The sequence below is a fragment of the Procambarus clarkii genome, chromosome 35 (assembly GCF_040958095.1).
Source record: "Procambarus clarkii isolate CNS0578487 chromosome 35, FALCON_Pclarkii_2.0, whole genome shotgun sequence".
Classification (NCBI taxonomy): domain Eukaryota; kingdom Metazoa; phylum Arthropoda; class Malacostraca; order Decapoda; family Cambaridae; genus Procambarus; species Procambarus clarkii.
Window position 1 is genome coordinate 39,413,482 of NC_091184.1, and position 72,089 is coordinate 39,485,570.

Below are 72,089 nucleotides of genomic sequence, written 5' to 3' on the forward strand. Positions count from 1 at the left end.
GGACGCTGGATACTCAGTTTTCTGTCAAACAGGACTCAGCGAGTAACGGTCAACCATATAAAATCTAGTCCAAGTGCAGTGAAAAGCTCTGTACCTCAGGGTACAGTCCTTGCACCGCTGCTTTTCCTTATTCTCATATCAGATATAGACAAAAATACAATTCACAGTTTCGTATCATCCTTTGCAGATGACACACAAATCAGTATGAAAATTACCCCGGCTGAGGACATTGAAAAACTTCAAGCTGATATTAATAAAGTTTTCGACTGGGCATCAGAAAATAACATGATGTTTAACAGTGATAAATTCCAGGTACTCAGGTATGGTAAAAATGAGGACCTTAAACATAATACAGAGTACAAAACACAATCAAATGTACCCATAGTAGGAAAACAGCATGTAAAGGATTTGGGAATAATAATGTCTGACGACCTCACGTTTAAGGAGCATAACCAAGCAAATATTGGGACAGCCAGAAAAATGATAGGATGGATTACGAGAACTTTCAAATCCAGGGATCCCATCACAATGGTTGTACTCTTCAAGTCACTTGTGTTGTCCTGTCTTGAGTACTGCTCAGTACTCACTTCCTCCTTCAGAGCAGGAGAGATTGCTGAAATAGAGGAAATACAGAGAACATATATGGCACGCATAGACGCAATAAAGCACCTAAATTATTGGGATCGTCTCAAAGCCCTCCAAATGTACTCACTAGAAAGAAGACGAGAGAGATATCAAATAATACACACCTGGAAGATACTGGAGGGCCAAGTACCAAATCTACACAGTAAAATAACAACGTACTGGAGTGAACGATATGGAAGAAAATGTAGAATGGAACCAGTGAAGAGCAGAGGTGCCATAGGCACAGAGAACACTGTATAAACATCCGAGGTCCGCGGTTGTTCAACGTCCTCCCAGCAAGCATAAGAAATATTGCCAGAACAACCGTGGACATCTTCAAGAGGAAACTAGATTTATTCCTCCAAGGAGTGCCAGACTAACCGGGCTGTGGTGGGTATGTGGGCCTGCGGGCCGCTCCAAGCAACAGCCTGGTGGACCAAACTCTCACAAGTCAAGCCTGGCCTCGGCCGGGCTTGGGGAGTAGAAGAACTCCCAGAACCGTATCAATCAGGTATCAACCATGGCCAATGGTGGTCTCCGTCCAGAACAAAGGGATGGCTGGGGGTTACAAACAGAAAATAGTTCAACGTAATCGCCCGCCTAATGCAACCAGTAAGCACACTGGGGGCAAAGAAGATAAGAGTGTCCGAGTTTTCGACTGATAAGGTCCAAAGAGTAAACAGGCTCCAGACCAGCACATCAATAAGTAATGTTCCTACTCAACTGGACACTCTATGGCCTATGCTTAAGGCCTTCCTCATAAGATTGGTCGAAAGTTGGCTGTCAACATACGGTTTCAAGCAAACCATAGAGACTCATAACACTATTAGCACAAGTTCAAGAAATTCGAAAAACAATATCCTCACCTTCATGAATGCAAGGCAGGAAACACACTCCGAAAAACAGGGAGAGTCCAGTTCTTCTGAAAGCGACTTTGATGAGTCAGTTTCAAGTACACCAAGATCCTGAACTCCAATTTCAACTTCCAATGAGTTCACCTGACTCTATGGATGCCACGGTAATATCACCAAATTCCAACAGTCTAGAGGACCAAAGATCCTGAAATGGAATGTGCAAGGGCTGTGCCCAAAATTGCAACACACTCAATGCATAGCACCTCAGCTTCCACAAACCTACCAGAAGACTTCCCTGTCCGACCAAACAGTGGCTTCTCACAACAGGCCACCTGGCCTCCACACTGGCGACCCAAGGACCACCAGCACCCTTACAGTCGCTTGCATCACGTACAGGCATTAGCCCTGGTTTTATTTGACTAGCGGAAAAGGTTTGCTGGGCCAGACAATCAACGAATCGTCAAAGAACTCAGCGTGCTGTACCTAGCCAACGGCCTGGACCCTATCTTCACCCCAGATGCAAGTCACACTGCCTCTACTACCACTCCGGAGACTATCACCAGGACGACCACGAGGTCGATCTCAACATAGACTCCAGAACCACACAAGACTCGAGCGGCACAAACAGAGTATTTCCCTCTCCAGCTCCCCAACACTCCTACCATCACCATCCCAGCAGACACACAAGCAGACGTACTGTCTACAAATACTAACAGCACCACCAACGCTCCTGAAATAGATTCTACCACTAATCCTCGACACCTGAGCCAACCTCAGGCTGTGAGACCAAATACAAACCACCAACTATGGATGTTACGACTCCTCGGATGAGGAAATCTACTAGGAGCTCTACCGTCACTGCACATATACGACACCTACTCGGTACAAGACCTCCTCATGGAGGCCACCTCACCAAACTCTAATGACAACATGGACATGTCAACTCGAAGCAAGTCTTAGCCAAAGAAAAAAACGAAAGACCTAGAGGCCTACACTAACCCACCGGCTCCATTACTGGTACCGCCAGCCCTCTGAGGCAGAAAACCACCATGAAGACCCCAATCTGTCCACAGATCTCTAATATTTGCTATTGGTACTGGTAATGGCTGGAAAGAGCCTCCACATATGGGCTATTCATGCTTGTGACACCGTCAGTGTGGCTTATCTTTATGGCAATCCAGGGGATGTGCCATCAATGTGAAAAGTGACCTGATCTCCAAGCCTATAACCAGCCCACCTCAACTGTGAGCCACGGAACAGAGGTGATGGGAGTATCCATTGAGCTAAGACATGACAAACATGAAGTGTTTAATGTTTACAGGTCTCCACGTGCTGAAATGGATCTCTCAGTGTTATTTGGACACACGGCAACCTTAAAAATGGTGATTTTAATACCCATCAATGTTGGGCACTAGGCTCGAAACACAACACATGAGGCCGGCACTCATATAGCAAATCTACTAGACCAGCTACATAAATTCAAAACCTAAACAAGAATGAAGCCACCCACATCCAAGAAGGTAGATTAGACCTTATCTTCATTTCAGCCTTCCTCAGAAGATGCAGCAACATGGTTCGTTGAGCCCAGACTCACAAGCGACCACTATGGGTCTCTCCTGGACCAAAAACTGTCTCATAAACAGAGAAGCAGGAGTGAAACTTCATGGCACAGTCTCTGAATACAAAAGACATGAAAATAGTAAATCGCAAGGAGGTATTCTCAACCCCCTTCTCCAACTATTTAATGGAAAGATATCAAGGGGGTGGTTGCGGATTTTTTCCATAAAGAGCTGGTTATTACACTAGACTGGTACTTGCATACAGGCGAAAAGAGACCCCCAATCACTCCTTGATAGAAAAAACAGCCGACCTCGGCAACCACACTTCCCCTACTGTCGGTCGACCAGCAATGGACAATGGAGTGCTTGCAATTACTTGGGAGATCATCCTGTATGCTTCCTGATCCTGGAAAAGGGGTTCAGCGTTACCTATATTTAGGGGTTCGGCTCCAAAACTGGCCTTGTTGTCTTGAGTTCACACCATACTCAAGCCGCCGTGACTACCTGCTCTCTCCCCAGGAAATAATTTTTAAGTTTCCAAACGTTCCCTGGAAAGTGTTAGAAAGGAGTGGAATCGTTTGTTTTCATGCATTAGATTAGATTGGTTATTTTGTGTGGTTTTTAAATAGGTTCTGTTACGAACCCGGATTCCAGCGTCTGAGCCCGGAGCAGTGACGACCACGCCATCTGTGGGTCAGCTCCCGAAATCCCCTCCAAACGGACGACGACACCTGGTGAGGACGACGTGTACTGGCCTCGAGGGCCAGTTTCCAGTCTGGTTCAGCGCTCAACACAGCCGCTGCTGACCTCTGATGAGGTGGTGCTCAGACACCAGCGCCATCTATGGAGTGGATAGGTGGGCGTTTGTGTCTGAGCCTGTAAGTGAGGTGCCTTAGTGTGTCCCAGTTATTGATGACGTGTCTGCTTACAGAGTCGACCTGGGACTGCTGTGATGGAAGTTGAGTCAGTCTACCCAAGGCAGCCGTCTCCATACCTTGTGCTTTTGCTGCAGCAGCTGTGAAGTCGTTCCCCCGGAAGAACACTGTGGTGTTACCCTGCCAGTGGAGTGGCAGTAGAAGGATTACCCGGGACCGACTGCTGGAGACGATTATCCACTGGGGTATTGAGGAAGGAGAGTGATTTGTGGTATCACACGAGGCTCCTGACTAGGGCGTTACCCTAATATCGCTCGTGGAGTGGCCTTACCAGCGTTGCTGGTCCGGAATCTGCCAGCAGACCTGCTGGACTTGTGGTTGACGGCCTCCACGGCGGTGCCCCCAGTGGACCTGTGTTTTGGCTGACCTGTGGCCAGGGTAGGCTCAGCTTCTCAAAGGATTCGTTGTGAGACCACGAAAGCACCGAGGACTCGGCACCGAGAGTTTGGATCCAGAGTCTTCAGGAGAAGACGTTTGTGTACAGTGTTAATACCCCTCCCCCCGTGTAATCTTTTTATATATTATTTATTGGTGGTGGTCAATATATTATATTAAGTTCTTGACTTTATTTCCCTTCCCCTTTAAGTTACTTGCGTCACGGATCACATCCCTTGAAAGCCACTACTGGCTTGGGGTCGGATACAACTTCCTCTAACAACATCAGAGTAAGAACCCCGTTGCGTCCCGAGAGGGCCGTAACAGTTTCCAAAACTTATAACCAAAACCTACGTACCTAACCCTAATTTGAAACTTTGTGACACCTTTTATAAAGTGTTTAAAGTTAAAATATGAATTAAATAGGAAATGTAAAAATATAAAAATATATTTCTACATTTAGTAAAATAAAAGAGGATCATAATAATGGTTGGTTCATCACTTTTATTTATTTTTCATTTGTAGTAGCCTGGTGTAGTGGCCTGATGTAGTAGCCTGGTGTAGTGGCCTGATGTAGTAGCGTGGTGTAGTAGCGTGGTGTAGTAGCCTGGTGTAGTGGCCTGATGTAGTAGCCTGGTGTAGTAGCCTGGTGTAGTGGCCTGATGTAGTAGCGTGGTGTAGTAGCGTGGTGTAGTAGCCTGGTGTAGTGGCCTGATGTAGTAGCCTGGTGTAGTGGCCTGATGTAGTAGCCTGGTGTAGTGGCCTGATGTAGTAGCGTGGTGTAGTAGCGTGGTGTAGTAGCATCGTGTAGTGGCCTGATGTAGTAGCCTGATGTAGTAGCGTGGTGTAGTAGCATCGTGTAGTGGCCTGATGTAGTAGCGTGGTGTAGTAGCATAGTGTAGTGGCCTGATGTAGTAGCGTGGTGTAGTTGCCAGATGTAGTGGTGTGGTGTAGTTGCGTGGTGTGGTGTGGTGTAGTAGCCTGTTGTAGTGGCCTGGTGTAGTAGCGTGGTGTAGTAGCCTGGTGTGGTAGTGTGGTGTAGTAGCCTGATGTAGTAGCATGGAGTAGCAGCCTGGTGTAGTAATGGGTGTAGTGGCATGGTGCAGCAGCCTGGTGTAGCAGCCTGGTGTTGCAGCCTGGTGTAGTGGCATGGTGTAGTAGTGTGGTGTAGTAGTGTGGTGTAGTGGTGTGGTGTAGTGGTGTGGTGTAGTAGCCTGGTGTAGTAGTCTGGTGTAGTAGCCTGGTGTAGTGGTGTGGTTTAGTAGTGTGGTGTAGTGGTGTGGTGTAGTAGCCTGGTGTAGTAGTCTGGTGTAGTAGTCTGGTGTAGTAGCATGGTGTAGTGGCGTGGTGTAGTAGCATGGTGTAGTGGCGTGGTGTAGTAGTGTGGTGCAGTGGTGTGGTGTAGTAGCATGGTGTAGTAGCATGGTGTAGTGGCGTGGTGTAGTGGTGTGTTGTAGTAGCCTGGTGTAGTAGTGGGATGTAGTGGCATGGTTTAGCAGCCTGGTGTAGTAGCATAGTGTAGTGGCGTGGTGTAGAAGCATGGTGTAGTGGCGTGTGTAGTAGCATGGTGGGAAGAGGCGGAGAACGAGGAGGAAGGTGAAGGAGGGCGATGATGAAAGAGGAGGATGAGGAGGAAGGAGGAGGAGGGCGCGGAGGACGGAGGAGGGCTAGGAGGAAGGAGAAGGAGGTGGAGAACGAGGAGGAAGAAGGAGGAGGAGGAAGAAGGAGGAAAAGGGCGAGGAGGAAGGAGGAGGAGGACAGGGGAAAAGGAGGGGAGAAGAGAGGAAGGGGAAGTGCAGAGGGAGGGGTGTCACTATGCATGGATATAAACACAGGCCCACCACGGTGATGGTCTGCTGGGTACTGACCATTGCCTGGTGAGCGCCTCATGACAACAGTCGCTGTCTGAACCAACCATTGATCAATTTATAATATTAATTTAATTCAGAAGTAAAATCAGAGATAAGTTATTTAAAACATAAATATCTGAATCTCAATTTTCTTGCTGTATTTTATGAAGATGAACACACCATAGTCATCTACCAAGACATGTCTGTGTAATCCACCGTCCTAACACGTCATGGCAACTCTGTAGGCTTAATGTGTATAGGCACTAGCAGTCACACAGGTCCTGTTAAACTCCCTCCCCATCCCCCCTTCCATCCTCCCCTCTTTCCCCTCCTCCTCGTCCCCCTTCTCTTACCCCTCATCTCTTCCCCCTCCTCTTTTCCTTCCTCCACATCCCCCTCTCTTTCCCCTCCCCCACCTCATCCCCCTTCTCTTACCCCTACCCCCTTCTCTTTCCCTTTCTCTTACACCCTCCCTTCTTCACCATCCTCTTTCCCTTCTTCCTCATCCCCCTTCTCTTACACCTCCCCTCTCCCCCTCCTCTTCATCCCCCCTTCTCTTCTTCCTCATCCCCTTCTCTTACCCCTCCTTTCTCCCACCTCTTCTCCTTATCTTACCCCTCCTCCGCATCGGCCCAACTGTGGTGCTCCCCATCCTTGGGCGAGTCTGTACTGGTAACATGTCTTGACACGATGCTTGGACCTCTGCCCTGGTCACGACGCAGGGGGCCTCCGCCCCTCAGTTATCCACACTGCACTTCCTCGAGAGAAGGTGTATCACTCCTCCCTTCAGCATGTTCTCTTATCTGCTTATTTTTAACAGCTTATTTTTACTCACTGTCTGCAAAAAAATATGAATCCTACTTGCATAAACACTTGCCATGATCGCTGGGCACACGATCAAACGCCGGCAACCACTATTTCAACAGATAAAGGAGCTTACCACAGAATCTGTAGCTTGGGGGGGGGGCTCCAAGACGGCGTCCTCTGAGACGTCCAACAAAATCTCCTTAAGACTGCCTCCCACTGTAAGCTCACACAGCTCTTCTACTTCTGACTTGGGCCGACACACTCGCCTGGCAAGCTCCACACAAAGTCACATACTTGTCCTCCTCCACCTGAGGATACAACTGTTTAGAGTTCCACACAGGCACGACCACCACTCGGCTAAAGGTCGTCTCCAAATCTTCATAAATACTGAGAGGATACGTGTGTCACGCCCTTGGCAGATTTCTCAACAGTTATGCACCGTAGCTGGCACTCAAACAATTCATCCAGGGGCGTATTCTTCAATATTCCCAGGATACAGGAACACACTTCTACCTCTGATGATTGTGGCAACTCAAATGGCGTTACTGTGACCGTTAACGTCACATAGCGTCCCAAACTGTCAACATCCTATTTTCAATAACATTGAAAAGATGTTATTATTATTGCAATAATGGAGGGATTGGTGAGGGATTCGGTGAGTATGGTTGGAGCTCTGAGAGCAGAGATGGATTCCCTGCGGGAGGAGGTGCGACGACTGGGACTTCGGGAGGAAACGAAGGAGGAGGCCAGTGTTGACGGGACCAGTATTAAGAAGTCCTCGTCTTGGCAAGTTGTGAAAGACAGGGGTCTTAAGAAGACCTTGGCAAAACCGACAACTAATAGCCTACACCTAAGGACTTTTAATGCATTTGACATATTAGAGGACGAGTGCTGTGTTGAACCTGTTGTTCAACGAGGTGGCAAAGACAAAGTAACGAGGAGCATTAAAGCGCAGGTCCCTCAAACTGCTCGAAAGGAAAAGGGAGAATCGAAGCGAATTTTGGTTGTGGGAGATTCCCAGGTGAGGTATTTAGACAGAACGTTTTGTGCCAGAGATAGGGGGAACAGATTAAGGGTTTGCTACCCGGGAGCTGGAATTGGTGATATTGTTGGAAACATGAATGATATTATGACAGGAAATGGGAACAAACCCATTATTTGTATTAGTGCAGGGGGTAATGATGTTAGACGAGTTAGGAGTGAGGAACTAATACAGAGATTCAGGACAGCCATTGAATTAGTTAGGAGCAAGGGAGGAATCCCGATCATATGTGGCATTCTTCCAAGAAAAGGAGTGGGAAATGAATGGATGTCAAGGGCACTTGGTGTCAATTGCCGGCTGGAAAGATATTGCAAATCAAATGCAATATCTTTCATAGACAACTGGGAACACTTCTATGGAAGAAATGAAATGTATGCTCGTGATGGGGTGCATCTATCGAGAGCTGGGGTTGTTGCTGTTGCGAACTCTTTGGAAGAAGTGGTTACAGGTGTTTGTTTGGATTTAAACTGTTAGTAGATAGAGGTATGGGAATTAATTTGGAGGAAGGAGATAATAAAAGTATTTGTTTGTGGGAGAAAAGAATTGGCAAAATGATCAGGGAAAGAGAAGGGCCTCAAAATAACAATTCACTTAGGGTATATTACACTAACAGTAGAAGTCTAAGAAATAAAATTAACGAATTAAATGCTCTTGTCTGCACAGAAAAAATAGATATTATTGCACTTACCGAAACGTGGATGAATGTAGAAAATAGAGAACTATTAGCTGAATATCAAATAAATGGATTTAAACTATTTCACACAGATAGATATATTAGACGAGGAGGGGGAGTAGCCATATATGTTAGGGACAATTTGAAATGTAGTCTCAAAGAGGGAATCAAAACTGAGCCACACTTAGAAACTATTTGGATAGAATTATACGAAAAAGCAAATAATATTATAATAGGAGTTATATATAGGCCACCAAATTTAGACAGAATGGAAGCAAAGCATCTATGGGATGAAATATCTAGGGCATCTAGATCTAACAGTATTTACGTCATGGGTGACTTTAATTTTAGTGGAATAAACTGGTTGAACAAAACAGGGAATAGTGAAGCAGAAGATTTTCTAGAATTAATTGACGATTGCTTTCTTACGCAACACATTAAGGAACCAACACGGGAAAAATAATATTTTAGATTTAGTGTTAACTAACAGGGAAACACAAATTAATGACATCGAAATTGGGAGTGAGCTAGGGAACAGTGATCACAAAGAAATTGAACATCGAAATTGAAGAAATTGAATTGAAATTGAAAGAACAGTGATCACATTAGTTGCTAATGTGATACCAGTTTTTAAGAAAGGAGATAGATCACTTGCGTCTAACTATCGACCAATTAGCCTAACGTCTATTGCGGGAAAGTTACTCGAATCTATAATAGCAAATAAAATTCGTCTTCATCTTGAAAAACATAAATTAATAATTGAGTCGCAACATGGTTTTATAAATGGCCGTTCATGTTTAACAAATTTGTTATCTTTTTATTCTAGCATTGTTGAGGCAGTTGATAGTGGTAAGGATTGCGATGTTGTATACCTTGACTTTAGCAAAGCTTTTGATACAGTGCCACATGAAAGACTGATTAAAAAGATAGAGTCTCATGGTATTGGGGGTGCTATATTAAGCTGGATTAGGGCATGGCTATACCAAAGGAAACAGAGAGTTAGTATAAATGGAATCAAGTCAGAGTGGGAAAATGTTGTAAGTGGAGTGCCTCAAGGCTCTGTCCTGGGACCTCTGTTGTTTATAATATATATAAACGATTTAGATTCAGGTTTGAGTAGCAACATTTGCAAATTTGCCGATGATACGAAAATCGGTAGGGAAATTAATTCGGAGGAGGACTCACTATCACTTCAAGTTGATCTAGATAGGGTTTTGAAATGGTCAAAGGATTGGCAGATGCAGTTTAATGCTGATAAATGTAAAGTTCTGAGGTTAGGTAATGATGATAGAGTTACAAGATACGAGCTAGATGGTGTTGTGATTGCGAAGTCGGATTGCGAAAGGGATCTGGGAGTTATGATTAGTAAGAATTTAAAACAAAAGGATCAATGCATAAATGTTCGTAATAAGGCAAATCGGACACTTGGATTTATTAATCGCAGCGTTAGTAACAAGACACCTGGTGTGGTTCTCAAGCTATATCTTGCTCTAGTTAGGCCCCATTTAGATTATGCCGTTCAGTTTTGGTCGCCATATTATAGAATGGATATAAATTCACTTGAACGTGTCCAGCGTAGGATGACTAAGTTAATTCCCCAAATTAGAAATCTTTCATATGAAGAAAGATTAACAAAGCTTAAGTTGCATTCACTGGAAAGGCGAAGAGTTAGGGGTGACATGATAGAGGTTTACAAGTGGATGAATGGACATAACCGGGGGGATATTAATAGGGTATTAAAAGTATCAACACAGGACAGAACACGAAACAATGGGTATAAATTGGATAAGTTTAGATTTAGGAAAGACTTGGGTAAATACTGGTTCAGTAACAGGGTTGTTGATTTGTGGAACCAATTGCCGCGTAACATTGTGGAGGTGGGGTCCCTCGATTGTTTCAAGCACGGGTTGGACAAGTATATGAGTGGGATTGGGTGGTTATAGAATAGGAGCTGCCTCGTATGGGCCAATAGGCCTTCTGCAGTTACCTTTGTTCTTATGTTCTTATGTTCTTAAATCAGATTTAGCATAGAATGGAATATACCTGTAGGAGAAAATTCTGTTAAAGTGCCAGATTTTCGAAAAGCTGATTTTAATAGCCTAAGAAATTCTTTGGGTCAAATTGATTGGAAAGTCTTGGGTATGGGGTTGGGGCCGGTCTTGGAGCGAGACATGAACCCAGCGATAGGTGACGTAAATGGGGATTTCGATGTGAATTCAATATATAACTTATTTAAGAATATTCTAAACAAAGCACAGGAACGTAGTATACCATAGAAATTGAATAGATCGAATACTAATGACCCAAAGTGGATAACAAAGAATTTGAAGAACCTTATAGGTAAAAAGAGAGCTTGGTACAAAAGGATTAAAAATGGGGAGGTCACTTTAGAACAGGAATTCGTACAACTGGTTAGAAATGTTAAAAAAGAGATATGGAAAGCAAAAAGAAACTATGAAGTTCACATAGCAGGGCAAGCAAAGACAAATCCTAAAGGGTTTTTTCAGTTATATCGTACTAAGACTAGGAAAAGGATAGGTCCATTAAAAACTGAGACAGGTCAAATAACAGATAACGATGAAGAGATGAGTAGTATTTTTAATAAATATTTTGTATCTGTATTTACTAAAGAGGAACTTAACAATATGCCTTCAGCCGAACAAGTCTATGTGGGTGGGGACGAGGACAGGTTGACGAGTTTAACAGTTACCAGGGAGGATGTTCTTAAACAAATAGTAAAACTCAAACCAAACAAATCCCCAGGGCCGGATGAAGTGTTTGCCAGGGTGCTTAAAGAATGCAAAGAGGAGCTTTGTGACCCACTGTCAACCATATTTAATAAATCAATAGAGTCAGGCAGAGTGCCAGAGTTTTGGAAAGTTGCTAATGTGATACCAGTTTTTAAGAAAGGAGATAGATCACTTGTGTCTAACTATCGACCAATTAGCCTAACGTCTATTGTGGGAAAGTTACTCGAATCTATAATAGCAAATAAAATTCGTCTTCATCTTGAAAAACATAAATTAATAATTGAGTCGCAACATGGTTTTATAAATGGCCGTTCATGTTTAACAAATTTGTTATCTTTTTATTCTAGCATAGTTGAGGCAGTTGGTAGTGGTAAGGATTGTGATGTTGTGTACCTTGACTTTAGCAAAGCTTTTGATACAGTGCCACATGAAAGACTGATCAAAAAGATAGAGGCTCATGGTATTGGGGGTGCTATATTAAGCTGGATTAGGGCATGGCTATACCAAAGGAAACAGAGAGTTAGTATAAATGGAGTCAAGTCAGAGTGGGAAAATGTTGTAAGTGGAGTGCCTCAAGGCTCTGTCCTGGGACCTCTGTTGTTTATAATATATATAAATGATTTAGATTCAGGTTTGAGTAGCAACATTTGCAAATTTGCCGATGATACGAAAATCGGAAGGGAAATTAATTCGGAGGAGGACTCACTATCACTTCAAGTTGATCTAGATAGGGTTTTGAAATGGTCAAAGGATTGGCAGATGCAGTTTAATGCTGATAAATGTAAAGTTCTGAGGTTAGGTAAAGATGATAGAGTTACAAGATACGAGCTAGATGGTGTTGAGATTGCGAAGTCGGATTGCGAAAGGGATCTGGGAGTTATGATTAGTAAGAATTTAAAACAAAAGGATCAATGCAGAAATGTTCGTAATAAAGCAAATCGGACACTTGGATTTATTAATCGCAGCGTTAGTAACAAGACACCTGGTGTGGTTCTCAAGCTATATCTTGCTCTAGTTAGGCCCCATTTAGATTTTGCAGTTCAGTTTTGGTCGCCATATTATAGAATGGATATAAATTCACTTGAACGTGTCCAGCGTAGGATGACTAAGTTAATTCCCCAAATTAGAAATCTTTCATATGAAGAAAGATTAACAAAGCTTAAGTTGCATTCACTGGAAAGGCGAAGAGTTAGGTTTGACATGATAGAGGTTTACAAGTGGGTGAATGGACATAACAAAGGGGATATTAATAGGGTATTAAAAGTATCAACACAAGACAGAACACGAAACAATATGTATAAATTGGATAAGTTTAGATTTAGGAAAGACTTGGGTAAATACTGGTTCAGTAACAGGGTTGTTGATTTGTGGAACCAATTGCCGCGTAACATTGTGGAGGTGGGGTCCCTCTATTGTTTCAAGCATGGGTTGGACATGTATATGAGTGGGATTGGGTGGTTATAAATAGGAGCTGCCTCGTATGGGCCAATAGGCCTTCTGCAGTTGCCTTTGTTCTTATGTTCTTATGATGCTTGTTCTCTGCCTGTATTATTAAATCACCCACTGACGTATATTGCATACATATCTTCCACTGACCTCTTAATTTCTGGTCCGGAAAGCAGAGTAACTCTCATCAGGTAGACTCGTTTCTCCAGGCGAACTGGGGTCATAACACTCCCCTTCCCTTATTTTTTAGAGTTATTCTCAGTGGCTAGAGTCGTGTCAAGGTGTCAGCCACCACTCTTTTACATGTCTCCTGATCAGGTTATACTCTTAAAGTAACAGGAACCACTAGTTAACCTCTGATTTGCGTGCTTCATCTTACTCAGCAATTCCCAGGGATTATGATCTGTATACACAGTAAATGGGTATCCTTCCCCCACTTACGTATTCATCAAAATGCTTGAGTGCCAGGACCAATGCCAATGTCTCCTTCTCTACCATACTGTATGATCTCTGATGCTTTGCAAAATTCATGGAGAAGAAAGTCACGGGGCGATATATTTCGTCCTTTTGCTGCGTCAATACATCTCAGGCTCCTACATCATTGGCATTCACAAACAACGCAAACAGTGCTCCAAAATCCGTCGACACTAATACAGGCGCCTCGGTCAATAATCTGTTGGATTAATCAAACGCCTCTTGGGCTACTCCATTCCATTCCAACGTCTTATTCTTAGACAACAAACTCATCATAGGAGTGGCTATGGTGGAAAAATTCTTACAGAAACTCCTGTAGTATCCAATCATTCTAAAGTACCTAAACAACTCTTTCTTTCCTTTCGGTACCGGGAAATTATCGATGGCTTCTACATTTGTCGTCACTGGAGCAACCTGACCTTGCCCTACCACATAACCTAGGTACTCCAGTCGGGCTCTTCCAAACTCACGCTTCACCAAGTTAAGGGGCCCGGTGATGGTGCACCGAAACTTCCTCAAACACAATTCTTTTGTGAGTAGTATTTTCATGGTAAATGCTCCAACTTTTCCTAATAGATTAATATTATTCCATGAATAGAAAAAAATAAATAAAATAAAAAAATAAAAATTTCAAATTAGCTTTAAAAATATTAAAGTGTCACCAAATGGTATTTTATTCATTGTGGTCTCAGAATGGCATATAAAGTTCAGTTTCCTTGCTGCAAAATATTGTTTGAGAGTATAGTATACTGTAAACGATTTTTTCCATATGGCCTTCGAAATATGCAGAATTTAGATACAAAAAATTAATAACAAATAGTAACTGGTTTATGACAAAACGAAAGCGAGGAAATTTTAGAACTAAACACTTTGCACATATATGTAAAAATGGTGTGAATCGGTCAGAAATGAAATTTTTGAAGCGGTCCCAAAGTTCTTTTTTTTTTTTTTAAAGAGAGAGAGAGATAATTGAAGTTTTAAGTTATCGACAATGAATATGGTAGTTCTAATAAATGAATTTTCTTGTATGTTTTAATTAACATTGCTTAACATTCATACTCGAATATGTAAAGCTGTAGGTCAATATGGTTTGAAATGAAGTCAAGAAAAAATAACCAACCCAAAACAGAAGATATAGGGATAGGTTAGGGATAACAAACATATATATTGCAGTAACTTTATTGACCATATATAAGTGATAAGGTTCTCATCTGGTCCTCATTCATCAATATAACCTAAAGAGACAAAGAAAATATAGTTTGAAATCTGAAAATAAATCGGCCCTCGAAAAATAAAAGTCACAACTTCTGCCACCTGTAACTGAATAAAATTTAGACAAATTTCGTTCCAACAACCACATGCTTAGTGCATTTTCCAGGATGTAGAAGTTACATGAAAATCCAATTAAAAACAAAAGGGAGAAAAAAGGACTGAAAAATGAGAAGTGGTTATCAGCTTTTTGTACAATGGGACATTAGAAATTTGATTGTACAAAGGGACATAAGAAATAAATACATTGCCCCATTGGGGCAATGTATTTATATGATATATAATAAAATAGAGCATAATAACATACTAACTCATTATTATGTTTGAAATCTGGCCCTCCAGGTGGCACCAACTGTATATCCTACTTGTAGTCCCTCCTTACTACTACTTGTCTTCTTTGCGTGTCTGACAGGTGCTTGCATCTCTCTATCTATAATTGCCAGTATATAGGAAGTGTTATCGATATTATCAGTACCAGCTGCCTCCAGTCTTGCACGCATTTATTTAAAAAAATCGTAAAAAAATAATAACTTACTGGGATGAAAATTTCACGACTCTGATGGCAAATATCTGGAGATTTGTTTAAAATTATTCACTATTTTTCAAATTTTGAAAAATACTACGTCACCGGGCCCCTTAATAGTCATATTGGCCCTCTCTAATCGTCCGAACAAATCCAGTAGTCTATATGTACTCCCTCCAGAAGTCTGCAAATACAACAATGTCGTCGATGTACAAAGCACAGCTCATTGCGCCATGCAACACCTGGTTCGTTGACCAGACCACACACTAGAAGGTGAAGGGACGACGACGTTTCGGTCCGTCCTGGACTATTTTGAAGTCGATTGGACAATCGACTTATGAATGGTCCAGGACGGACCGAAACGTCGTCGTCCCTTCATCTTCTAGCGTGTGGTCTGGTCAACATATTTTAGCCATGTTATTGTGACTCATCGCCTGCAACACCTGGTTCATCACCTGTTGGACACATGATCGCCCTCTAAATGACCAAACTTCTCTCTCAACTTGGCCAGGCTGTCTGTGTTGAACACCTTCGCTCCCTCAGCCCTCTCTAGCTTACTGATTTCCACCTCCCCTTCGTCTTCTTTTTGCATTCCACACGTAAAGTGTTAGACATCTATTATCTGTTCCTCCTCTGTCGTCCTCATACTTCGGTTCATCATCCTCATACTTCAATCTACCACCATCATACGTCCGTCACTTGTCATCATACTTCATTCTCTCGTCTTCCCCGACGATCCCTTCTTTCATCTCCACATTTATCTGTAACTTTATCTCCTTCGACTTCCATCGAACCTTCGACTTTCTTCTACCTCTCCATGCTTGCGACATTATTATGCCCTTTGTTGGATATTTCCAACACCGAATACAACACTGTTGTATTCTCATTACTTATTACTAACTCTACTAATTATTGTAGTAAGTAAAATTAACAACACGTAGAATTCTCATGTACTAATAATTTCATCTGTGCAGTAGGCTAGAATTCTCACGTCACCCGACGCCAGTATTGCGTCAGATTTCATTACAATAAACACATTATATCCAATGTATCTGAGAATTAAATTCGATTCTCTATAACTGACGCATTCTGTATGATAATTAATTGCAGATGATTTGACCTTCAACTAAAAGTCGAATAGAGCGTTGGAGTCATAGCGATTATCTAGTAATAAAAGTTAACGTCACGAGTGAATGCCATGGGGAGACATTAATTCCTCTCCCTTATATATTTACTATCTCTAAATTGGTAAATAATAATATTTTCCTCCTCTAAATAATAAACCCGTCCAGTCTTCAACGTTTCAAGCGTAAATGCGAGAAATATTAATGTTCGTGACAATAATTTGTTTTATGAACGCGGGACGCGGTGTGGGTTGAGGAGGACCAACCCAGTACACGTGGAGAGCCGCTCTGAGGTAGACCTGCTCATACCGTACTCACGAGGTGACGCCATTACCCAGCCATTAGGGTAGACGTTATCCATCCTCAGATGAAAGTCGCCACTGTGAGGCGTGAATAACCTTGCAGATAATATCTTCAACTGGTGCTGGTGTCATATAAAGGACCTTCTAATCTGGTTCTTGACGACACGTGACCAGCCAGTGAAGCGTGCCACGATCCAGGATAGGCCTAGCCGGAGCCTGGGGACGCGAATTACGGCAATCTTAAAACTTATACAGTGCCCTTTCAGCTAAGTATATTCCCTTTATGTGATGCATCTTGTAAAGAGTTTTGTAGTAGCTGGGTGATTGACCGTTACGACGCATGATAACATCTAATAACAGGTTACTAATTTTGTCACCTGTAACTCTCAATTTCTTGAATATAGATATTCAGTAGTTAAATTAGTTGCTACTGTAAATATTTGTCTTGCAGCACATGAGAAGAATTCTCCCTGCCGCCTTCTCCCATGTTAATCCGTCCCATTCGTCAGCCAACCGAGTCCAGAGAATCAGAGGAAACGCCGTGGCTTACCTAAAGGAATCATCTTTAAGCTAAGATTTTATATTCATTCATGAATTTATTGCAATTATTTATATGCAGAATTCCTCAGGATTAACATGTGTTTATTGTGACTCTCATTACTATACTTATAATCTATGTTCCCATTCATAGTAATGACATCATTTTCACCATAATTCATAGGATTAGATTATTATTATTTGGATTAGTGAACGAACCACACTAGTTCCTGGACGTACTTACCTCCAGTAATAACCCCCCAATGTAGGTTTTTGAGGGTTTGATTCATTTAATTATACAGCCCATTAATTATTTCTATGATCATATTCTCTAGTATTTTATCCATAGTTACTGGTTCATCTAGGAATTATCTAATGATCAGAAATTCTTAGTTTCCCTCTTTACTTTAAAAGCGGGTGGTCCTTTGTAATTTAATTTACTACATTAATATTTAAATAATCAGATTCAAGCCCCAAATGTCCCACACCCTTCTCCCATTCTGCTCTACTACGAAACTCCAATTCTTCCCCTTCAACTCTTCCACGTTCCCTCAAGGCTTACTCAAGTACTGTACTACACTCGGCTGTACTCGACCGTACTTGTTGCTCTAGGTCCACTCTGTTCACATTAGTTTTTTCCGGCAGGGTCATCTTCACCTCTGACCTCGTCATGCCCTCATTTTCTCGAGCTGGTCCTTCACTAAACAGAAACGCTATCTCCACGTCGGTCTCTTCCCTTAGTGGAGTCGACACTGTCACCTCACCTCCAGTGTCTCCCTTGTCGGCAACCTCTGACCATGCCACTACACAGGCAGTGTACACAATGACTTGACTGTCCTCTGACTCATCCTCTAGGATGCTAGCAAGGTATACTCTGTCTGGTGTCCCATCAGTACTGTGGCCCTTCTCGCACCATATGGCACAACTTTCACTATGAGTTCCGGTAATACCTTCGACCTGCACAAGTCATTACCTAGGATCACTTTTATCCCTGGAACAGGTATGTCGGGACACACTCCCAACATCACCTCCGCCGACAAATAATCTGACTTCAGTCTGACAGCTCACATGGACATATCTCTGACAATAACCCATGAACCTTAATTTTCAGACAGCCAGCTAAAAGTCGATCATCCCAGATCAGGCTTTTCAGAATCAAGCTCTGATTTGCTCCTGTACCTCTGAGGATACACACTTCAAATTCTCGTTGGTCTCCTATGCTGACCTAACCTGTATACGTGAACGAACCATACCTCTCGTTCACTAAATTCACTTTCTGTGGTCTGTCCTTTGTTAAACTCACACATGAGTTGTGGGGGTCCCACATTGTCAGGGGGTCGCATCTCTCTTACCCTGTCTACAATCTTTCATCATGTAACCCAGTCCATTACATTTTTAGGAAAATAATGCAATACGCTGTTCTTCTCAGTCCAGTAATCCTGGCATTCCTCCAAAGACAACTCGATATATGCCTCTCTGGCAGCACTGGTCAGTCATAACTGTACCAATTGGGCTCACTCCTCTTGTGGCCACTGTTTGATGCTGATTACTTTCTCAAAGTGCTCAAAGAAGCTCTCGGACTCCTCTAGCACAAACAGTTGAATGTCTTTTTCCATAACTCTATTATCCAGTGTGTGTGACACGTGTGAGGTGCTCTCTGGCAACCCACGCTCAATACTATGCCTTGCCACAGCTCTATTTGTTTCTATCTCCATTCGTTTTGTTTTCTCTTTTTCTTGCTCCACTTTGATTTTCTCTTTTTCTACCTCTAGCTTAGTTTTCTCTTTTTCTTTCTCTACCTCAAGTTTACTTCTCTCTTTTTCTCCTTCATTTTTCATCTGCAGTTCTAGTCTCAACATCTCTAGTTGGAACTGTCTCTCTTTGTCCTCACGTTGCATCTGGAGTTCTAGCTGAATCCTTTCCAAGTTCCTTTTCTGTCTACTCCTGCGACTGAAGCCACTCCTACTACTCCTATTTGATTCTTGGGATCCTATTTCATCCTATCCATCATCATCCTTTTCATCTTCAGCTCCTTTCTGAGCTCACTACTCTACGCTTTACTCCTAGCTCTCAACTGTCTAAGGATCTGATACTTCATTCCTGCCACTGTAGATGACATCACCTTAATGCCACATTTCTCTACAATCTGCCTTAACTGCTCTTTGGTGCAACCTTCCAAATCTTCAGGATTGCCTGACTCTACAAATATTTGCACCTTCTCCATCTTGTCCTGTGGGTTTTTCCAAAAGAGAAAGAGATATTCTTTCTGTGGTCACATGGGCTACCTATTGCTGCAAAGGTGTATCAGTTTACTCTCCTGGACTCAAACTATGGGTGCGACAATTTGCTCCCAGACAGGCCCCCAATTCTGTCGATGGGGATGCTGAGGAATTCTACCATAAAGAGCTGGTTGTTGCACCAGACTGTTACTTGCATACAGGCGAACAGAGACCCCCATCCACTCCCTGATAGAAATAGAGCTGAACTCGGCAACTACGCTTATGCTACTGTCATTCGACCAGCAATAGACACTGGAGTGCTTGCAATTACCTAGAAGTTCACTCTGTACACTCCAAGGGGTTCAGCATTACTTTTATTTTGGGGTTCGGCTACAAAACTGACCTCGTTGTCTTGAGTTCACACACCATACCCTCTCTCCCTCTCTCTTTCTCTCACGTTCCGGGAAACCTCTCCAGGACAAGAACAAAGACCAAATGTTAACAAACATTTAATACATACACAACAATCTATATAAATAAAAATGTAATTGTTCATTTGTTCAAAATCGCTAATCTCCAATAGTTCTTCACCGATTGCTTTGAAATTTACACACAACGTTCCGTTCGCATTCGAGCGGGTATTTTACATACAAACTATATAGATGTCACGTCTGTGACGAGAAAAAACATGTTTTTCTAAAAACTATGTTTTTCATGTTTTTTCATGTGAGGGAACTCTTCGAAACCTCTTTACCAATTGCTTTTAAAATTTTGACACAATGTTGCATTCGAATAGGCGCGTATTTTCATATATCTACTATGTACATGCCTCACCTGTGACAGGAAAAATCATGCTATTTTTGAAAAACAGAGTCATCAGTTGGATTCTTCCATCTTCACCACCACCTTCAACTGCATCTTCACCACCAACTTCACCACCATCTTTACCACCATCTTCACCACCACCTTCACCACCACCTTCACCACCATCTTCACCACCACCTTCACCACCACCTTCACCACCACCTTCACCACCATCTTCACCACCATCTTCACCACCACCTTCACCACCACCTTCACCACCATCTTCACCACCACCTTCACCACCATCTTCACCACCACCTTCACCACCATCTTCACCAACCACCTTCACCACCATCTTCACCAACCACCTTCACCACCACCTTCACCACCATCTTCACCACCACCTTCACCACCATCTTCACCACCACCTTCACCACCATCTTCACCACCATCTTCACCACCATCTTCACCACCATCTTCACCACCACCTTCACCACCATCTTCACCACCACCTTCACCACCATCTTCACCAACCACCTTCACCACCATCTTCACCAACCACCTTCACCACCACCTTCACCACCATCTTCACCACCACCTTCACCACCATCTTCACCACCACCTTCACCACCATCTTCACCACCATCTTCACCACCATCTTCTCCACCACCTTCACCACCATCTTCACCACCACCTTCACCACCACCTTCACCACCATCTTCACCACCATCTTCACCACCACCTTCACCACCATCTTCACCACCACCTTCACAGGCCTACTTCCAATATTCCTAAATTTTAAAACCATTTCCCTTCCCTCTATCACTGATGGCTCTTAAGTCTTCTGGACAGAGCTCTTCTCCTCGCACTATATTACTGCTCCACAACTATATATATATATATATATATATATATATATATATATATATATATATATATATATATATATATATATATATATATATATATATATATATGTCGTACCTAGTAGCCAGAACGCACTTCTCAGCCTACTATGCAAGGCCCGATTTGCCTAATAAGCCAAATGAATAATAAGCCAATAAGTGAGGAACACAAATGCGAAAAATTTCGCATTTGTGTTCCTCACGTGTGCCCCAAAGAATGAGGTGATTTGGTAAAATGCTATGCCCAAGATTACTATCCGAGTGCCGGCGGTGGGGTGGTTCAAATTGCCTCGGCTATCACCTCATTATGTCCGGTCGTGATGGTCAAGTGGATTAAGGCGTCTTGTACATACCAGTTGCGTGGCTCCTGGGAGTATGGGTTCGAGTCACTTCTGGGGTGTGAGTTTTCAGTTATATACATATATATATATATATATATATATATATATATATATATATATATATATATATATATATATATATATATATATGTCGTACCTAATAGCCAGAACGCACTTCTCAGCCTACTATGCAAGGCCTGATTTGCCTAATAAGCCAAGTTTTCATGAATTAATATATTTTCTCAAAGTTTTTGCTTATGAAATGATAAAGCTACCCATTTCATTATGTATGAGGTAATTTTTTTTTATTGGAGTTAAAATTGACGTAGATATATGGTCGAACCTAACCAACCCTACCTAACCTAACCTAACCTATCTTTATAGGTTAGGTTAGGTTAGGTAGCCGAAAAAGTTAGGTTTGGTTAGGTTAGGTAGGTTAGGTAGTCGAAAAACAATTAATTCATGAAAACTTGGCTTATTAGGCAAATTTGGCCTTGCATATTTGGCTGAGAAGTGCGTTCTGGCTACTAGGTACGACATATATATATATATATATATATATATATATATATATATATATATGTCGTACCTAGTAGCCAGAACGCACTTCTCAGCCTACTATGCAAGGCCTGATTTGCTTAATAAGCCAAGTTTTCATGAATTAATGTTTTTTCGACTACCTAACCTACCTAACCTAACCTAACCTAACTTTTTCGGCTACCTAACCGAACCTAACCTATAAAGATAGGTTAGGTTAGGTTAGGTAGGGTTGGTTAGGTTCGGTCATATATCTACATTAATTTTAACTCCAATAAAAAAAAATTGACCTCATACATAATGAAATGGGTAGCTTTATCATTTCATAAGAAAAAAAATATAAAAAATATATTAATTCATGAAAACTTGGCTTATTAGGCAAATCGGGCCTTGCATAGTAGGCTCAGAAGTGCGTTCTGGCTACTAGGTACGACATATATATATATATATATATATATATATATATAAATGGAAATGTTAATTTGTTCAAAATCGCTAATCTCTGAAAGTTCTTTCACTGAAATTCTGTGAAATTTTCACACATTCCATTTGCATCCGAGTACTTTTTTATATACATGCTATATAGGTGTCACGTCTGTGACGGGAAAACACATGCTTTTTTGAAAAAACTGTGTTTTTCATGTGAGGGGAAATCTTCGAAACCTCTTTACCGATGGCTTTGGAATTTTGACTCAACGTTGCATTTGAATAGGCGAATGTTTTTATATTCCTACTACGTTGCTCATGCCTCACCTGTGACAGTTAAAACATGTTTTTTTTTAAACAGCGCCATCTGTTGCACGTAGGAGTAACATTCGCAATACTAAATATGTTACAATTCCATTCCAATGTTTCCGATTGCATTGATAAATTTTATTTTTATAGATTTCGATTTATTTTATTTTTTATTGAATTATTATGTGTGACATTGTGTTGGAATTCAGCTGTGTTGTTTACCATACCATTCATTTTGTAAGTATAAGTACAGATGCCACACCTGTAACAGGTAAAACTTTGCTTTTCTTGAAAAGAATCACCATCTGGTGCATGTAAGAGCAACACACATGCTATACTAAATAAGTTTCAATTTAATTTCAATGTTTCTGATTGCACTGATAAATTTAATTTTCATAGAAATGAAATGTATGGTAAACAACACAGCTCAATACCAATGCAATTCACACAAAATTTTGAAGTAAAGATGAAAATAAATCAAAATCTATGAAAATTCAATTTATCAATGCAATCAGAAACATTGAAATGGAATTAAAGATATATAGTATAATCTGTGTGTTGCTCCTACATGCAACAGATGACGCTGTTTTTCAAGAAAAGCACAGTTTTACCTGTCAAAGGTGTGGTATCCATACTTATATTTACGAAATGAACGGTATGGTGAACAACACAGCTCAATTCCAAGTCAATATCACACAAAATAATTCAATACAAAATATAATAAATCGAAATCTATGAAAATAAAATTTATCAATGCAATCGGAAACATTGAAATGGAATTCGTGACATATTCAGTATAGCGTGTGGGACATTTGTGGCTTGACTCTATTTATTTAAATATTAATGTAATGAAATCAATTACGAACGACCACCCGCTTTTATAGTAAAGAGGGAAACTAATAAAATGTGATCATTAGAAAATTCCTAGAGGAACCAGTAACTATGGATAAATACTAGAGAATATAATCACTTATATAATTAATGGGTTGTATATAATTTAATTGAATCAAAGCCTCAAACACCTACATTGGGGGGGTATTACTAGAACTTCATATATGTCTAGGAACTAGTGTGGTTCGTACACCAGTTCATTATGTAATAACCTAATCCTATGACCAATTATAGAATCAATATGTTTGTCACCAATAAGAACATAGATTATGAATATCAGAAATTAATGATTATAATAAACACGTGTTAAATCCAGTGAACAGTGATCAGTAGTAATAATACACTACAGATAATTTAATTAATGGAATACGGAAAAGGGTCTTAGCTTGAAGACGTTTTCCAAGACATCAGTCATGAATCATCCTCGGAATCTCCTGAACTCATCATGGAACACTGGGAGATGATTAACACGGGAAAGTGACAGCTCGGGGAATTCTTCACACGCAAGCTGTAAATCAAGATACATTACGTAGCAACATATTAGGCTGCTAAATATCTATATTCAAGAAATTAAAAATGGAGAGTGGAAATTGATACTAACATGTGTTTTATTTGTGTCGCTCGGGGTGATGACAAGCTACCCTGCTGCAACCTATCTCTAATGATGCATCAAAAGGGAATAAGGGTACTTAGCTAATAGGGCACTGTGTGAGTTGAGGCTTGCCGAAGTTCGCGTCTTAGGCTCTAGCGTTGTAATAGCGAACACGTGGCGTTGAGCCTTGCCTAGATGTCGACGCGCTTCTCTGGCCGGTCACGATGGACTACACGGAACAAATTAACAGGTTCCGGGCTGAATGTCAAGTTAATTCTCGTTGACGATTCACCACAATGTATCCTATGACACTGACACAAGCTAAGTTGCTCAATTCCGCAACTATTCTTCACACTGCACAGTGGCGACTTTCCTCTCTCGTCGACGCTTCCACACGCTCTCGGTGGCGTCTCCTCGATTAATGGCGTCTCCTCTGCCCCCCGCTCCGCGTCCCGCATTTGCTACACAAATTATTTACTGCGAATAATATTATTTCTCGCAGTTGTGACTAAAATGCTTGGATAATGACGGGTTTATAATTCAGAGGAGTTAAATATTATTATTTGCTCATTTTATGATGGTAAACGAACAATGGAGATGAATTTAATTCTCTCCATGGCATTCACGTGTGACGTTAAATTTATTACCAGATAACAGTTGTAACTATAAACGCTCTATTTGGCATTATTTGGTAGTCAGGTTATCGGTAAATAATTATCACACAGAACACTGTTGTTTTTAGAGAATCAAACTCAATTCTCTGACATACTGGATATATATGTGTTTGTTATGGTGGAATCTGACGCAATACTGGCGTCTGGTGATGTAAGAATTCTAGCATTATTGTACAGATACAATTATTAATACATGTGAACTCTACGGTTGGTTAATTTTAGTTACTACAGTGATTAGTAGATTTAGTAATAATTAATAATAATACAACAGTGTTGTATTAGTGTTGGAAATTTCCAACATAGCGTGCATGTTGCTATTGTGTGCAACAGATGGCGCTGTTTTTCAAAAACGCATGTTTTTACCTGTCACAGGGGTGACATCTAAATAGTTCGTATATAAAACCACGCTCCTATTCGAACGCAACGTTGTGTCAAAATTTCAAAGCAATGGTTGATGAACTTTCAAAGATTACAGCGTGTGTTGCTCTTACATCCAACAGATGGCGCTGTTTAAAAAAAAGAACATGTTTTTTCCTGTCACAGGTGAGGTATGTATATAGTAGATATATAAAAAGAAGTGCTTATTCGAATGCAACGTTGTGTTAAAATTTCAAAGCAATCGGTAAAGAGGTTTCGAAGATTTTCCTCATATGAAAAACACAGTTTTTTAAAAAAAAAGCATGTTATTTACCGTTACAGACGTGACATCTATAAAGTATGTATATAAAATCCTGCTCGGATGCGAATGGAACGTCGTGTGAAAATTTCAAAGCAATCGGTGAAGAACTTTCGGAGATTAGCGATTTTGAACAAACTAACATTTCCATTTTTATTTATATAAATTACACATATTAGCAGCCAGGGCACCCAATACTACTTCTTAATATAACTTATATTTTAAATTCTTATCTTTAGCAATGAGCAAAATCATATAGAAATGTAAGGGTATTGTTCCAAGAGATATTCACCAAAGTGTTGGGTAACAAAGAGATTGGTAATTTTCATATGGTAATCTGTAAATCATTGATAACATGCATTTTGATCTGCAATTATTTTTAACATATAATATTACATATGATATTATAAATTTTGAAACTTGAATTTTACAATTTTGGTAATATTATTCAAATGTGTAGTGAGACAGAATTTTCTTGCCAGATAAAACAGCAATTGATCTTCTCCTTCCTGTCAATGGGTCTTCAAGAAACACTACATCGCAGCCAAGTGACGACCCCATCAGTGAGACAGAAGAACCAGTAAAGGAACTGATGTTGCAACTATTTGCCGGTAAGTAGATAGCAAATAGCAACATTTACAAGTTGCTATATTTGTAAACAATAACGTTAAGGAACACCGGCTGGTCGCTCAGCTAATAGTAACAAGCATCAATTAGTCGACATGAAATAAAAATGTAAAATATTAAATTAGTCGGTTGCATGTATATTTCTGTAACTTTATGGTTAAATTAGCTTATAATAGACTTGTTTTTAAATTTTTTAGCATCATCTTCATTAAATGACACATGTTTTGTTAGCGTCAGTCTCACCTCTCTAATGGTAAATGTTACGTTTAGTCCGGAAGAGAAATAAACGTGCTCCCTTCATGCTTTATTGTAATAACAACAAGCAATGACGTCACAGGTATACGTTACATAACTTACTATTTACAAGGCTTATAAACAAAAGAGTATCATCTCAAAACATGTTATGACTAACCTCTGTAGCACTTAGTCCTACAAAATACATAATCCTAACATTCCTCCCCTTTTAATTATACTCTACCCCCTACAGGTTAAGTCTATCAGGCGGTCGTATGACTTTTCCTCATTTTGTCAACTGGGGCTTCAGACCTGTTACTTCTGGGGAACCTTCTTCTAAATTACTAACTGTAGAGTCCATAGGGTTAACTGTATCCCTATACCCTCTGTTGCTTCTTCATCTGCTTCCCTGTCTCCTACAGGTGCTGCCCCTTCGTTATTAGGATGGGTATCACTAGTTGCCCCACCCTCACCTGAAAAGTCTATAAAATTCCCTGTGAACCTTGGCATGAGTTGATCTGCATGGCATATCCAATGTATGTCCCCAAAACTCTGCACTTGCACTGTGAAATTCCTGTGGCCCGAGACTTCCCTAATTTTCCCTTCTACCCAAGGCTTACCAATTCCAAAATTCCTTGCATATACTGCATCCCCCTCGTTAAACAACAATCCTCTCCCTGAGCCAACTGATTGGCCAAGCTACTTACCAATTTCTCTTTATCAGGATCTGTCTTTTTACTACTATGTGCACTTTAAAGTATCAATTAAACTGTAATTCAGAAGGAGATTTACCAGTGGTAGAATGAACAGTTTTTCTTTGATTATACAAAAATCTACAAAGCTTTGTATTAATAGTACCTTCTGTAAACCGCTTTAACCCTTCTTTCAAGGACCTCACTACTCTCCCAGCCAGACCATTTCAAACGGAATTATACTGGGCATGTGTTACATGTTTAATACAATTATTTAAAAAAATCTCCATTTCCCCAGAAACAAAATAAAGAGCAGTATCTGACACCACCAAATCTGGCAATCTAAAATTACAAAATGTTTTCCTTAGCAGTTCACAAGTTTCAGATGATGTGGTCGAATTACACACATGAACGTCCATAAATTTTTTGTATGAATCCACCACCACCAGGTAATATTTATTATCCATTGGTCCAGCATAATATATATGAAGTCTAGACCAGGGGTTTCCCAGTGCATGGCCAAGAAAGTACTAGGGCTTGGGATTTTGATATTTCTTAAAGCAAATGTGTAAATTCTTAGTTACTTCAGCAATATTCTGGTCCATTTTTGGCCACCAAACCCAACTTCTAGCTTCTGCTTTCAAAGCATTCATGCCATTATGGCCTACATGCAGCTGTTCCAAAATCTTACATCTTAGTTCCCCAGGAAAAAACACTCTCAGTATTGGAGTTTAGCTCAGTCAACATACAAGGAGACTGATTAGCTAATACCAATCGCATTCAACACATTTTGCCCCATGTTGGGTACTGAGATGGAGGATCGTACAACACAGGAACTGGCTACTCCCCACGGTAATATTGACATGGACACAGACTCGGAAAGCAACCAGTCAGTAGAGGAGAGTTATTTTCAGGAAGTGTTGACCAGGTGACAGAGGAAACGGAGAAGACAGGATGTAAGGCGTAGTGTTGACAATGATAGTGTACCTACCAGAATGCAAGAGAATGAAAAACAACCCCAGAGACTGATCAAACTGGTGTCAATAAAAGGAAAGAACAATGTGAAGAAGGTGACGGTAAGTGGAGGTGGAGGCTTTTCTTCCCTACTTTATGCATGCTGGCCTACCACCAGAAGCTGTTGTGGGCAGTCAACTTGGGAAGAGAGCACCGCAAATTCGAGCCACTGCAGAAGGAAGGTGTGAACAGACCTTACATAACGGTAAGTTCTATGGAGGCAGATATGTTTCTGACTTAGCAAAGATATAGTGGAATTGTCATGAAAATACCGGAGGAGATCGAGAAAAGGACGAAAGTGATTATCTACAAATACCCTCATATACTATACCCCGAATTAATCCTCGACGACCAACGATTTGTGTGGGCCAAGCGTCACCTTATTAAAGATGAAGCTAGGAATCAGGTTGTGGCTCTAGTGGGAGGTGAAGTTCCCGAGAGAGTGTTCATCACCAGAGCTGGCTACAGGCATGTAGCAAAGAATGTGGAACAGCACATAATATGTCTGAAATGGTGCAGATGGGGACATAAATCCTGGAGCTGTTAACATGATCCACGATATCGTTTCTGCGGAAAGTCTCCCCTTTCTAATGTGTGTAGAAACAAACTTAAGCTGGGTGAGAAAATAGTTACCAGATGCTGCAAATGTGGAGGTGTTCACAACGCCAGCTCGGCTGTGTGTAGCAAGAGGTCGAGTATGGATGTTCCCCGGCCGGTGAATGTTACAGAGCAGGCAAGAGCTCTTACCCAGACACCGGGAGCACAGCAGAAAAGCCAGCACCAAACAGCGCCAGTGAACCGGACGAATGCGTGGGTAAAGGAGTCACCTTTACTTCGTCAGGCTCAAGCAACAAGCAGCCACGCCGACACTCAGGACTCCGGCAGTGATAGTGTAACGGTGAGAGAAGTGGTTACTGTGGCTCAGGAAGAGGGCCATAATGGTATGGTCAAGCAGGTGTGGGCTGAAATGAGGAAAGTTTGTGAGTTCCTCCGAAATCTTGGGCAGAAAATCGAGTCTAATGAGGCAAAATTAAACATTCCGGTGAAGGTAAATGAAAGTCACAAAACAGGGAAGGAAATAGTGGTTGAGGACAATAATGAAATAATGAGTGATAAAATGAAGGAAAGTGAAGTGTGTGTAAATGATGGTAGTCGTAGTGAAAGGAAGAAATCTATAATTAAACATACAATGAAGGAATCAGTTGTGCCAATAATGGACATAAGGGACTGAAAAAATCTCTCGAGAAAAGCAATGTTGCTTTTGCCAGTGAAATTGGGAGGAGGTTGGAAATATTATACAAAGTATTACTATCATTTAATGAACTTTTTGGGGGTGATATGAAAGTGAATTGTTTAATAATAGATCGCCCTAGACTGAAAATATTGTCATGGAATGTTAATGGTTTAAGAAACAGGGTTACAGATGTTCATTGTAATGTAATGGGAAATGATATTGATGTTGTAGCTCTCCAGGAGACAGGGGATAGGAATGAAGTCTTATTGAAATTAAATTGCTATGAAGGGTTTCACCTTTTCGCCGCAAGTAACATAAGAGGAACATCGATTTATGTTAAGAACACCATACCAACCGAATTAGTAGAACCACCGTCAAAAACGCAAGGTATAGAGAGTGTCTGTGTTAAATTATCATTAAGGGAATGGTAATTTATTGTAATTAATTTGTAAGTATCTAGAAACTGCTTCGACGCTCACTATCTACCTGACTGCATATATACTAATCCTTCAATGGTCGTTAGGGACCTTAATGCTCGGCACACAAGCCTTGGGACAGTGGGTAGTATTAATACTAATAAGGTCAATGGTTTACAGTTTCCATAAGATCATCCAGATACTTGTCTCTTGGGAAACAATGAACCGACTCACATCAGGAGAGAACGGCTTGACTATGCCTGCATTTTAAACTCTCAGGGGATTATAGGGAGACTCGGATTATAAGGGATCTACTTCGTGACCTCTTTACTTTGAACGTTGAATTTCCACTGGAGAAAAAACAAGTCCACTTTCAAAGGAAAAGACTAAATATTAATAAAGAAAAAAAAATATTTTACTCAGAATATGGGAGTGGTATCAACAATACACGCCGCTCTGCGTTGATAGCTTTTACGAGGACATGGCCGAGAACATAGAGAAATTAGTACAGAGGTAAAATAACGGGGGCAGGGGAAGCAAGATGCATGACCTAAGAAATTTAAATATTCCAATGATCAGTAAGTTAAGGGATGGGAGAGAATGCTATGGAGTGCACACAAAAAATGGTTACAAAATGGAATGAGGGATGAAGAGAAAAATACACTGCTGGAAATGCCTAGGGAATGCAGTCAGGTGGGGAAGGAGGCGCGGGACAGATACTGGCAAAACCTGCCTCAGTTCATTAGTAATACTAAGAACCCTAAAATCGGGGGTTGTAAGACCAAATTCATAGCTCACTCAGATCCAAAAAAGGTTGCTAATGAGTTAGTAGATAAATGAGCTAGTGCTGCTGGTACTGTCACGGTTCACCCCTTTCCTTCCTTATGTAGTTAGGGTTATTCCCGCGGGTCTTCGAGCCCCCCCCCCCCCCCCCACTGTACCTGGGCGTCACTGCTCACCCTAGGGGCCCATCAGTCTACCAAGGGCGGGCCTTGAATTGCACCCCTGGCGAGTGGGGAATCCAACCTCACCTCTGTTACTCTCGGTTGAACTTGCCCGCCGTGATACTGGGAAAAATACACAGGTAAATCCTTACCTTCTTACTCTGTCATTCAATCAAGGTCGCCAGCTGGGTGTTTGTATTTGTGTCCCAACAACCCATCTCAGTGGTCTTATTCATTGTCACAAACCAAGGACTCAATGTCAGGTGCAAAGTTTAGCGATACAAATGATTTACTCAGATAGCCCTATAGATGAAGGCTCACTCAAACACAGTATTAAAATCGATAATAAGTTTACTAAAGAAAACTATATTGGATCCACATAGTGAAATAATATACTTGGAACTGTCAGACGGCGGCCACACACCTCACCCGCCTCTGACAACAAAGTCAGCTGGACGATTCATAAGCTCGCTCCTGGCCTCTTGAATCCCGCCACTTCCTCTAGCTGCACAAAATGCCACAGTGCCCGCACACACACACACACACACACACACACACACACACATATATATATATATATATTAGTATATTTTGGTAGCAGTCTTTCCTGTAGACATATATTATTAAATATGACCGAAAAAGTAAGATTAATAATTCTAACACGAATTTTCTCAATCTTTCGTGCATTACGCTTCACTGTTGGAGGTAAATCAAAAATTAATTCTCCAAAATTCATTTTTATTTCTAGTCTGACGCGACACGGGCGCGTTTCGTAAAACTTATTACATTTTCAAAGACTTTTAGTTCACAAATACACAACTGAATAGAACTTACGTATCTCCGATTTTATATCTACATTTGAGTGAGGTGGGAGGGGTGATGTGGCATTAACACAAGACAGAACAAGAGGGGATATTAATAGGGTATTAAAAGTATCAACACAAGACAGAACACAAACAATGGGTATTGAATAGAAAAAACCCAGTATATAGGCAAGACAACAACATCTCTTTCTAGGCGTTTAACGATGCATAAGCAACAGGGCTCCATTAAGGAACATATAATCTCTTCCCACAACCAAACCATCGCCAGAGAAATCCTAGTAAACAACACAGAAATCATCGATAGCTACAGCGATAGCAGGCGGCTTGACGTTTGCGAGGCACTACACATCAAGAAGTCAACACCAGCAATCAACAGCCAATTATTGCACAACTATATTCTACCCACCTCAAGACTCCGCTCCAATATAGAAGCATCAAGAAATATGGACCAATAGGCTTTCTACAAACACTTCTATTCAATACCCATTGTTTGTGTTCTGTCTTGTGTTGATACTTTTAATACCCTATTAATATCCCCTCTTGTTCTGTCTTGTGTTAATGCCACATCACCCCTCCCACCTCACTCAAATGTAGATATAAAATCGGAGATACGTAAGTTCTATTCAGTTGTGTATTTGTGAACTAAAAGTCTTTGAAAATGTAATAAGTTTTACGAAACGCGCCCGTGTCGCGTCAGACTAGAAATAAAAATGAATTTTGGAGAATTAATTTTTTATTTACCTCCAGCAGTGAAGCGTAATGCACGAAAGATTGAGAAAATTCGTGTTAGAATTATTAATCTTACTTTTTCGGTCATATTTAATAATATATATATATATATATATATATATATATATATATATATATATATATATATATATATATGTCGTACCTAGTAGCCAGAACGCACTTCTCGGCCTACTATTCAAGGCCCGATTTGCCTAATAAGCCAAGTTTTCCTGAATTAATATATTTTCTCTAATTTTTTTCTTATGAAATGATAAAGCTACCCATTTTATTATGTATGAGGTCAATTTTTTTTCATTGGAGTTAAAATTAACGTAGATATATGACCGAACCTAACCAACCCTACCTAACCTAACCTAACCTATCTTTATAGGTTAGGTTGGGTTAGGTAGCCGAAAAGGTTAGGTTAGGTTAGGTTAGGTAGGTTAGATAGTCGAAAAACAATTAATTCATGAAAACTTAGCTTATTAGGCAAATCGGGCCTTGCATAGTAGGCTGAGAAGTGAGTTCTGGCTACTAGGTACGACATATATATATATATATATATATATATATATATATATATATATATATATATATATATATATATATATATATATGTATATATATATATATATATATGTATATATATATATATATATATATATATATATATGCGAACAAGCCTGAATGGTCCCCAGGACATATCCAACTGAAAACTCACACCCCAGAAGTGACTCGAACCCATACTCCCAGAAGCCACGCAACTGGTATGTACAAGACGCCTTAATCCACTTGACCATCACGACCGGACATAATGAGGTGATAGCCGAGGCTATATGAACCACCCCACCGCCGGCACTCGGATAGTTATCTTGGGCATAGCATTTTACCAAATCACCTCATTCTTTGGGGCACACGTGAGGAACACAAATGCGAACAAGCCTGAATGGTCCCCAGGACATATGCAACTGAAAACTCACACCCCAGAAGTGACTCGAACCCATACTTCCAGAAGCCACGCAACTGGTATGTACAAGACGCCTTAATCCACTTGACCATCACGACCGGACATAATGAGGTGATAGCCGAGGCTATATGAACCACCCCACCGCCGGCACTCGGATAGTTATCTTGGGCATAGCATTTTACCAAATCACCTCATTCTTTGGGGCACACGTGAGGAACACAAATGCGAACAAGCCTGAATGGTCCCCAGGACATATGCAACTGAAAACCCACACCCCAGAAGTGACTCGAACCCATACTCCCAGAAGCCACGCAACTGGTATGTACAAGACGCCTTAATCCACTTGACCATCACGACCGGACATAATGAGGTGATAGCCGAGGCTATATGAACCACCCCACCGCCGGCACTCGGATAGTTATCTTGGGCATAGCATTTTACCAAATCACCTCATTCTTTGGGGCACACGTGAGGAACACAAATGCGAACAAGCCTGAATGGTCCCCAGGACATATGCAACTGAAAACTCACACCCCAGAAGTCACTTCTGGGGTGTGAGTTTTCAGTTATATACATATATATATATATATATATATATATATATATATATATATATATATATATATATATATATATATATATATATATATGTCGTACCAAGTAACCAGAACGCACTTCTCAGCCTACTATGCAAGGCCCGATTTGCCTAATAAGCCAAGTTTTCCTGAATTAATATATTTTCTCAGATTTTTTTCTTGTGAAATGATAAAGCTACCCATTTCATTATGTATGAGGTCAATTTTTGTTTATTGGAGTTTAAGTTAACGTAGATATATGACCAAACCTAACCAACACTACCTAACCTAACCTAACCTATCTATATGTTAGGTTAGGTTAGGTAGCCGAAAACGTTAGGTTAGGTTAGGTAGGTTAGGTAGTCGAAAAAAAATTAATTCATGAAAACTTGGCTTATTAGGCAAATCGGGCCTTGTATAGTAGGCTGAGAAGTACGTTCTGGCTACTAGGTACGACATATATATATATATATATATATAAATATATATATATATATATATATATATATATATATATATATATATATATATATATATATATATATATATATATATATGTCGTACCTAGTAGCCAGAACGCACTTCTGAGCCTACTATGCAAGGCCCGATTTGCCTAATAAGCCAAGTTTTCCTGAATTAATATATTTTCTTTAATTTTTTTCTTATGAAATGATAAAGCTACCCATTTCATTATGTATGAGGTCAATTTTTTGTTATTGGAATTAAAATTAACGTAGATATATGACCGAACCTAACCAACCCTACCTAACCTAACCTAACCTATCTTTATAGATTAGGTTCCGTTAGGTAGCCGAAAAAGTTAGGTTAGGTTAGGTTAGGTAGGTTAGGTAGTCGAAAAACAATTATTTAATGAAAACTTGGCTTATTAGGCAAATCGGGCCTTGCATAGTAGGCTGAGAAGTGCGTTCTGGCTACTAGGTATGACATATATATATATATATATATATATATATATATATATATATATATATATATATATATATATATATATATATATATATATATATATATATATATACGTATATATATATGTGTGTATATCACGAAAATAAACACGTGATTAAGAATATGACAATGTCACATTCTGTCATGTATATATATACATATATATATGTATATATATACATATATATATGTATATATATACATATATATATGTGTATATATATATATATATATATATATATATATATATATATATATATATATATATATATATATATATATATATATATATATATATTAAATATGACCGAAAAAGTAAGATTAATAATTCTAACACGAATTTTCCCAATCTTTCGTACATTTCTTTTCACTGTTGGTGGTAATTCAAAAATCAATTCTCCAAAATTCATTTTTATTTCTAGTCTGACGCGACACTTGAGCGCGTTTCGTAAAACTTATTACATTTTCAAAGACTTTAGTTACACATACACAACTGAATAGAACTTACACATCTCCGATTTGTTTATATCTACATTTGAGTGAGGTGGATGGGGTGAGGTGGTATTTAATAGGGTATTAAATTCATCAACACAAGACAGAACACGAAACAATGGGTATTGAATAGAGGTGATTGTAGAAAACCTATTGGTCCATATTTCTTGATGCTTCTATATTGGAGCGGAGTCTTGAGGTGGGTAGAATATAGTTGTGCATTAATTGGCTGTTGATTGCTGCTGTTGACTTCTTAATGTGTAGTGCCTCGCAAACGTCAAGCCGCCTGCTATCGCTGTATCTATCGATGATTTCTGTGTTGTTCACTAGGATTTCTCTGGCGATGGTTTGGTTGTGGGAAGAGATTATATGTTCCTTAATGGAGCCCTGTTGCTTATGCATCGTTAAACGCCTAGAAAGAGATGTTGTTGTCTTGCCTATATACTGGGTTTTTTGGAGCTTACAGTCCCCAAGAGGGCATTTGAAGGCATAGACGACGTTGGTCTCTTTTAAAGCGTTCTGCTTTGTGTCTGGAGAGTTTCTCATGAGTAGGCTGGCCGTTTTTCTGGTTGTATAGTAAATCGTCAGTTGTATCCTCTGATTTTTGTCTGTCAAATTCAAATTCAAATTCAAATTCATCCCACATTCCAAGGACCCCCTCATCACCTCAACCCCCAAAACCCGTCCAGCCCTCATCCCCTCAACCCCCCAAAACCCACCCAGCCCTCATCCCCTCAACCCCGAAAACCCATCCAGCCCTCATTCCCTCAACCCCAAGAACCTACCCAGCCCTCATCCCCTCAACACCCAAAGCCTACCCAGCCCTCACCCCTCCTCATCCCCTCTCCTTCCATGTGACCCCCCACCCTTGCGAGGGGGGTGGGAGGTTCCCCCCACCCCCTCTATCCTTCCCCTTCCCAACCTCTCAACCTCTATCTAACTCCCAACCTTACGCTATCTCCCAACCCCCTCTATGCCCTCCCTAATCTTCAGACCCAGTATGCCCTTCCTACTCCATACCTACCTACCCAGGCCCTACCCCAGACCCTCCTACCTACCTTCCTAGAAGCCCAGCCCCCAGTAGCCCCCAAGCACCCCTCCTGAACTCTTTCACCCCCCCATACACCCCCCGGACCCCCCCAGACACCCCCCGGATCCCCCCAGACATCCCCCGGATCCTCCCCGCCCCCAGTCATCCCCCAGACACCCCCCAGATCCCCCAGATCCCCCCTGCCCCCAGTCACCCCCCAGACATCCCCCAGATCCCCACAGACCCCCAGAGAAAGGGAGAACTCTGGTACAAGAGTTTCCATGAAGAATCTCAAGGTTTGGTACACCAATGCTGATGGGGTATCTAATAAAGCAGAAGAGATAAAAGAAAGAGTGAGTGAAGCAGATCCTGACATAGTTGCAATTGTGGAAACTAAAATTAATGAAATGATCTCAGATGCAATCTTTCCTGAAGGGTACCAGGTGATACGAAAAGAGAGGACACAGAGACAGGGAGGGGGAGTAGCACTCCTAATAAAGCGGAAATGGAAGTTTGAAGACCTGGGAAATCGAGTTACCAATGAGTGCACAAGCTTCATACATGGAACTCTGACAGTAGATGGGAGGAAGATTGTGATCTTGGTAATCTACAATCCCCCACCAAACAGTAGAAGACCCAGGCAGGAGTATGATGACAACAACAAAGCATGTATAGATGAACTGCAGAAGGCAGCAACACTAGCCCACAGAATGAGAGCGAAGCTGCTGATCATGGGGGACCTAAATCATGGAGAGATAAATTGGGAATCAAGGAATCCCCATGGAGGGGACGAAACGTGGGGAGCAAAATTAGTAGATGTTATAGACAGGAATTTCCTGACACAACATGTGAAGGAAGACACAAGGGAAAGAGGAGGATATGCACCGAGCCTATTAGACCTGATTTTCACCCAGAACGTAGAAGATATCGAGAATTTAGAGCATGAAATACCTCTAGGGGCCAGTGACCATTGTGTCCTAGTCTTTGACTACATAATGGAATTCAAACTTATGACCATGGGACAAGAGATCTGCGAAAGGAGAGCAGACTACAGGAAAGGGGACTATATGAGGATAAGGGACTATCTAGATGAAGTGCAGTGGGAGGAAGAAATTAGAGGAAAAACAGTCCAAGATATGATGGACCTAGTCATACAGAAATGCCAGGAGGCCGAAGAGAGATTTATACCAATGGTAAAGGGAAAAAATAAGAAGGAATATAATAACCCATGGTTTAATAGACAGTGTCAGGAAGCAAAAATGGCCAGCAGGCGGGAGTGGAGGAAGTACAGAAGACAAAGAACAGAGGACAACAGAAGCAGATACAACAGAGCTAGGAACGATTACATTAACATAAGACGAACATCGGAAAGGGACTATGAGAACGATATTGCAATCAAAGCGAAAAAACAACCTAAGTTACTACACAGTCATATAAGAAGAAAAATGTCGGTGAACGACCAAGTGACAAGACTAAGGAAGACAGAGGGGGCATATACTGAAAGTGACAAGGAAATCTGCGAGGCACTGAATGCCAGTTTCCATGGAGTGTTCACTACCGAGCCTGAGCAGCTCCCATTGTTGGAAGGGGTTACCCTAGATGAAAGACTATCAGATATAGAGGTGACAGCAGAGGAGGTAATGAAACAGTTGACAACTCTAGATGCAACTAAAGCAGTTGGACCAGACAAAGTATCACCGTGGATACTACAAGAAGCAGCACAGGCCCTCAGCGTGCTTCTGGCAATGATCTTTAATGAGTCACTTATGTCAGGAGAATTGCCCAGTTGCTGGAAGAAGGCAAATGTCGTGCCGATCTTCAAGAAAGGCGATAGGGAGGAGGCACTTAACTATAGACCTGTATCACTGACAAGCATCCCCTGTAAAATACTGGAAAGAATAATTAGGCTACGACTGGTTGCACACCTGGAGAACATTAAGTTTGTGAACAAACATCAACATGGGTTCTGGACAGGGAAATCGTGCCTAACAAATCTTCTGGAATTCTATGATAAAATAACGAGGATAAGACAGGACAGAGATGGTTGGGCAGACTGCATATTTCTGGACTGCCAAAAAGCCTTTGATACAGTACCGCACATGAGACTGCTGTTCAAGCTCGGGAGGCAGGCGGGGGTGGGGGGAAAGGTCCTAGCATGGATAAGGAACTACCTAACAGGAAGGAGCCAAAGAGTTACGGTAAGGGGCGAGAAGTCGGACTGGCGAACAGTAACAAGTGGAGTACCACAAGGATCGGTGCTGGGACCAATTCTATTTCTTGTATATGTTAACGACATGTTTACAGGCGTAGAGTCCTACATGTCGATGTTTGCGGATGATGCAAAGTTGATGAGAAGAGTTGTGACAGATGAGGATTGCAGGATCCTCCAAGAGGACCTGAACAGATTGCAGAGATAGTCAGAGAAATGGCTACTAGAATTCAACACGAGCAAATGTAAAGTTATGGAAATGGGACTAGGAGATAGGAGACCAAAGGGACAGTACACAATGAAGGGGAACAGCCTACCTGTAACGACGCGTGAAAGAGACCTGGGGGTGGACGTAACACCTAATCTATCTCCTGAGGCACATATTAATAGGATAACGACAGCAGCGTACTCTACACTGGCAAAAGGTAGAACATCATTCACAAACCTAAGTAAGGAGGCATTTAGGGCGCTTTACACTGCCTACGTAAGGCCAGTCTTAGAGTATGCCGCCTCATCATGGAGTCCCCATCTGAAGAGGCATACAATGAAACTGGAAAAGGTTCAGAGGTTTGCAACGAGACTCGTCCCAGAGCTACGAGGGATGGGGTATGAGGAGCGCCTGAGGGAACTGTGCCTTACGACACTAGAAAGAAGAAGGGAGAGGGGGGACATGATAGGAACGTATAAGATACTCAGAGGGATTGACAGAGTGGACATAGACGAAATGTTCACACGGAATAGTAACAGAACGAGAGGACATGGATGGAAGCTTGAAACTCAGATGAGTCACAGAGATGTTAGGAAGTTTTCTTTTAGCGTGAGAGTAGTTGGGAAATGGAATGCACTTCAGGAACAGGTTGTGGAAGCAAATACTATTCATAATTTTAAAACCAGGTATGATAGGGAAAAGGGACAAGAGTCATTGCTGTAAACAACCAATGCTCGAAAGGCGGGATCCAAGAGTCAATGCTCGATCCTGCAGACACAACTAGGTGAGTACACACACACACACACACACACACACACACACACACACACACACACACACACACACACACACATCCTTATCCTTGACTAGATATGAACTCCATGCTGGGGCTGCATACTCCAGGATTGGCCTGGTATACCACATATGTCAGGCCAATCCTGGAGTATGCAGCCCCAGCATGGAGTCCATATCTAGTCAAGGATAAGACTAAACTGGAAAAGGTTCAAAGGTTTGCCACCAGACTAGTACCCGAGCTGAGAGGTATGAGCTACGAGGAGAGACTACGGGAATTAAACCTCACTTCGCTGGAAGACAGAAGAGTTAGGGGGGACATGATCACCACATTCAAGATTCTGAAGGGGATTGATAGGGTAGATAAAGACAGTCTATTTAACACACGGGAAACACGCACAAGGGGACACAGGTGGAAACTGAGTGCCTAAATGAGCCACAGAGATATTAGAAAGAACTTCTTTAGTGTCAGAGTGGTTGACAAATGGAATGCATTAGGCAGTGATGTGGTGGGGGCTGACTCCATACACAGTTTCAAGTGTAGATATGACAGAGCCCGATAGGCTCAGGAATCTGTACACCTGTTGATTGACAGTTGAGAGGCGGGACCAAAGAGCCAGAGCTCAACCCCCGCAAGCACAACTAGGTGAGTACACACACACACACACACACACACACACACACACACACACACACACACACACACACACACACACACACACACACACACACACACACACACACACACACACACACACACACGAAAGGGGATAGACAGGAGGCACTGAACTACAGGCCAGTGTCCCTAACCTGCATACCATGCAAGCTGATGGAGAAGATTGTGCAAAAAAAACTAGTGGAGCATCTGGAGCGAAGGAACTTTGTAACGCAGCATCAACATGGGTTCAGGGATGGCAGGTCCTGCCTCACAGGGTCACTTGAATTCTACGACCAGGCAACAAAAATAAGGCAAGAAAGAGAAGGGTGGGCAGACTGCATATTTTTGAATTGTCAGAAAGCCTTTGATACAGTGCCACACAAGAGGCTAGTGCGAAAGTTGGAGATGCAGGCTGGAGTGAAAGGGAAGGTACTCCAGTGGATAGAGGAGTACCTAAGCAACAGGAGACAACGAGTCTGTGTGAGGGGTGAGGTCTCAGATTGGCGAGACGTCACAAGTGGAGTCCCGCAGGGGTCAGTCCTTGGACCTATACTGTTTATGGTATATGTAAATGACCTCCCAGAGGGTATAGATTCGTTCCTCTCAATGTTTGCCGACGATGCAAAAATTATGAGGAGGATTGAAACAGAGGATGATAGTAGGAGGCTACAAGATGACCTGGATAGACTGAGTGAATGGTCCAACAAATGGCTGTTGAAGTTCAACCCGAGTAAATGCAAAGTACTGAAACTAGGCAGTGGAAACAGGAGGCCAGGCACAGGATACAGAATAGGAGATGAAGTACTTAATGAAACAGAGAGAAAGATCTAGGAGTTGATATCACACCAAACCTGTCTCCTGAAGCCCACATAAAGAGAATAACGTCTGCGGCATATGCGATGCTGGCTAACATCAGAACGGCGTTCAGGAACCTGTGTAAGGAATCATTCAGAATCTTGTACACCACATATGTAAGACCAATCCTGGAGTATGCGGCCCCAGCATGGAACCCGTACCTTGTCAAGCACAAGACAAAGCTGGAGAAAGTCCAAAGGTATGCTACTAGACTAGTCCCAGAACTAAGAGGTATGAGTTATGAGGAAAGGCTGCAGGAAATGCACCTTACGACACTGGAAGACAGAAGAGTAAGGGGGACATGATCACAACCTACAAAATCCTCAGGGGAATCGACCGGGTAAACAAGGATGAACTATTCAACACTGGTGGGACGCGAACAAGGGGACACAGGTGGAAGCTGAGTACCCAAATGAGCCACAGAGACGTTAGAATGAACTTTTTCAGTGTCAGAATAGTTAGTAAATGGAATGCACTAGGAAGTGATGTGGTGGAGGCTGACTCCATACACAGTTTCAAATGTAGATATGATAGAGCCCAGTAGGCTCAGGAATCTGTACACCAGTTGATTGACGGTTGAGAGGCGGGACCAAAGAGCCAGAGCTCAACCCCCGCAAGCAAAATTAGGTGAGTACACACCACTAGTGACCTCACCAGCTGTGCCGCGGGACGCAGCGACCTCACATCTTGACCAGCCGCGTGGAGTACTTTCTCGCCTGTTTGTGCTGCAGATTGTGCAAGGTATTGAGGAGCGCCTTTTTGGCTAGGTTGTTACTGCAATGACAAGATCAGGAAGGGGTTCAAGGTCAATCACCAGCAGGGATGAGGATGAGGACAGATTTATAGACAAATTAATAGGGAAATTTGTAGAGAGAAGGAGTGATTGGATGGAGGATCTAATCCAAGGGATTAAAAGCGAGTTATTTCAGCAAATACAGGATGCGGTAGAGAGGCAGAAACAAGAACTTATGCACTATATTCAGGAAGAGATTAGGAAGGGAAGAGAGGACTGGGAGAGGGAATGTGCTCGGATCACAAACAAATTAGGAAGGATTAACAGCATGGCTAAGGACAGAGGATTAGTGGGGGATGGGTTAGTGACTGCGGTTGGGATGGAGAATCCCCAGGGGACAGGCTACCAGCATGACAATGAATTACTGAGGAGATGGTCTATTATAATACATGGATTATTCGAATCTGGGGCACCAACAAGACAAGAGAGAATAGAGATGGAAAAATATGAATTGCATGAGATATTCAGATGTATTGGAGCAGGAATGGCAGAACACGAGGTGGATATCAGCCGGCGGGTTGGACCTTACAATTGTACCAAGAATAGACCTGTTCTGGTGCAATTCTTCAATGAGGAGGCTGTAGAGTACATAATGAGGAACAAGCATTTACTCAGAGGAAGTGAAACCCATTACAATGTGTTTATAGAGAGGTTTATGACGAAAGATGAGCAAATAGCCCACAAGAATAGATGGCAACAACGACACCGAACTAGCCTCTCAGGTAGTCTCACCTCCCAGGTCACATCTCAGGTCACCTCCCAGGTCACCTCCCAGGTCACATCCCAGGTCACCTCCCAGGCCACCTCCCAGGTCGCATCCTCCCCAACTCAGCCCTCCTATACCTCCCCCCTGCCTCAGCCCCTGAAAACCCCCCTGTCCCTTCCACATTTGCACCTCCCCAACGATTCCCCTGCCCCTGCTAGATCACACCTGTCAACGACCCCAGTGGGTTAAGCCATGCCCTCCCCAAACCCACCTTCCCATCCCCCCTCCCCTACTACCCCTTCCTACTCCCCTGCCCCTTCTACCCCATTGACTTCAATTCCATCTACTCCATCCCAGCTTCCACTGCACCCCTCTTCCACTCACTCCCAAACCCCACCCAACCCTCACCCCTCCTATGCACCTCCAGCCCACATTTAACCCTCTCACCTTGTGACCCCCCAACACCTTCCCCCATCTCCCTTTTCCCCTCTTCTACCCCAAAACCCCAACCTACCCCCGATTCCCCCCTAACTAATACACCCTCACTTCCACTCCCAGCACCCATGCTCCATTCTCCTCTCAGCCCTCTGCCCTCAATATCCCTCTCCCCCCCCCCCAACCTCTCAACCTCTATCTGACTCTCAGTCTCACTCTATTTCTCAACCCCCCTATGATATTCAGACCCCTAACTTTCAGACCTATTATGCCCTTCCTACCCACCTAGATGCCCAGACCCCATTCGCCTACCAGGCACTCCCAGGCACCCCCCTAGCACCCCCCCCCCATTCACCCCCACAGACCCCACTCGCCCCCCAGACATCCCCCAGTTCCCCCCAGACCCCCGGTGAAAGGGGAAACTCTGACACCCGAGTTTCCAAGAAGAGTCTCAAGGTTTGGTACACCAATGCTGATGGGGTCGCCAATAAAGAAGAAGAGATAAAAGAAAGAGTTAGTGAGGCAGACCCAGACATAGTGGCAATAGTGGAAACAAAAATAAATGGCATGATCTCGGATGCAATCTTTCCAGAGGGGTACCAGGTGATAAGAAAAGAAAGGACAAAGAGACAGGGAGGAGGAGTGGCACTCCTAATAAAGCGGAAATGGAAGTTTGATGAGCTGGAAAATCCGGGTACCAATGAAAGCACGAGCTTCATACATGGACCTCTGACAGTGGATGGGAAGAAGATTGTAATCTTGATACTTTACAATCCCCCACCAAACAGTAGAAGGCCCAGGAGGGAGTACAAGGACAGCAACAAGACATGTATATATGAACTGCAGAGGGCAGCAACTATAGCGCATAGAATGAGAGCAAAGCTGCTGGTCATGGGGGACCTAAATCACGGGGAGATAGATTGGGAAACGAGGAATCCCCATGGCGGGGAGGAGACCTGGGGAGCGAAGCTGGTAGACGTTATTGACAGGAATTTCCTAACACAGCATGTGAAAGAAGATACTAGGGAAAGAGGAGGGGATACGCCCAGCCTATTAGATCTCATTTTCACCCAGAATGTAGAAGACATCGAGCAGTTGGAACATGAAATACCACTAGGAGCTAGTGACCATTGTCGGAAAATCCGACACCATTTAATAATCATACAGATAATAGCTGTGTCGTATAAACAAGTTACCCATAGAAAACGTAACTTGTAGTGGAATTACCGTCTATAGAAAACGGGATATCATCACCACATACCATTATAAATTGACCAGCTATTCTGCTGGGAATTATTCTTAAATACATTAGTCTTTGGACTTTACCATCATAAAAACATCTTATATAAATTAACTTAATTATCAATATTAAAGTAGAGTAAATGTGACCCTTCTATCACTTTCTGACATGTGGACAATGTAAGCCAGGCGTCAGAGTGAGGAAGGAGGGCAGCCATTGTTTATATTGAGACCAGAGGCTCACACGGGAGCAAATTCGGCTCCTGTTAAATTTACTTGGACGTAGTGTTATGGAAACTAAAGGTGTACCATTATCACACGCTGTCAACAAATTCAAGTTAAGTGTTCTTTCCGAAACCCATGTATCTTTCATTTATGGCCATTAATGTCATTATATAGGGTGACCCGGTTAGAACGCGACATAGCCTCAAACTAAAGGTAATTAAGCCAGGTCTTTATTGTTCCATGTACAGTTTTCTCTGAAATACTTGTCATATATAGGATTCTGGCTTTATCAGCTAGCACCCTTTTGACAGGTCAAGACGAGGATGCAAGATTTTGTGCACCAGTTACTGGGTGATGGAAGCTGCCTCAAAGAGGATAATTTGGTGTCTACACCCTAGTTATACCTGGTGGACTAACCTGCTGTACTATAAGATAAGGAACCTTTTCAATGTATGTAGTTACTGTAGTTTGATTGGCTGCATATATATAAATATAAACCCCCCCTAATGTGTAGAGGATCGATTTGTGAGATTGAGATTATTGCAGAAATACAGTCCACTTATCATTATACAAATTGCTATCGAAGTATATAAATTAACGTAAATATAAATTCATATAAATTAAATAAATATAAATCTCACAGGTCGGTTCCCACATTATTTGGTCATCTTCGAACCGGATGACGGATTATTTGATCCTTTGAACCCACATTTGGTCATCTTAGTACCGGATGAACCAGTTAACCAGTGGATTCATTAAATAAACTAGTGCAGTGTGATTTAAACAAAGCCAGCAGTCAAGACGGCAGCGTAGCCTCGAGGGAGCTCAGGAGCCTCCCTCAGCCCAGTTCAGCTTCGTCAGCGGTTTCATGCACACCCACAGATATTTGGTGGCGTGTTATTTCGTGAAATGACAGCGCTAATATAGAAGCCAGCCAAATTAGTGGCTGTGTCCTCGCAAGATTGTTCACGGATTTCGTGGTGTTACATTTCGCGAGAGATTATCTACGAATTTTGTGGACTTTATTTCGCGAGATCACTAATAATATTTAATACTTCTAGATAATATTAGAAGTTTTATAGAGGCTAATTAAGAGGCTATTATCAATAATTTTGTATATTATTTCTCCAAAATAGAGAATCATTTAATATATATTGCACTAGTGATCACAGTATAATATTTACTAATTGCCAACCCACAACAGGGTAGGATATGACTAGTTGAACTATTATCGTTCATCCTAGTCCCATTATTACCATAGTCAGTTGTACTATATTCAACAACTTAACACCATTAATGCATGGTCCAGACCCTATTTTGGGTGTAATTTTTATCAACTCGAGTTGAGTTGTATATATAATAATTTACTTATGATCATTACACCTTTGAGTGATTAATTAGTGTCTATTCCATCCTAGGGTGATATAGAAGAGCTAACCTAAAGGTACTTCCAGTGACACTGGTTTATCACTCAAATCATTAGTGTGTATGATTGTATATATATAATGTGTATTAATTTTAAGTGCTAACCTCTAGTAGAGGTAGGATTATTGCCTAGTGAGTGCAGAATTTAACCCTAGGCTACCATTAGTGTTTGTTCAGTATTATGAGCAGCCCAAATACAAGCCCCACAAGGCTTCACCAACTAGCCAGGATGGATAATGCAGGGAGAATGAAAAGAACCCATGCAGGTCTTAAAGGCCACTTAACGAGACAGATCAAGAAATGTGAAGATTTGTCACAACAATCAACAGTTGATTATGCTGACCTGGAAAGCTATTATCAAGCAGCTGCAGGTAAATTTGAGCAAATCAAATGTCAAATAGCAACATATGTGGCTGAACTTGCCAACACCAATTTATCAGAAACAGAAATAGACGACATTATGGTTGATCTAGCGAATTATGAAGATCACACTCAGGCCACGTTACAGCCTTATGTCAAATTAATTGCCCAGAACAAGGCAACAGCAACAACAACAACAGTTGCATCTAATACGAGTCAAGCAGAAGCTCGACTCCCTCCAATTAATTTACCCACTTTCTCAGGAAAAGATGAGGAAGATTGGGATGAATTTTGGAACAAATTCGTTGACCTTGTAGACTCAAAACAATCTTTACCAAAGAGTAGTAAATTCTCTTATTTGCAAGGCCAATTATCAGGTGAGGCTAAAACAGTAGTATCCCATCTGAGATTAACTAATGACGGCTATGATCTGGCAGTAAAACTCCTCAAGGATAATTATGCTGATCCAGAAGTAAGAACATCACATTTAGTTCATGAGCTGTTGCATTTACCCCCACCGGAGGCTTCAGCTGATTCACTCCAAGTCTTCAAGCTGGAGGTAGAATCATTGATCAATGCCCTCAGCCTGACAGCAGATACAAACGGGGCTGAGTGGGTCTTGAAAATAATTGTCCAGGAAAAAATACCTAGGGACATATTGAGACAAATGAGTGCTCATTACAATAAAAGTATCTTATCCATGAATGAAATATCTGAAGGTTTAAAGTCAGTAGTTCATCAATTACGAACACATGATAAATTAAAACCACCAAGTAAACCCTCAGAAACCAATAATAGTAAACCACAGAGTACCAAAGGTACTCCAACTCAATCTAGACAATATAATTCAACACCAAAGTGGAACAGTAGCAGTGTGGGCGTATATGCAGTGGGACCCTCCAAGCCTATAGTTACTGTGTCATCCAAGAACGTGACACCAAAGGGTACTGGAAGCTATGGAACATGTTTGTTCTGCAATGAGAAATATTCAATATACCACTGCTCTAATTATCCTGATAGTGACGCCCGTGTTGAGCGACTCAAAGATTTGCAACATTGCACGAGGTGCCTCAGGAAACATAACATCAACGACTGTGATACCCAATTACACACCTGTAATAGGTGTAACAAAGGTCAGCACCATGCAGCATTGTGCAGAGACACCAAAACAACGTCTCCAAACCCCAAGGTGGAAGATAGCATTCCCACCACAGTACAGTACTGCAAGGTGCAACAAACAAAGAGTGTCCGATCGGCAAAGTCTAAAGGTAATACGACTTTGCCTACTGCCCAAATTACCATCCTGAATAAGAGGGCCAAGGTCCATACCCGTGGGTTGTTTGACCAAGGATCCCAGAGAACATATATCACCAAAAAGTTGGCAGAAGAACTACAATTAAGGCCTGTAGCCCAGATGTCATTCAATATCTCAGGGTTTATAACAGATGCAGGACCTCAAGTCTACCAGGTGGTACAACCATCAGTACGCTTAGGCAGGTACGTCTGTCGAGTACAAGCCATTGTGGTGGACAAAATACCAGTAGACCTACAAGTTCAAGGTCTGAGAGCAACAGCCAAATTCCTGAGAAATAGAGGAATAAAATTGGCAGATAATATTAAGTCTGATCACCTCAACGACTTCGGTCTCCTTGTAGGGACAGACTATTGCCATCGATTCATCGGTAGCCCTACTAAATATCAGGGTATAACCATGTTAAACTCTGCAGGAGGTAAATTACTCTCAGGCCCAGTATCAAGCCTGAGGAGACCTATGCCTGCAGATAAACAATACCAATAGAAATCTAAATTTGTCAGCTGATTATATTTCTCCAGTAGCATTATACTAAGGAGATTACAGCTGACTATACCAACAGAAGTTGATGTTAGTATCATCATTTGAAGCTGAAGATGAGTTCATGAGGCCTCAGTGGCAAATCAGTGAACAGTAGCCTAAAACAGCTACAAGTCACTGCGACCAATGTCACTGAACCCACTGCAGTCTCAGAACCATACTTTACTTTAATGATGAGCTATTCAATCTTCTGAATCAATTAACTAAATTAAACCCCAATAAATCTGATGACTGATTTGATACATTTATTATTTAATCAAGATGTATTCCATGGGCCTCAGTGTTTATATATCAGTGACCAGTTACCTGAAGAAACTTCAAGTTATATCTAATGTCACTGATCTCACTGCAGTCCCTGAATCATACTTGACTGTAGTACTTGATCACATTCAGTCTTCTGGGTTAAATAATATGTAATAAGGCTTGAATATTAGCCTTTCAAGAGTTGACAGGGAAATGAAATCGCATTAGACTTCTAACCCCTGCAACTCTAGTACGGGACATCCGTCCTGTACGAACAGACGCACAAATGTGTGATTACTAACTACTAACATCAAATTAATCTAATAATTCGAAGGAGGAGTATCGGTGTTCGTCTGTTCTAATTAGGACTTCGACCCGTGAGCAGCCCCTGGGGAATTATGTCGGAAAATCCGACACCATTTAATAATCATACAGATAATAGCTGTGTTGTATAAACAAGTTACCCATAGAAAACGTAACTTGTAGTGGAATTACCGTCTATAGAAAACGGGATATCATCACCACATACCATTATAAATTGACCAGCTATTCTGCTGGGAATTATTCTTAAATACATTAGTCTTTGGACTTTACCATCATAAAAACATCTTATATAAATTAACTTAATTATCAATATTAAAGTAGAGTAAATGTGACCCTTCTATCACTTTCTGACATGTGGACAATGTAAGCCAGGCGTCAGAGTGAGGAAGGAGGGCAGCCATTGTTTATATTGAGACCAGAGGCTCACACGGGAGCAAATTCGGCTCCTGTTAAATTTACTTGGACGTAGTGTTATGGAAACTAAAGGTGTACCATTATCACACGCTGTCAACAAATTCAAGTTAAGTGTTCTTTCCGAAACCCATGTATCTTTCATTTATGGCCATTAATGTCATTATATAGGGTGACCCGGTTAGAACGCGACATAGCCTCAAACTAAAGGTAATTAAGCCAGGTCTTTATTGTTCCATGTACAGTTTTCTCTGAAATACTTGTCATATATAGGATTCTGGCTTTATCAGCTAGCGCCCTTTTGACAGGTCAAGACGAGGATGCAAGATTTTGTGCACCAGTTACTGGGTGATGGAAGCTGCCTCAAAGAGGATAATTTGGTGTCTACACCCTAGTTATACCTGGTGGACTAACCTGCTGTACTATAAGATAAGGAACCTTTTCAATGTATGTAGTTACTGTAGTTTGATTGGCTGCATATATATAAATATAAACCCCCCCTAATGTGTAGAGGATCGATTTGTGAGATTGAGATTATTGCAGAAATACAGTCCACTTATCATTATACAAATTGCTATCGAAGTATATAAATTAACGTAAATATAAATTCATATAAATTAAATAAATATAAATCTCACAGGTCGGTTCCCACAACCATTGTGTCCTAGTCTGTGACTATATGATGGAGCTTAAAATTGTGACCAAAGGACAAGAGGTCCGGGAAAGGAGACTTGATTACAGAAAAGGGGACTACAGAAGGATAAGGGACTACCTGGGAGAAGTGCAGTGGGAGGAAGAACTTAGAGGAAAACCAGTGCAAGGTATGATGAACCAAGTCATATTGAAATGCAAGGAGGCTGAAGAGAGATTTATTCCAACAATAAAGGAAAAAAGCAGGAGGGAATATAATAACCCATGGTTTAATAGACAGTGTCAGGAAGCAAAGGTGAGAAGCAGGAGGGAGTGGAGGAAGTACAGAAGACAAAGGACAGAGGACAATAGGATTAGATGTAACAGAGCTAGGAATGATTACATTAACATAAGACGAGTGTCGGAAAGAAATTATGAGAATGATATTGCAGTCAAAGCGAAAAAGCAACCTAAATTACTACATAGCCATATAAGAAGGAAGATGTCGGTAAATGACCAAGTGACAAGACTGAGGAAAACAGAAGGGGCATATACAGAAAGTGACAAGGAAATCTGCTAGGTACTGAATGCAAAATTCCATGGAGTGTTCACAACCGAGCCTGAGCAGCTCCATTGTTAGAAGCGATTATCCAAGATGAAAGACTATCAGATATAGGGTGACAGCAGAGGAGGTAATGAAACAGTTGACAACACTGGATGCAAATAAAGCTGTTGGACCAGACAAAGTATCACCGTGGATACTTAAAGAGGCAGCGCAGGCTCTCAGCGTGCCTCCAGCAATGATCTTTAATGAGTCACTTATGTCGGGAGAATTGCCCGGTTGCTGGAAGGAGGCAAATGTCGTACCGATTTTCAAAAAAGGTGATAGGGAGGAGGCACTTAACTACAGACCCGTATCACTGACAAGCATCCCCTGCAAAATACTTGAAAGAATAATTAGGCTAAGACTTGTTGAGCATCTGGAGAGCATTGGGTTTGTAAACAAGCACCAACATGGGTTCTGGACAGGGAAATCATGCCTAACAAACCTTTTAGAATTCTATGATAAAGTAACAAGGATGAGGAAGGACAGAGAAGGCTGGGCAGACTGCATATTTCTTGACTGCCAAAAGGCCTTTGATACAGTACCGCACATGAGACTGCTATACAAACTTGAGAGGCAGGCAGGCGTAAGCGGAAAGGCCCTAGTATGGGTGAAGAACTACCCAACAGGAAGGAGCCAAAGGGTAATGGCAAGGGGCGAGAAGTCGGACTGGCGAACAGTAACAAGTGGAGTACCTCAAGGATCGGTGCTGGGACCAATCCTCTTTCTAATTTACGTAAATGATATGTTTACAGGAGTGGAATCATACATGTCAATGTTTGCGGATGACGCAAAATTAATGAGAAGAGTTGTGACAGACGAGGATTGTAGGATCCTCCAAGAGGACTTAAACAGGTTGCAGAGATGGTCAGGGAAATGGCTACTGGAGTTTAACACCAGTAAATGTAAAGTTATGGAAATGGGATCAGGTGACAGGAGACCAAAGGGATAGTACACAATGAAGGGGAACAGCCTACCTGTAACGATTCGAGAAAGAGACCTGGGAGTGGATGTGACACCTAATCTAACTCCTGAGGCACATATAAATAGGATAACGACAGCAGCGTACTCTACACTGGCGAAAATTAGAACTTCATTCAGAAACCTAAATGAGGTGGCTTTTAGGGTGCTTTACACTGCCTACGTGAGACCCGTCTTAGAGTATGCCGCGCCATTATGGAGCCCCCACCTGAAGAAACACATAAAGAAACTGGAGAAGGTTCAGAGGTTTGCGACAAGGCTTGTCCCAGAGTTACGAGGAATGGGATATGAAGAGCGTCTGAAGGAACTGAACCTTACGACAATAGAGAAAAGAAGGGAGAGAGGAGATATGATAGGGACATATAAAATACTCAGGGGAATTGACAAAGTGGAAATAGATGAAATGTTCACACGTAATAATAACAGAACGAGGGGACATGGGTGGAAACTGGAAACTCAGATGAGTCACAGAGATGTTAGGAAGTTTTCTTTTAGCGTGCGAGTAGTGGAAAAATGGAATGCACTTGGGGAACAGGTTGTGGAAGCAAATACTATTCATACTTTTAAAACTAGGTATGATAGGGAAATGGGACAGGAGTCATTACTGTAAACAACCGATAGCTGGAAAGGCGGGATCCAAGAGTCAATGCTCGATCCTGCAATCACAAATAGGCGAATAGGTGAATAGGTGAGTACACACACACACACACACACACACACACACACACACACACACACACACACACACACACACACACACACACATACACACACACACACACACACACACACACACACACACACACACACACACACACACACACACACACACACACACACACACACACATTAGAAAATTAGAACTTCATTCAGAAACCTAAATGAGGAGGCTTTTAGGGCGCTTTACACTGCCTACGTGAGACCCGTCTTAGAGTATGCCGCGCCATCATGGAGCCCCCACCTGAAGAAACACATAAAGAAACTGGAGAAGGTTCAGAGGTTTGCGACGAGGCTTGTCCCAGAGTTACGAGGGATGGGATATGAAGAGCGGCTGAAGGAACTGAACCTTACGACACTAGAGAAAGGAAGGGAGAGAGGAGATATGATAGGGACATATAAAATACTCAGGGGAATTGACAAAGTGGAAATAGATGAAATGTTCACACGTAATAATAACAGAACGACGGGACATGGGTGGAAACTGGAAACTCAGATGAGTCACAGAGATGTTAGGAAGTTTTCTTTTAGCGTGAGAGTAGTAGAAAAATGGAATGCACTTGGGGAACAGGTTGTGGAAGCAAATACTATTCATACCTTTAAAACTAGGTATGATAGGGAAATGGGACAGGAGTCATTGCTGTAAACAACCGATAGCTAGAAAGGCGGGATCCAAGAGTCAATGCTCGATCCTGCAAGCACAAATAGGTGAGTACAAATAGGTGAGTACACATTCGCACATTAAGATTCTGAAGGGAATTGATAGAGTAGATAAAGACAGGCTATTAACACAAGGGGAACACGCACAAGGCGACAAAGGTGGCAACTGAGTGCCCAAATGAGCCACAGAGATATTAGAAAAAACTTTTTTAGTGTCAGAGTGGTTGACAAATGGAATGCATTAGGGAGTGATGTGGTGGAAGCTGACTCCATACACAGTTTCAAGTGTGGATATGATAGAGCCCAACAGGCTCAGGAACCTGTACACCTGTTGAATAACGGTTGAGAGGCGGGACCAAAGAGCTAAACTCAACCCCCGCAATCACAACTAGGTAAGTACAACTAGGTGAGTACACAGTACAGGCTGGTGCATAAGCTGGAGAGACAGGCAGGTGTAGCTGGTAAGGTGCTCCAGTGGATAAGGGAGTACCTGAGCAATAGGAAGCAGAGAGTTACGGTGAGGGGGTGAGACCTCAGATTGGCGTGAAGTCACCAGTGGAGTCCCATGGGGCTCTGTACTCGGTCCTATCTTGTTTCTGATATATGTAAATGATCTCCCGGTGAGTATAGATTCATTTCTCTCAAAGTTTGCGAACGATGTCAAAATTATGAGAGGGATTAAGACAGACGAGGACTGTTTGAGGCTTCAAGAAGACCTAGACAAGCTGCAGGAATGGTCAAACAAATGGTCGTTAAAGTTTAACCTAAGCAAATGTAATGTAATGAAGATAGGTGTAGGGAGCAGGAGGCCAGATACAAGGTATCATCTGGGAGATGAAATACTTCAAGAGTCAGAGAAAGAAAAAGACTTGGGGGTTGATATCATGCCAGACCTATCTCCTGCAGCCCATATCAAGAGGACAACATCAGCGGCATATGCCAGGCTGGCCAACATACGAACGGCATTCAGAAACTTGTGTAAGGAATCATTCAGAACTTTGTATACCACATATGTCAGGCCAATCCTGGAGTATGCAGCCCCAGCATGGAGTCCATATCTAGTCAAAGATAAAACCAACCTGGAAAAGGTTCAAAGGTTTGCCACCAGAGTAGTACCCGAGCTGAGAGGTATGAGCTACGAGGAGAGACTATGAGAATTAAACCTCACTTCGCTGGAAGACAGAAGAGTTAGGGGGGACATGATCACCACATTCAAGATTCTCAAGGGAATTGATAGGGTAGATAAAGACAGTCTATTTAACACAAGGGGCACACGCGCTAGGGGACATAGGTGGCAACTGAGTGCCCAAATGAGCTACAGAGATATTAGAAAGAACTTTTTTAGTGTCAGAGTGGTTGACAAATGGAATGCATTAGGAAGTGACGTGGTGGAGGCTGACTCCATACACAGTTTCAAGTGTAGATATGACAGAGCCCAATAAGCTCAGGAACCTGTACACCTGTTGATTGACGGTTGAGAGGCGGGACCAAAGAGCCAGAGCTCAACCCTGCAAGCACAATTAGTTGAGTACACATACATACATACATACATACATACATACATACATACATACATACATACATACATACATACATACATACATACATACATACATACATATTTACTTACATACATACATACATACATACATACATACATACATACATACATACATACATACATACATACATACATACATACATACATACATACAAACATGCATGCATACATACATACATACATACATACATACATACATACATACATACATACATACATACATACATACATACATACATACATGCATGCATGCATACATACATACATACATACAAACATACATACATACATACATACATACATACATACATACATACATACATACATACATACATACATACATACATACATACATACATACATACAAACATACAAACATACATACATACATACATGCATACATACATACATACATGCATGCATACATACATTCATTCATACATACATACATACATACATACATACATACATACATACATACATACATACATACATACATACATACATACATACATACATGCATACATACATACATACATACATACATACATACATACATACAAATATACATACATACATATTTACTTACATACATACATACATACATACATACATACATACATACATACATACATACATACATACATACATACATACATACATGCATGCATGCATACATACATTCATACATACATACATACATACATACATACATACATACATACATACATACATACATACATACATACATACATACATACATACATACATATTTACTTACATACATACATACATACATACATACATACATACATACATACATACATACATACATACATACATACATACATACATGTATACATACATACATACATACATACATACATACATACATACATACATACATACATACATACATACATACATACATACATACATACATACATACATAAACGTCCAGTCAGCATATTGCTATTTCGGGACAAAATCCAATACAGTTTATATTGGTGAGACGCCACTGTGACGAGGAGTTTAAATAACACGGAAATTGTAGGTTAATATGTGACATAAGTGAGGTTAGATGAGGCAGCTACAAGCCTCAGCTGGAGACTGGGGGAGTGTTGTGGAGGCTGCTGGTATTATGCCCAGATGTTGGAGGGTGGGTTTGACCCTCCCCACCCCCCTTCCCCTGTTGACCACAGAACGTCTAAGGTTACCTGCCACTCTCGCTTATAATATAATTATACAATGTATATATATATGATGTAACTATATAAGTTGAGCTTGTAAAAACACCTTCATCACCTTCAGTGATAAAGTGCTTCATTGAACACTAGTTTTTTTATCAGCTATCTCACCCTGTCAGAGTAAATGAGACAAATGTATGTGAATGCATGTGTGTGTATATATGTATGTATATGTGTGTGTGTATGTATATGTATGGGTATAAAGCATATTTGGAAGCTGATCAGAATTACATTTCACCTTTGTGAATGTACATTAATGACACTATGTAAAAGACACATCAAACACTTTATGTAGGGCATACGTAAATCTGTGTATCTATGTATTTACGTATGTAGGTTAGCTTAGATTTTTAAAGCACCGAATCACCTTCTGCGGTTGAGTGTTCAATAAACCCTTGAACTATACCTGGTTGATACCTGATTAATGGGGGTTCTGGGAGTTCTTCTACTCCCCAAGCCCGGCCCGAGGCCAGGCTTGACTTGTGAGAGTTTGGTCCACTAGGCTGTTGCTTGAAGTGGCCCGCAGGCCCACATACTCACCACAGCCCGGTTGGTCCGGCACTCCTTGGAGGAATAAATCTAGTTTCCTCTTGAAGATGTCCACGGTTGTTCCGGCAGTATTTCTTATGCTTGCTGGGAGGACGTTGAACAACCGCGGACCTCTGATGTTTATACAGTGTTCTCTGATTGTGCCTATGGCACCTCTGCTCTTCACTGGTTCTATTCTGCATTTTCTTCCATATCGTTCACTCCAGTACGTTGTTATTTTACTGCGTAGATTTGATACTTGGCCCTCCAGTATCTTCCAGGTGTATATTATTTGATATCTCTCTCGTCTTCTTTCTAGTGAGTACATTTGGAGGGCTTTAAGACGATCCCAATAATTTAGGTGCTTTATTGCGTCTATGCGTGCCGTATATGTTCTCTGTATTCCCTCTATTTCAGCAATCTCTCCTGCTCTGAAGGGGGAAGTGAGTACTGAGCAGTACTCAAGACGGGACAACACAAGTGACTTGAAGAGTACAACCATTGTGATGGGATCCCTGGATTTGAAAGTTCTCGTAATCCATCCTATCATTTTTCTGGCTGTCGCAATATTTGCTTGGTTATGCTCCTTAAACATTAGGTCGTCAGACATTATTATTCCCAAATCCTTTACATGCTGTTTTCCTACTATGGGTACATTTGATTGTGTTTTGTACTCTGTATTATGTTTAAGGTCCTCATTTTTACCGTACCTGAGTACCTGGAATTTATCACTGTTAAACATCATGTTATTTTCTGATGCCCAATCGAAAACTTTATTAATATCAGCTTGAAGTTTTTCAGTGTCTTCAGCCGAGATAATTTTCATACTGATTTTTGTGTCATCTGCAAAGGATGATACGAAACTGTGAATTGTATTTTTGTCTATATCTGATATGAGAATAAGGAAAAGCAGCGGTGCAAGGACTGTACCCTGAGGTACAGAGCTTTTAACTGCACTTGGACTAGATTTTATATGGTTGACCGTTACTCGCTCAGTCCTGTTTGACAGAAAACTGAGTATCCAGCGTCCTACTTTACCGGTTATTCCCATTGACTTCATTTTGTGTGCTATCACGCCATTGTCACATTTATCGAAAGCCTTTGCGAAGTCCGTGTATATCACATCAGCATTCTGATTTTCTTCTAATGCCTCAGTGACTTTGTCATAGTGCTCAAGTAGCTGTGAGAGGCACGATCTTCCCGTTCGAAATCCATGTTGGCCTGGGTTGTGAAGGTCATTGGTCTCTATGAAATTGGTGACCTGACTCCTAATCACTCTCTCAAATACTTTTATGATGTGCGATGTTAGTGCAACTGGTCTATAAGTCTTTGCCAATGTTTTGCCCCCTCCCTTGTGTAGAGGGGCTATGTCTGCTACTTTAAGTGCATCTGGTATCTCCCCCGTGTACAAGCTCTTCCTCCACACTATACTGAGTGCCTGTGCTACCGGCACTTTGCATTTCTTTATAAATATTGAATTCCATGAGTCTGGACCTGGGGCCGAGTGCATGGGCATGTTTTCAATTTTTCTTTCAAAATTTAGTGCGCTCGTGTTGATATCAGTTATATTTACAGGGGTTTGAATATCCCGCATAAAGAAATTGTCTGGATCTTCCACATTCATGTTGTTTATTGGAGTGCTAAACATGTCCTCATACTGCTTTTTTAGGATTTCACTAATTTCTTTGTCATCCTCCGTGTATGAACCTTCACTTATACGAATAGGTCCAATACTGGCAGTGGTTTTTGCTGTTGATTTCGCATATGTGAAAAAATATTTTGGATTTTTCTTTATTTCCTGAATTGCTTTCTTTTCTAACTGCCTTGCTTCAGTTTCGTATGAGTGTTTCAATTTCCGCTCGATTTCTTCAATCTCCCTATTTAAATTATTCCTTCTTTAACGGGAAATTCGTGTCTGCATAAGCAGTTCCGTTATTTTTTTTCTGCGTTTATAGTGTCGTCTGCGTTCTCTTTCTACGTTGGATCTCTTTCTGGCTTTCCTCAAAGGAACATGTTTGTGGGGAAATTCCAGGCAGCTAATCTCTCTTTTTCAAATTGACTTTAATAAAATAAAGTTATGCCTTATTTATTTTTCTTAGTAAGTAAGAATTAATTGAGTGGACTGTATATACTGGTAAACTGCCTGAAATCTTCTTACACACTATTGGGAGGGACAATTGGTAGCCTAAACCACTTTGTTATGGCTCCTTCTTAAACTACCAATTGTTTACCTTTTAATTTGTTATAATTCAGTATACCACATATGGTGGTCTAATCTACTAATAATAATTAATTATGATTACTACTACTAAGAGTATTAATGGCTTAGCTGTGCCAGTAGTGTGGGTCTGGTAAGGCGTGTAGGTGTAGCCTCAGATTGGGTGTGGCCCTGTGCCTCCTGGTGCCACGTAATGGCGGCTTGTGGGAATGACAAAGCTCGGCAAGCAATATTAATGTGTATGAACTAACTGTCTGCTCAACTTCTTGATGCTCCTCTCACAATTTACCTGTATGGGATGCAAGGAATTAATCAAAGTTCCCTAAACATAACAATTACAGGTATGACATGAACTGTGAGGGTTGTAAATGGTGTACACGTACATGTGGTTTGGGTTGTTCATACATCATGACCGACTTATTTTTATAAATGAATAAATGTGCACATTATAATTCAGATACAAAATACTTGATAAGCCGGATACAGTCGTTGTTGTGATGGTTGTTATGCTTTGTTGCTGGTGTTGACATGTAAATGGGGTGTCTAGTTGTTTGCACCAGCTAGCCAAGACAGCGTGGTGGCTGATCTTTTGTTGTTGTTATGTTATGATGATGCTGGAGCCTTCCTCCCTGTCCCGGGCTACGCCCTCATGCTGGTTCCTCTCTCAAAGTAATTTTACATTAACAAGGGAACCTAGCTATAATTTAATGTTAATAATTATATTCAGTCTTATTGAATACTTTTTTAACTCTAGATACTAAACTAGTCTATTAACAATGTTTCATAATGTAAATATCGTTGACATCCATGACGTCACGGAGTCGATGATGTCACGGAGTCTCCCATTTTCCATCCTGAAGGGATTACAGACTAAGGGAGACTGTTTTATATGTGTGTGTGTGTGTTTGTGTGTGTCGGTTTCCCGACATAATTCCGGGGGGGCAGAACACGGGTCGAAGTCCCGGTAAGGACTGCGATCACTTTATTCTTCAACCTCAGAATTATAGTGCTGCTTTAATTTCAGTTTACATTGTTGTGCAGCCGTCCGTTGGGGACGTATGTCCCGTACTGGCGTATCGGGTGCTGGAAGTCGTTGCACGTCTTCTTTCCTGGCCAGTTCAAAAGGTACTAATTTCTCTAAAGTTTTGAGAGTAGTGTTGCCTTTGCATTTTACTTTCACTATTCTCAAGATGCCCTGGCTGTCTGGATGAACAGAGACTATTTCACCTATAAGCCACTCTGAGCGTGGTCCATCACTATCCACCAGAACTATGTCACCAGGGTTCAAGTTAATTCTGTTATAGGGATTGTTTGCCCCGTAATGATACTCCCTCAGAGCTGTAAGGTATTCGCGAGTCCATACGTCATTCTACCGACTTATCACCCTTGAAAGATGTTTGAAACGTTGAACCAAATCACTCTCTTTGACATATGAAGGATCCTCTGGTTCCTCATCTGTAAGGGACACAAGTGTTTTGAGAGGTCTCCCATACATCAGATGAGCTGGATGTAATGGTTCACGCTGCAAAACATCATCAGAGAGGTAGGTAAGTGGTCGGTTATTAACTCGTGCTTCTATTTCTATGATTACTGTTTGAAGCTCCTGAAGGTCAATCTTTTGGCGGTGTAGGGTTTTCCGTAAAGACCGTTTCACCGTACCAACCATGCGTTCATAGAAGCTTCCATGCCATGGTGCTCTGGGAGGTATGGATTTCCAATGGCACTGCCGTTGAGTTAGGGCAGTGCGTACCTTTGGGTGTGTCCATCTTTTCCTCAGGCATGCTTCTCCTGCCACCAAGTTGGACCCATTGTCTGAAATCATTAACTTGGGACAAGATCTACGTGAAGCAAACCTGCGGAAAGCCTGTAAGAATGCTTCGGCACTCATATCGGGAGTCACTTCTAGATGGACTGCCCTTGTTGTGGCACAAGTAAAAAGACAGATATAGGCCTTTACTGGTTTCTTGTCTTTAGTGCCTGTCAGTGTTAGTGCTCCTGTGAAATCTACTCCTGTTGTCTCAAAAGGATGAATATGTACGACTCGTTCCTTCGGAAGTGGAGGAGGGCCAGGATATGGACACACTCTGGCATCGTATCTCCGGTATACAACACTGGATTTGATTATGGATTTTACTGTCTGTCTACCTTGGGGTAGCCAGTACTGTTGTCTTAATTCTGTGAGAGTATCTAATACCCCACCATGCAGAGTGCAGTATTTGTGTATATGTAACACAATTAGTTTGCTTACTATGTGGTGACGAGGGAGCAATATTGGATTTTTTGCTTCCAGATCTATGTCAGCATGTTGTAAGCGTCCTCCGCATCTTATAAAGTTATAATTGTCAGTGTCTAACCAGAGACCCAGATCATATTGTAGCTTCTAAGGAACATTGTCAATTTCTGTCCCGAATGTGTCGGTCTGAGCTCTTTTGACCCAGTACCTTAAGGCACTAGGGAATTTATGCTTGATTCCTATTTTCTTTAGAAAATCAAACACTACTTGGGTGACACCTACAAGTTTGTTCAGTTCAGAGTACCGAGCAGGATCAATTACCAAAGTCCGAGGTAGTTCCGGGTTCTCAGTGGGAACAGTGACATTGGTCACAATGACTTGTGGCTTTTGTTCAGGCCACTGGTCGCTAATTAGCGACTGAGGTCCGTTGAACCACATCTCTGCCTTTGTTAATTGAAGTAAAGTCACGCCTCGGGAGAGATAGTCAGCTGGATTCTCTTTAGTAGGTACATATCTTAGTTTATACCCTGCTGACAACTCTCGTATTTCCTTAACGCGGTTACTCACGTAAGGATTCTTACTGTTATTGTTTTTAACCCACTGTAGCACTGCCTCATTATCTGACCATACTACTGTTTCTTTAAAGTGGATGTGGCTTAAGGCCTTGATCAGATAATGGGCCAATCTTACACCTAGCAGTAACGCTGTTAATTCCAGTTGTGGCAGTGATCTTTTCTTTAAAGGTGCCACTCTGGCCTTTGATGTGAGCAAATTGGCTTGCCCATTTGAGACCAGGTAAGCTACTGTACCATAAGCCTTTCCTGAGGCATCACAAAATACATGCAGCTTAATTGGTTCCTTTTCATTTACTACTGTGTTCCTAGGGAACTTGACAGACTCTAGGATACTTAAATCTTTCACTAATCCTTGCCATTTTTCCTGTAGGGCAGGTGTTAGAAGATCATCCCAGCCTATCTTTTGTTGCCAACATTCCTGTATTATCATTTTCCCCTTAATTAGTATTGGACTTAATAAGCCTAATGGATCGAAGGGTTTGCTGACTTGTGATAGCAATTTTCTCATTGTTAAGTTAGTGGTATCTGTCTCCACTGACTTGATTGTCAGCTGATCGGCTGTCGTGTTCCATTGGACACCTAGTACCTTTGTCATCTCGGGTACTTGGTAGTCGGGAAATTCAGTTGTGATCAGTTGTTTTAATTTGTCATTGTTAGAGACCCAAGACTGGAGAGGCATATTGGCTCCCATTAATTCTCGATTGGCCTCATTGTATATGTCCAACAGCTTACTTTCACTGTTGGCTGTTCCTTGAAAATTATCCACATACAGGTTTTCGCTAATTTCCGTCTTGTTCGGGCTATTGGACTTCTTCAAGTGCGTATCCAAGGTAGCTTGAAGCAGAAATGGTGAGCTCGTGGCCCCGAACAAAACAGACGCAAACCGATAAGTGATTATTTCACTGTTTGGATCATTAGGATCCTTAATCCATAGGAACTTTGTGTAGTTCCGGTCTTCTTCTTGAAGACCTACCCTAAGGAATGCCTTGCTTATGTCGGCCGTATATGCATAAGTCCCTATACGAAACTTTAACAGCACGTCATAAAGCCTTTGTGTTAGGCTAGGGCCAGTTTGAAGGCAATCATTTAACGAAACACTATTCTGCCCCATCTTAGCACTGCAATTAAATCCTATTCATAGTGGGGTAGTAGCTGAATTCTTCTGTACATGGTGGTGTGGCAGATAATGTCCTTCCTTTGGGTTATCATTTGTTACAACTTCGATAAATTTGTCATCGAGCTGCTTCTGTATTATTTCATGGTTCAACTTCAAGTTCTCAGGTTGTCTTTGTAAGCATAACACCTGTGATCTTAATTGATTTTGTGCCATGAAGTAGTTGATGGGTAGCTGAGGGTGATTCAGCTTCCATGGTAACCTGACCCAGTACTGATTATCTCTGTAGATAACTGAGTCTAGGTATTGTTTGTAAGTCCAGTCATCATCTGGGCTAGGTTGTTCAGGGACAATGCCGAGAGTTGCCAGGTCCCATAACTTATATATTGGGAGATCAAGCTCATCCTCGGATATGTCTCTGAGTTGCAGTGGAGACTGTTCTCCTAGTCATGCAACCATTACTGTGTTGGCATGTTGGTGATCTACAGGTGCGGGTTGTTTTAGCCGTAATACTGGGCCTGTTAGTAAATAGCCACCTGCAGATGGTAACACGTTCATACCGTGGTAATCTTCCTTTCCTATGATAAACTTATGGTAGACATCTGATCCCATAAGGATTCCAATATTAGAAAGGTTGTCCGATGTAATGTTATCAGCCAAAGGAATTCCCTTTTCTTCCAGGAATTTGGCTGTTGTTCCTAGACCATCTATATACAGGTCTGTTGGGAATCTATCTACTACCAGTGCTGGTACTTTTCATACATAACCTCCTAATCGTACTTTGGGTCGTACTACCCTGTAAGTTCGGGCTCCTGAGTTAGTCAGGAATCCTGCTATGTTTATCCGTGTCTCCTCTACAGGTGTAAGTTTCAGTTTATCTACCAACTCCTTGGATATAAAGGTCAGTTGGGACCCTTGATCAAATAATCCACGTACGGTGGCTTTATTCTTTCCATTTCTAATGATCAATCGTGCAGTAGGTAGAGCTGATTTATGATTAGACCTGGTTGAGAAGACACTTATGTCAGGTAACACAGTACAAAGCTTTACTGATGCTGTAGCTCCTTCCTCCTCCTGTGGTTTGGGAGACTTTATACTTGTGTCCCCACAAAGTGCAGTATGGTGTTGACCCTTATGGCACTTATTGCAGATGCGCATTGCAGTTGTGCAATTGTCGAGATGATGTTCCCTTATACACTTGCTACATCTATGTAACTCCTTGAGTCGTTTTATGCGTGTTGCACGATCAGGGTAGCGTCTGCAATTGTACATGGAATGTGATAGCTCACAAAACACACATGGTCTCCAGACATTAACAGTATCTTGAGGAGTCACCGTTTTGGGTGACGCGTTAACTGTAGGTTTGGAGGGACCAACTGCATATGTTCCTACACTGCCCTGATTCCACTTTGTGGAGGGGGAAGATGTTTTAGCTTTGTTTGGAGTACTGTTTGTACTCTGTTGTTTACTATTAGTAGCAGACGTAGGTTTAGATGTCGTTTTTCCTTCTGGATTAACTCTTTCTCGTTCTATGATGGTCTGTATACCCTTTGTAATCTCATTTACAGTCAAAGATGACTTACCTACTAATACAAACAACTTATCCAGTATGTCCCTGGGTAATTTTCGTGTCATATGGACTTGTATTATCCAGTCTGACTCATCCAAGTTCACTATATTTTTAAGTGCCTTGAGCATGGACTCAAGCTCCAATCTGAAGGCTAGGAGTGAGACTGCAGTATTATTTGGAGGTTTAATGTCTAACAGTTTCTGTGTTAGAATTCTGATGGTCCTTTTAGGTTTAGCGTAATTATCTTTCAGGAGTTGTACTGCATTGTCATAATCATCATCTGTGTGATTTAGATTACAGACTACCTGATACGCTTCATCCTTCAAGACACTCTGTAAGTATGTAAACTTTGTCGTTTTTGGCACATTAGCATTAGAATCCACAGAATCGACAAATTTGCTCCAGAAACCGTCCCAACTCTCGTCTTCTGTTCCAGAAAAAGTTGGTAAACTAAGTGATGGCAATTTGACTTCTGGTGCTGTCTGGTTCTGGGAAGTTGTGGTTGCAATATTTATATTGGCTTTATGGGCATGTATGATATCATCAAAGTGTTGCAACCTTATAAACATTGCATCTTCATAATCGGAATGTTCTTGTAATACATCTTGTAATGTTTCTCCACCAACACTGGTATTCTGAAGTAAAACTTGATATTCTTTCATTTGTTGCAACACACGGTCATATTTGTTCCGTGTAAGCCTAAGATAGTTTTCTAGTGCGACATAGTTAACTGGAGTTTGTTTACTCATGTCTTCACATGTGCTAATCTGCCGTGATAAATGTCCCCTCAATCCTGTGAGGGTTATTTGGACATTTTTGACAGTAGACATCTTGGAAGTACTTGTTAGTCGTATAGACTAGTGTCAGGACTATTTATGGCACTTGTATTAGTAAAGCAACTAGTTTCCGAACTAGAGCTACTTATCATTTATTTAAATATATACTGTATAATCATACACACTATAATTTGAGTGGTAGACCTGTATCAATGCTGGTATCCGCAAGTTAGCCCTTCATTATCACTCTTGGTTGGTACAGAGACACAGGTTAACACTCAAAGGTGTAATGATTATAGTTAAATTATACTTATAGTTATATTGATATCATATTGACAACACAACTCGGGTTGTCTTAAATACTGCATAAAAATATGTACTTGCTAGGTTGTAATATGTGTTCAACTCTAGACAAGTGTAAATTCTTACCCTTACACCAGGTTAGCACAATAAATTAGACTAGGTTGCTGTACAACACCAGCCTAAAATGTTCTACCCTTGTGCAAGAATTAGTTGTAAACAATGTGGCATGCAGTAAATGTTACAGTAATGGCAGTAATAATGCAATAATTACACAAAACATTTATAAGTAACTTATAAGTAAAGTAGCCTCTTATCAACCTCTTGTAATGAAATGAAAAAATGCACAATTGTTCTTTTGGTACTGCCAGAACAATAATAGTGCTTGTTGTAAGTTCTGTTTGCTATGAGATTGAAAAGTTAGGCAAGAAAAAATGCAAAATATAGCAGTGTCTTCCTGCTATAATGTGTGTAGGTAATATTGCACTATATGTATGTATAATATCTAGGTTCAAAGGCCCAAATAATGTGGGGAAATTCCAGGCAGCTAATCTCTCTTTTTCAAATTGACTTTAATAAAATAAAGTTATGTCTTATTTATTTTTCTTAGTAAGTAAGAATTAATTGAGTGGACTGTATATACTGGTAAACTGCCTGAAATCTTCTTACACACTATTGGGAGGGACAATTGGTAGCCTAAACCACTTTGTTATGGCTCCTTCTTAAACTACCAATTGTTTACCTTTTAATTTGTTATAATTCAGTATACCACATATGGTGGTCTAATCTACTACTAATAATTAATTATGACTACTACTACTAAGAGTATTAATGGCTTAGCTGTGCCAGTAGTGTGGGTCTGGTAAGGCGTGTAGGTGTAGCCTCAGATTGGGTGTGGCCCTGTGCTTCCTGGTGCCACGTAATGGCGGCTTGTGGGAATGGCAAAGCTCGGCAAGCAATATTAATGTGTATGAACCAACTGTCTGCTCAACTTCTTGATGCTCCTCTCACAATTTACCTGTATGGGATGCAAGGAATTAATCAAAGTTCCCTAAACATAACAATTACAGGTATGACATGAACTGTGAGGGTTGTAAATGGTGTACACGTACATGTGGTTTGGGTTGTTCATACATCATGACCGACTTATTTTTATAAATGAATAAATGTGCACATTATAATTCAGATACAAAATACTTGATAAGCCGGATACAGTCGTTGTTGTGATGGTTGTTAGGCTGTGTTGCTGGTGTTGACACGTAAATGGGGTGTCTAGTTGTTTGCACCAGCTAGCCAAGACAGCGTGGTGGCTGATCTTTTGTTGTTGTTATGTTATGATGATGCTGGAGCCTTCCTCCCCGTCCCGGGCTACGCCCTCATGCTGGTTCCTCTCTCAAAGTAATTTTACATTAACAAGGGAACCTAGCTACAATTTAATGTTAATAATTATATTCAGTCATATTGAATACTTTTTTGTTAACTCTAGATACCAAACTAGTCTATTAACAATGTTTCATAATGTAAATATCGTTGACATCCATGACGTCACGGAGTCGATGACGTCACGGAGTCTCCCATTTTCCATCCTGAAGGGATTACAGACTAAGGGAGACTGTTTTATATGTGTGTGTGTGTGTGTGTGTTTGTGTGTGTCGATTTCCCGACAATGTTTCAGACAGACTTGATACGCTTCCGAAGTCAGTTTTTCTATTCCTTCTGTAGGACTTGTATTACTTAGAACAGTTTCCCATGGAAAGTTTGTAAGTTCCCTGTTTATTATCTCCCAGTTTATCCTTTTATTATTAAATTGAATTTACTGAATAGCCTCTCTCGCTTTATCAACGTTTTAGGTCTATTCTGAGTATTGATGGTCGTTTGCACTTCAATGAGCTTGTGATCTGAGTATGTGGTATCTGATATCGTAATGTCTCTGATAATGTCTTCATTGTTCGTAAAGACCAGATCTAAAATATTTTCATTTCTCGTTGGCTCCGATATCTGCTGATTGAGTGAAAATTTGTCACAGAATCTAAGTAGTTCTCTAATCTGTGGTTGGTTAGGTCCCAATAGATTTCCTGGTATAATATTATTGTTTGCTATTTTCCACCTGAGACTAGGCAAGTTGAAGTCACCTAGGAAGATAATATCAGGTATCGGGTTCTCCAAATTATCAAGGCTATTCTCTATTTTGTTTATCTGTTCTGTCAATTCCTCAGCCGTTGCATCTGGCGGTTTGTATATTAGAATAATCACTAAATTTATTTTCTCTATTTTTAATCCCAGTACCTCTACCACCTTGTAACATTTAGGAGCTCCGAGCATACAAGGTCTTCCCTAATATACAGACCCACTCCTCCATGTGACCTAATTTTCCTATCACACCTGTATAGGTTATATCCTGGAATCCAGATCTCACTGTCCAACAATTCCCCTGCACAGGTTTCTGTGAAAGCTCCAAATACTGCATTTAACTCCGTGAGGAGGCCATTTATGAACTGTACTTTGTTGTTTGTTCTTGTTTTCAGTCCTTGTATGTTGGCAAAGATGAATGAGGTTACTCTATTAGTGATAGTTTGAATGGGAGACTTTTCCGGCAAGCCCATTATGCGTGGACATAATGAGTTTGTTCTGACCAGTACTGATTGTTGTAGGGCAGTTGCCTGTCGTAGTTGTAGTTCCCTTTCAATGTGTAATTGTATCTGTAATTCTGGAATGCAAGTGGATCTGGCATCCAGTTCCATACACTCTCCATGCTCCTCCTTTTGAATTCTCTTTCGGTCTGGTATACAAAATTTATAGAGTTTCCTCCAAATTCATTATCCTGCTTGCCACTCTTTATGTAGCGTTCCGTGTTTTTCACGTGAAAGTGTGGGCAGCTGTGGTCATAGCATTTTCTATCCTCCAGTGAGGTTTGGCACATATCAGGATGGAAAAACCTACATATTGATCCAAATCGACACTCACCTTTCCTAAGCATATTTAAACATTTTTTGGAATGTTGGTAACTGCATTCTAATCCTTTCTTATTACCAGCATATCTATGTCTGCATATGCCCTTTGCATAAAATTTGCATAAGTCTGTCCTGTTCTGAATTGCTCTATCGGGAACCGTCGTAGTGTCTGTACCTATCGAGCTGTCAGTGCTGTCTGTTACAATTTCTAGTTTACTATCATCTACATCCGGGCCTACAGAGTCAGAGTTTACAACTTCCTGAGTTTCAGCCTCAGTTTCATCCCTGACTATAGCCTCCGCCCCTGGTATATTAGAATTGTTGTTGTTCCTTTCCCACTCCTTCTGGATATCTAGTAGGCTTCCAATGAATGATGTTTTCCGATCATGCGTCATGTTATCTAGAAGGTTTTTTAGGATATTCCAAGCTGGCAGGTCATTTTTACACACCCAGAGCAAGTGGCCAGCTCTCAGTGCCGTAGTGTTACTCACTCCTGTACAAGCCGAATGAAATCTATTCTTACAGATAAAACATTCAATTCCCGTTACCTTCGACTTTAAGGAGTTGTTACAGTGCCACAAATTTGTTTATTTGCTCCCATTTTGCCTTGTTTTGTTGTATATATCTATATATTTATAATATTACATGTATATCCTATATTTGTAATAATATATATGTTTATTTGTTCTACTGTATGGGCAGTACTTATCGCACGGTCGAGGGTGAGGGTCCCAGAGGCTGTACAGTTGACACGTTGTTGTCCCAGGCCGCGGCTGGAGGCCCTCAGTTGCCAGTTACTTAGGTTATAACACTGATATATTAATTTGCTTGTATTACAATTAGGGATTTTCTGCTTTATTTCCGACTTGCAATAGTATTCACTTTCTCTATTACTAATTTCTCGATCCACATTCCCCTATTACACTTGTTGGAAACCAATTTGCTAGTAAGCACACTCACACACACACACGGTTGGCACACGGGATGTGCGCCTATGGGGTGGGTTCTGGCACCACGAGGTGGACTCCACAAAATTCACTTGTCTATATGTTTAACACTTCTCTAACCCTAACCCATGTAGGACAGAAGAAAATGTATGTATGCTGGTTAGCATTGTAAATGTGTGGCCACGTCTGTGGTAGAAAATAATAATAATAAAAACAAAAAAACTCTCGCTTACCAAGGGTATCTCCCACCACCCGCCCCCACCCCCAACACACACACACACACACACACGCACACACACACACACACACACACACACACACACACACACACACACACACACACACACACACACACACACACACACACACACACACACACACAGTGAGGTAATGAAACAGTTGATAACACTGGATGAAACTAAAGAGGTTGGGCCAGACAAAGTATCACCGTGGATACTAAAAGAGGCAGCACAGGCTCTCAGCATGCCTCTGGCAATGATGTTTAATGAATCACTTATGTTGGGAGAATTGCCCAGTTGCTGGAAGGAGGCAAATGTCGTACCGATTTTCAAGAAAGGTGATAGGGAGGAGGCACTTAACTACAGACCCGTATCACTGACAAGCATCCCCTGCAAAATACTTGAAAGATTAATTAGGCTAAGACTTGTTGAGCACCTGGAGAGCATTGGGTTTGTAAACAAGCACCAAAATGGATTCTGGACAGGGAAATCATGCATAACAAGCCTTTCAGAATTCTATTACAAAATAACAAGGATAAGGCAGGACAGAAAAGGCTGGGCAGACTGCATATTTCTTGACTGCCAAAAGGCCTTTGATACAGTACCAAACATGAGACTGCTATACAAACTTAAGAGGCAGGCAGGAAAAGCGGAAAGGCCCTAGCATGGGTGAGGAATTACCTAACAGGAAGGAGCCAGAGGGTAATGGTAAGGGGCGAGAATCGGACTGGCGAACAGTAACAAGTGGAGTACCTCAAGGATCGGTGCTGGGCCCAATCCTCTTTCTAATTTACGTAAATGATATGTTTACAGGAGTGGAATCATACATGTCAATGTTTGTGGATGACGCAAAATTAAAGAGAAGTGTTGTGACAGATAAAGATTGTAGGATTCTCCAAGATGACTTAAACAGGTTGCAGAGATGGTCAGGGAAATGGCTACTGGAGTTCAACACTAGTAAATGTAAAGTTATGGAAATGGGATCAGGTGATAGACTACCAAAGGGACAGTACACAATAAAGGGGAACTGCCTACCTGTATCGATTCGAGAAAGAGACCTGGGAGTGGATGTGACACTTAATTTAACTCCTGAGGCACATATAAATAGGATAACGACAGCAGCGTACTCTACACTGGCGAAAATTAGAACTTCATTCAGAAACCTAAGTGAGGAGGATTTTAGGGCGCTTTATACTGCCTATGTAAGACCAGTCTTAGAGAATGCCGCGCCATCGTGGAGCCCCCACCTGAAGAAACACATAAGGAAACTGGGAAAGGTTCAGAGGTTTGCGACGAGGCTTGTCCCAGAGTTACGAGAGATGGGATATGAAGAGCGTCTGAGGGAACTGAACCTTACGACAATAGAGAAAAGAAGGGAGAGAGGAGATATGATAGGAACATATAAAATACTCAGGGGAATTGACAAAGTGGAAATAGATGAAATGTTCACATGTAATAATAACAGAACGAGGGGACATGGGTGGAAACTGGAAACTCAGATGAGTCACAGAGATGTTAGGAAGTTTTCTTTTAGCGTGAGAGTAGTGGAAAAATAGAATGCACTTGGGGAACAGGTTGTGGAAGCAAATACTATTCACACTTTTAAAACTAGGTATGATAGGGAAATGGGACAGGAGTCATTGCTGTAAACAACTGATGGCTGGAAAGGCGGGATCCAAGAATCAATGCACGATCCTGTAAGCACAAATAGGTGAGTACACACGCACGCACACACACACACACACACACACACACACACACACACACACACACACACACACACACACACACACACACACACACACACACACACACACACACACACACACACACACACACACACACACACATACACACACACACACACACACACACACACACACACACACACACACACACACACACACACACAGACACACACACACACACACACACACACACACACACACACACACACACACACACACACACACACACACACACACACAACTCTACTATATAACTACAACACACTATATCTCAAATATACAACTCCGTGTGGCTCACTTGGGTACGGGGCTTGACACATGCTACCCTTGTGACCGCACACCCATCCTGCTCCACACTTTCCCACGCCTTACACTGTCCCAAGACACCCCCTTACCCCTACCCCTATACACAAACACCCCCGCACTCAACACACACACACATACACACGCACACACACGCACATGCACACATGCACACACACACACGCACGCACACACGCGCACACGCACACACGCACACACGCACACACACACGCAGATTGGAAGAACAGAGACCCGCATGGAGGACCAGAAACATGGAGAGCTAAGCTGCTGGACGTGGCAACAAGAAACTTTCTAAGCCAGCACATCAAAGAACCAACAAGAATGAGAGGAGAAGATGAACCAGCAATGCTTGATTTGATATTTACACTAAATGAGTGGGATATAAGGGAAGTTAAGATGGAAGCGCCCTTGGGAATGAGTGACCACAGTGTATTGAACTTTGAGTATATGGTAGAGCTAGGACTTATCTCCCCCAAAAAAGAACTAGGAATCAAAAGGCTGGCATACCGAAAGGGAAATTATGAACAGATGAGAAGTTCCCTAAGTGAAATACCTTGGGACACAGACCTCAGAGATAAGTCTGTACAGGGTATGATGGACTATGTTACCCAAAAGTGTCAGGAGGCAGTAAACAGCTTCATCCCGGCCCAAAGGGAAAAATCCGAGAAGCAAGAGAAGAAACCATGGTATAATAGGGCACGTATGGAAGCGAAGAAACTGAACAGAAGGGCGTGGAGGAACTTCCGGAATAACAGAACACCAGAAAGCAGAGAGAGATACCAGAGAACCAGGAATGAGTACATCAGGGTGAGAAGAGAAGCAGAGAAAAGTTTTGAAAATGATATAGCAAACAAAGCCAAGACCGAACCAAAGCTACTCCACAGTTACATCAGAAGGAAAACAACAGTGAAAGAACAGGTATTGAAACTTCGAACAGGCGAGGACAGGTATACAGAGAATGACAGAGAGGTGTATGAAGAACTCAACAAGAGGTTCCAGGAGGTCTTCACAATAGAACAAGGTGAGGTCACTGTGCTAGGAGAAAGGGAGGTAAACTAGTCGGCCTTGGAAGAGTTCGAAATTACGAGAGAGGATGTCAAGAGACACCTGCTGGATCTGGATGTTAGAAAGGCTGTTGGTCCAGATGGGATCTCACCATGGATATGGAA